The 69,177-nt window shown below is 32.5% G+C and overlaps 4 protein-coding genes and 1 long non-coding RNA gene across 6 annotated transcripts; all 5 read right to left on the bottom strand.

Moving 5' to 3' along the window:
- Positions 1 to 179: 179 nt before the first annotated feature.
- LOC132744031 (uncharacterized) lies at positions 180 to 4,632 on the bottom strand (the record flags this gene model as incomplete). Its single annotated transcript, XM_060732644.1, has 5 exons — positions 4,425 to 4,632; positions 3,739 to 3,965; positions 2,885 to 2,986; positions 1,686 to 1,894; positions 180 to 311 (listed from the first exon to the last, which is right to left on the bottom strand). Coding segments are annotated over exons 1-5 (764 nt in total), but the record flags the coding sequence as incomplete, so codon positions are not given.
- A 3,962-nt stretch (positions 4,633 to 8,594) lies between these two features.
- Positions 8,595 to 22,966, bottom strand: LOC132744021 (opioid growth factor receptor-like protein 1). The gene is made up of 10 exons (XM_060732633.1): positions 22,866 to 22,966; positions 21,244 to 21,319; positions 20,586 to 20,655; positions 19,415 to 19,566; positions 17,978 to 18,554; positions 17,571 to 17,658; positions 17,260 to 17,335; positions 15,487 to 15,556; positions 14,248 to 14,399; positions 8,595 to 11,741 (listed from the first exon to the last, which is right to left on the bottom strand). The coding sequence occupies exons 2-10, from the start codon at positions 21,312 to 21,314 to the stop codon at positions 11,396 to 11,398; spliced, it is 1,602 nt and encodes a 533-aa protein (XP_060588616.1). The 5' UTR covers positions 21,315 to 21,319; positions 22,866 to 22,966; the 3' UTR covers positions 8,595 to 11,395.
- Positions 22,967 to 46,072: 23,106 nt separating this feature from the next.
- Positions 46,073 to 60,065, bottom strand: LOC132743990 (opioid growth factor receptor-like protein 1). Of its 2 annotated transcripts, none has more exons than XM_060732592.1 (13): positions 59,214 to 59,610; positions 58,713 to 58,859; positions 57,475 to 57,516; positions 56,583 to 56,661; positions 55,994 to 56,069; positions 55,169 to 55,238; positions 54,513 to 54,664; positions 52,462 to 53,128; positions 50,347 to 50,422; positions 49,150 to 49,228; positions 48,342 to 48,411; positions 47,393 to 47,541; positions 46,073 to 46,539 (listed from the first exon to the last, which is right to left on the bottom strand). In XM_060732592.1, the coding sequence occupies exons 1-13, from the start codon at positions 59,520 to 59,522 to the stop codon at positions 46,182 to 46,184; spliced, it is 2,274 nt and encodes a 757-aa protein (XP_060588575.1). In that variant the 5' UTR covers positions 59,523 to 59,610; the 3' UTR covers positions 46,073 to 46,181. The 2 variants fall into 2 exon arrangements, with proteins under 2 accessions (XP_060588575.1, XP_060588583.1); XM_060732600.1 differs by lacking the exon at positions 59,214 to 59,610 and adding an exon at positions 59,875 to 60,065 and having other exon boundaries at positions 46,074 to 46,539.
- A 2,617-nt stretch (positions 60,066 to 62,682) lies between these two features.
- Positions 62,683 to 64,009, bottom strand: LOC132743981 (opioid growth factor receptor-like protein 1). Its single transcript, XM_060732583.1, has 2 exons — positions 63,863 to 64,009; positions 62,683 to 63,450 (listed from the first exon to the last, which is right to left on the bottom strand). Exons 1-2 carry the CDS (start codon positions 63,970 to 63,972, stop codon positions 62,826 to 62,828), a joined length of 735 nt encoding a protein of 244 aa, XP_060588566.1. The 5' UTR covers positions 63,973 to 64,009; the 3' UTR covers positions 62,683 to 62,825.
- A 1,314-nt stretch (positions 64,010 to 65,323) lies between these two features.
- Positions 65,324 to 68,241, bottom strand: LOC132743973 (uncharacterized). The gene is made up of 3 exons (XR_009627645.1): positions 68,085 to 68,241; positions 66,452 to 66,518; positions 65,324 to 65,453 (listed from the first exon to the last, which is right to left on the bottom strand). It is a non-coding gene; the product is annotated as an uncharacterized LOC132743973 (long non-coding RNA).
- Positions 68,242 to 69,177: the final 936 nt, after the last annotated feature.

Raw genomic sequence — 69,177 nt, 5'->3', positions numbered from 1 at the left:
GTTAAATTAATTATTTAAATCAAATTTACATTATCCGTTTTAAGAAATATTGGGCAGTTGTGTCAAAGAAAGTATGTGTATATAGACATCAGTGCCTTGAATATTAACATTTATTTATGTTAATTCAATCTATTCATGTACACACATTTACATATAAATTATCTTTAAATAGAATTTACCTTTCATAAATTCCGTAATCGATGACCGCGAGAATTTCTAGGTTATACTTTTTCCCGCCTGGAAGCACACTTTCCCTGATGACTTTTGCTGTTTTGCCAAATGCAGCGACCTGACCAAGTTCTATAGGAGCTGAAAAAGAAAAAGTAACCCTTTTCTTAAAATAACGTTTAGTGGTTTACAGTTTTTTTTTTACAATTTGTATAATTCGAAATTATAAATTTTTACTGCAAACTCGTTATTGTTCGTGGGTGTCTATATTTCGTGCTTTTCGTGGATAGGTGAATCCACGTGTTTAAGATCCAAGAAAATTTACTGCTGAAAGATTTTTTTTGCATTGCATTATTTTCATTTGAATTTTATTGCAAAAAAAAAACCAAAGACACTTCACGAATGTAAGAACCCACGAAAAATGCCTTTTTGACAATACCACGAATTGTCATGCCAATGAAATTAAGTGTTTTGTTCGAAATTATCAAAAACGTAAAAGACAAGAAAGATGTGCAATGACCATAACAAGACCAACGAACTAAAATGAAATAAAAAAATATTGATGTTTACGCAGCCATTATAAACGTTTAAGAAGAAATATCAAACAAAGTTTATATACTTTATATTACCAAAATGATTTGTTTGTTATCATGTAAACATTGCTACGTACATGGCAGGTAAAATGTGCACAATTAATTGTTATTGGTGGGGGAGTGGGAGTGGACCGTATAGAAGTTATTATTGACCACTTTGATATGCATGACATTTATATGAATAGTCAAGGCGTTGAACTTATAGTTTCATAAATGACCGCAAACTAATAAGACAAATAACATACCTACATACATATATAATATATATAGCATATATAGGCATATTCTTATTAAACAAAGCACGTCAGGCCTTGTCGCTCATGACTTTTTGTATGTCAGTCGTAAGTATCATACGAAAATAAAACGTTATTAATTAATTACAATGAGCGTTACTGTGTGACACGTGTTTGACACGTGTTTGACGGAAACAATTATCAACTAATTAGCAGGTACCTCGTGAATCGTATCTTAATTAGGATATGTTTCTATGAAGTGTATTTTTTTGGAAATAAATTTCCCCTATCATATTATAATAACAATCAGAGCACAGCAGATTATAAATTCACCCTTAAACTGATGAATTTGTGTACTGGAGTTGCTCCGCTTTAAATTTGGAAATCTTAATATAAAAAACAACCGAAAAACTTAGCTAAATCTACAGTATATGACCTGGATAAAATGCAAAGACATGCATTCTGGTCTGGCTCTATGGTAATAAAGACTAAACACTTTTGGTTTCTGCAGGCAAGGGGTAAAGCACTAGGGAGCAAATTATTATTTTCTTGTATAGATTCGAATATACCCAATCAGACTAAAATACTTGTGAATAATTGTATACACTTTTTGCTCTTAAAAATGCATTGCATAGTTCTACCGTGAAATACCTAATACTACAAAATGTGTCTTAAGTCTTATTTTTACCTTTCTTCTTTGTAGTCACTAGGTGTCCCTGGCAACTGTTCAGTTTTGTAAATGCCATATACTTTACTGTGTGAGTTTGCCTTTTTAGCAATGGTTTTTGCCCTCTCCCATAACTTATCTGCGGGCGCTGCCTGTCTTTTCATTCTTCCTAATGCAGAGTCTTGCATTGGAGACATTCGATATTCTTGATTTCCGGAGCAAAACGTCCCTTCCTATGAAAAAATATATAATTTCGTTTATTTTTACGAAAATAATTTCGTTTAAATACAATTTGTATATATTTTATTATTTTACATTTGTCATCAATTTGACATCTTAACTACTAAAATTAACTTCCTTATGCAGAATTTTGTATTGAAAACACGTTACAATCGTGGTTTTCCGAGCATAACGTCCCTTCATTTGAAAAAAAACAAACATTTATCTTTAGGAAATTAATTCGTATATATATTTTGACAACCGTTGCAAGCTTGACGTCTGATTATTTATATCAATTCCTTAAGCAGAATCCTGCATTGGAAACATATAACACTCTTGCTTTCCTGACCAGATTGTCATTTCTTAAAAATATCGTTTAATTATCGCAATAAATTCGTTTATTATTTTTCTATTCGTTTCAAGCTTCACATCTTTACAAAATTAACTTCCTTATGCGGATTTTTGCATTTTAAACATGTTATACTCTTGGTTTCCCGAGCAAAACGTCCCTTGCCATGAAACAAATAAAAAAATCGTTCATTTAAAAGAAAATAAATTCGTTTAAATAAAATTCGTATAAAAAGTTTTTTTGACATTCGTTACAATCTTGACAACTTTATTACTCATATTAACTTTAGGTTTTTGTTTGCATATATTTAATTTTACACATCATGCGAACCTGACAAAGTTTGATGACAGGTTCAGCTACAAAATATCATTTTATAAATTTATGAGTATATGATATAGAGCACAAAAAGGAAAATAATATTGCTGAAACGATATTATGATAGTGAAGTAAATGAAATGAGTGAAATAAAAAAATGAGTGAAATAAATGAAATAAATACATTGAGTGCAATAAATGAAATAAATACATTGAGTGAAATAAATGAAAGCTTTTATAACAACAAAAATATGATTAAAAGTAGGTACATGTAAAGAGCTCAGTAAGACTTTTTTCAATTTCTTTGTATTTTACATTTATGATCAAAAGCCTATGCTTACCATTGTAGTATCACAGTTGCCCGTGTTATTGGATACATTGTCTTTGGGACATGACAAAGTAAAAATGGCGCAGTTTGCAGGGTCTTGATATTCTCCAAACACCTGTAATAGAATTTCAAAAATTTCATTCAGTTTTGACATACATTATTTACCTATAAAATGATTAATCATTTAAACTTGCATTAAATTGCATAAATGAATTTTCTGATCAGTCAAATTAACACTTCATAAATAAATGTGTTTCGATATGAAAATGATATCTTGCTTTTTTTTTAAAGTTAGACCAATTTTGACTAAATGTAAACAATTTCCGTTTAGTAATGAAAAGGTAAATTGCGTAATAAGGTGATGAAAAACAGTGAATAAAGAAGCAAAGTTTGTTACAACGCTAGTTAATCTAAAATTAGAAAATTGAACATAAAGATACAAAAATTATGATTTCAGCAAATGTGAAAACAGTTTCACATTTAGAAAACTGACGCCCTATTATTTTTTAACCCATAAAGGTTTAAGAGAAGATTTCCGCCCAGTCGTGTAATTCGCAACTTTAGCATTTTCTGCCTATACAATGTGAGGTAAATTTTCGCACGAATATTGTATTCAGCTAGCCTTCAGGTCCAAAAGTTTTAAAACTTTCCGCGAGTTCTGTTCCAAATCTCAAGATTCTATTTGGTCAATTTACATTCTGTGTGCAATTTCTAACCAATCAGATACCTGAGATCAGAGCTTGACCCTAGGTAATTTCTTTATGATCTCGGACCCAGGTAATTTCTGATCTAATTAAGTACGCTATAAATAAACGGTGCTGAAAACATTAAAAAAAATGTTGGAACACCGATAGACAAAAGTCCTACCTCATTTTCCCCTAGGCCATACGGCATAACAACTGGTATTCCAGATTCTGATTTTCTTATCACATAAACATTTTTGGCACTTGTTGCCTTTGGATTTCTTTTAAGATGAAGAGATACTGTACGTCCTAAAACATCTAAATTTAAATCAACATTTTTTGGGAGACCATCTTTAGACTTTGTCGCACTGTTCAATGCTGTGTCGTCCACAACTGTAAAGTCAACGGGCTCTGAAAAAAATGTAAATTATTTTAGATAAATGCGATTCTTATAGTACGATAAGCTAATTTTAGGTGCAAAACTTTCGTAAAAATGTTAAATATTGAAGTGCTTGCGCTTCTGCGTGTTAAAAGGATTATATGTGGTAAAAGTTTAAATAAGAGACAAAATTAATTATAATAAATAGGTTTTCTTTAGGTTAATTAAGGGGAATTTAGGTTGATTTCAAATATGAATTTTGTTACAGGCCGAATTCAACAACAAAAAGGTTAACTATATAAATCAGTTATTTATGTCCAAATTTCATCACGTAAAATAAAATCATTTTCCGTTTGTTCTCCGAAGAACAGAAACAAGTATCCACTTTAATATTTGTCAATAAATTAGTTATAAAAACATTCTTATATCGTTTATTTATTTATTTTATTGATTAACTTATTTAATATTTCTATGAAAATTTTATTTTATACCTGTTTGGTTGTTCGGGTCATTTACTGCCTGCGACAAAGCACTTGATATCCATAAAGCACTAATCAAATAAAAATAATTCCGCTTCTTTTGCATTGTGACAAATTTTCCCACTTGCCTCCTTTTTCGGACCCGTAATTACTTCTAAAGACAATGGCTGGTTATTATATATATAAGATATAAAACAGTACAAATGATGACGCCTACTTCACGCGCGCGTGCATTTCTGATTGATCGAAAAACAACAGGTAGTATTTAAAGCGGAGTTCCAGTAATAAATGACATTTATAGAGGCCCCCGTAAGTATAAACAAAAAACACAAAACACATCTTAGTTACGTAAACCGGACTCAATAAAGTCATGTGGCTTTTGGTCATAACAGTTAATTAACTCATTGATTGATTACGTTTTTTGAGAATGTACTAGAATATACTTTATTTAATCATATCCGAATGACTCACAGAGTGAGTAAAATAAGTAATTATGTACAAATAAGGAATCAATTTTAGGAAAAAATGACACTATACTCGTACATTGTGTAAGCATGTCCCTCAAGCAATTTAAAAATTGAACTTCATACCGTCTGAATCACTATGATATGTTTTCTTACTTTGAGCTCAATGTTTAAGGAATATCAATATCGGGAAAAAATGTTGAGTTATCAAAATTATAGCCTGGTCAAACTGCACGAATGTGTAGGCATGCCTGGCTCTATACTGATATCAAAGTCCTTTCACTTTCGGTTTCTGCAGGTAATGGGTTCAGAGTATGACAAAAAGAACCGAACTGTGCTCATTCAGAGCATTAAGATTTGGACAATTAATAATGAGAATTCCTTGGCAGAACTTTTATGCTTAAAAGTGTACAGAAGACCCCTGTATCTCATTTGTCATCATCAATCGCTAATTCGAGTTAATGATAATAAACATATATAAGGGGAAGCTTACAAAGCATAGCTAGATTGGCTTCTTCTAAAAAGGTATCTTGCACAATTAACTTGCAACACCCGCGTCCATCCTCAAGAAAAAGGAGGAATCTTGACTTATTACTCTCAAACCTCGTGCTATAGGCAGTCAGCTGGCCAAATTCTGTTTAATGCTCCCGCATTCAATATAGGCAATTCCATCGCCTGGTATTTTGGCGCCAGAACAAAACAAACTCATTCTCGGGGACGGATAAAAATCATTCCAAAGCTATTTCCTGCACTTTGACCAGTGAAATGCAGGCCTGGGTTATTTTATTACACAATCGCTTATTTAGGTATTTTCTTCCTTCTCCCACTTTTCCCTCTTTCCTGTTGATACGTGACATTGTGTACAAGGTCATATTGTACGCATTCATGCAAATTCCGTTTGTAGACAACCATTCAAAATGTCACATACGATGTCATAAGTTTAATGAATATACAAAAAACGTCATACAATTATAATAACTTAATTATTTGAAATTTGTTTATAATCGTTTGATGTGCTGTGTTTTGTTTCTAATTACATCTAATATCTGATTTCAAATTCAAATTATGTCAAGTTTGTATAAACAAGCAAACGTTTGTTTCTTTCGTAATCTGTCTGGGAGAAAATGATAATAATGAAATAACTTCTGCTATGAAAGGTTAAAGCTTAAAAAGATGCCTTCTTTAAATAGCTACTGGAATATTTGGTTTCAATACGGAGAAAAATCTTTCCTTTGATCACTTATTGGTATTTAAATAGCTATGTGATAATATTCACGTTCTGCTCAATATCGTTTTGTCATTTATATATTTTGGTAATTTACACAAAACTTGGGATCAAGTGTTTTACAGTCAAATTGACCTTTATGAATAATTGTTCTCCGCCTTTTCGAAGAAAAAAGGCATATGGAAATGGGCTCCGTCCGTCTGTCCGACCATTTGTCACACTTTCGTATCCGGTCCATTACCAAACCATTTATCAAAGGAATTTGGCATAATTTAGAAAAAGTGTTTTCTATAATAAGACGATGTTTCATGTACAATACCCATACCACTATCTCAAAGGTCAAGGTCGCACAATGAGGTCAAAGCCTAACATGGTCTGTTACAGTGTATGCTGCAAAGTCAGGCCCAAGCTAACAAAATCATTGGTGAATCGCCCACAAACCTTGACCGATGAAAAAATTTACGGACCGGACGCGAAATGTAACACACCAGACCATACCTTGTATTCATATTTTTTGGTTTTGAAATGGTGATTACATCTATACAATTGTATTTCTGTTGACAGTTGACACTTACACAGAAGTTCTTTCATTCATTTTTTAATGATTTTTTGTTTTATCATTAAATTTATCGTCGGATACCCACGGTTGATTAACATGTAACACGACATGATAAATAAATGTTAATGGTTTGGTCGTGGATATCCGACGATGATTGATCATGATTTTGCACTGTAAGTCCATTTTCAAATAGCACACTTTTGTGCTTCATGTAAAACTTCCCTTAGGCGGGGGACGTTGGTAACTTGTGGGAAATGACGGAAATTGAAAAAAGCATATACCAAATAATAAAACATGTTTAAAATGAAAAAAAAAAAACTGCAGTTTACTGCAGTGGGGTGGGGGGTGGGCCGTGGGTAGTGACCAATCAACGCGCTGAACACCTATGATATAAAGCATATAGTTATATAAATTAATTAATTAAATAAGAGTATTTTTCAAATATTTGTAGGCCTAGTTAAACGAGTACAATTGTTGGTGTTTTTTGTTATGTTGATAAACGATTTGATAACTCGTGTTATTAAATGGGACGAAAACTGACTGATTTCACTGGAAGTGAGTCATCAATGCGAGTCTGTCCTAGCCGGTTTAACCGACGTAAATTAACGTTTATGGCGTTATCTCCGTAGTAAACCTGTCGTTTAAAGGTACTAAAATAACTGGAGCGTAAAGATTGGTGTGAGACATAATAATATGTTTACAATTAATTGTTGAACCAATAAAATCAGCGTATCGACCTTCTAGTATCAGGATTAAGGTCAAACAACACGGTATTTTACTAATATAATTATGTATTATTTCTAATAATTAGGATAACAGGAAAATTTACAAAAACCTATCACGAGAATCCTCCGAGAGTACTAATTGAAAAATAAATGACTGGGAATTAACACATGAAGCATATAATTATAAGAGATGAACACTTTCTTTTTCTTCGGTTGCGTTTGACGTCGCCCAAACACATAATAGGTCATATGACGACTGTCCAGTTTTATTGGCGATGAAAGACTTCCGGTGCCCCTCCGTGCCCTAGATATACTCTTGGGAATAAAATGTGAATTTCATTTACGATATTTATATCAGCCTTCAGTGTTGAAAAAAAAATGTAATATTAAAAATATCCCAGTATATTAAAGCTGTTTTGTTACGTAAATGGGTTTTAAGTCACATCAAGAATGTAAAGTAAGTATTGACCTAAACCATTCGGCAACGGACACCTCTCCATCTAAAAAGATACCATACATATAACTTTAATAATTTAATTTACCCTTGGTCCGGCACAACAGAGACATGGGCCATGTATATCGACTAGTTGAGGTTAACATTGGAGTTAAATTTAAAGAAAATCCGTCAAGAGATGAAGAATTTATAGAGCTGACATGATGGAGACGGAGGGATGGACAAATGGACCCACGCAACAACATGATTACCATTCATATTATGTGGTGGGCGTATACGAACACTTATTCTTATATAGTTTATTAAAAAATCTTTAAATGCTTTGCAGGAAACTTACTATTATATTTCACCCTGTTTCTAGTAGTGAAATACGATTTTATTTCATCACTAATACATCGGAGTATCTCACTAAAAACCAGGTTAAAGAGGAAATTTGTTTGCTTATTTTTCAGTTAGTCACTAAAACGTGTGAATTATTCATTTCATGAACAATTTTGCTTCTGCCTACATTTTTGAATGTATTGAACAGGAACCAAATTTCTATATGTCACTTTATAGTTAGCAATAATGTGATATCACTTATATCTCAATGATATATGTAAGAATTTCATCCAATAGATAAATCTAACAGATATCGTGTTGATTTTTATCTGTGAAAACTGCTCCATAGTTTTCTTACCTTGAATTATTCAAAGATTGTTAACTAAAATATAAATGCTTCATAGTTTTGTATTTTTATTTCACTAAAATAAACACAGTGAATAAACTAACAAAAAATGTTTATTTCTTTTAACTTTATAGGATAAATTATAACAGTAAAACAATACTAATTAAAGAATGGTATGTTGAAATATGAAAAATGCTTAACTTTCTTACCAAACAAAAGACTTAGGCCTATAAAAATATGATAATTTTAATAAATAAAAACAACATTTAAATCGACAGACATACATGTAAATGAATTCGCCAGTTTTATTTAAACTGCATATCAAATAAATTTTGTATTTTTCTTAAAACTTTTGACATATTTCTTTTAAAACATATAAATCTACAGTAGAGACAAAGATTCTTTAATGAATAAAAGTAAATTATTACATATTATACGTGCTAATAATCACAAATTCTGTAAGTTTGTATTTTATGATAATGTGAACGCATCCATCGTAATGATTTTAGGTAAAATCGTGAATTATAAAAACAGTAAATTGGTAACAAAATCACTTGATTGAAGCTGTTTAGTACTATTGACCTTGATATCTAAATCTCTGTGACTTTAGACTGAGTGATTATTAATCTGGTACATTGTATATTTATGTGCGACATGATTACAATTTATATTATGTGGTGGGCGTATACGGACACTTATAGTACTAAACAGCGGCGTATACGGACACTTATAGTACTAAACAGCGGCGTATACGGTCACTTTTAGTACTAAACAGCGGCGTATACGGACACTTATAGTACTAAACAGCGGCGTATACGGACACTTTTAGTACTAAACAACGGCGTATACGGACACTTATAGTACTAAACAGCGGCGTATACGGAAACTTTTAATACTAAACAGCGGCGTATACGGACACTTTTAGTACTTAACAGCTTCATTTATACTTAACATGCAAAATATACCTTACAAAGCAATTATGACATTAAGTAATACTTTTGCATGCATATGAAACAAACATGCAAGCTTAAATATTAAATACAGCTTATTTCATAATAATATATACGGTTTTACCCTAATGTGCCAAATAATATCACTTTTTCTTTCATGTTTATCTGATAACTTCAAGAATTTATTCCATATTAAACGTACAATTTATCAAACCATGCTTTACTTTTTTTAAATGTTTAAAGAAATCATTTTTCTTCATTGTTCTTCAAGTAATTTTATATGATTATTATCATTAAACTAATAATAAAACAATAATCCTTTAAAAATATTTATTTAAGCTAACACTTCCGGCATTCAAAAAATTTAAAAACAAGTCTTAATAAACAATGGAAATTTGTACAAGTAGAATATATTAATGATGTTTTAAATGCATAATGATATGTTGCGTATATTATGAATTTGTACATACATATTTTACAACGCCCATTGTGAAGAAAAATCAATTTATTTCAAAGCGTAATGTCATTAAAATATTGTTAAATACAATAAAGTTTAAATACAAGCAGTTTGGGGAGTATATCAAAGATTTTGCAAGCATGTATCACACGTATTTAGCAATCCAGCTGATCCAATTCTAGTAAAATTCGGTCAAATATAAGTTAACATCTATATGTTTTAATAATAACCCTATTGCATTAGGCTGGTAATATTTTGGTCTACACAAATAGCAGGTATCACAAATCTGCAGTGTTCTCCATCAGACAAAGCTTTTTAACTACGATTTAACAAATACTAGCAGTTATTCTATATCAACACATTCAACTACAGCAAAAATTTGCAAATACAACATATTGAAAATAAAATATGAAAAATTCTGTTTGTCTGAAAGCTTTAAACAATGTCACAGCCATATACAACATAAATTATTGACACTTGTCTGAGGAAAAAACGGAAAAAAAAACAACATTAAAACAAGTGTAAACGCAAAACCTTTACATTCAAATGTAATCATATTTCTATTCCAGCAATAAAATGACAAAAACGTACAACCTTTTTGTTCAGTGCAATAGTTATATAATAAATTGTCATAAATGACTTATTTTACACTTATGACCCTGGGACGGGGCCAATTTTGACCCTATGGCTATAATTTGAACAATTTTGGTAGAGTTCCACTACACAATGCTTCACGCCAAATATCTAACCTCTAGTCTTTGTCACTTTAAAGGAGAAGGTTTTTTAAGTTTTTACTATATACAATATATAAAACCTATGACCCCTGGGGCGAGGCCAATTTTGACCCCAGGGCTATTATTTGAACAACTTTGGTAGAGGACCTAAAAATGATATTATATACCAAATACCTAAGCTCTAAGCCTTGAACCTTCAAACAAGAAGATTTTTTAAGTTTGCATTTTTAAACTCCTTTTCTAGCCCCTTGACCTACTTATGCAACAGACCGGAACCATTTGTGTTACTGTGCAGTCATTGGTGTTAGAGGAGATGTTGTTTAAAGAAATTGCTGACAATGCACGCCGACGCATGAGGAGGATCATAACAGCTCACCATGAGCACGTTGTGCTTAGGTGAGCTAAAAAAGTGTTAACATCCAGTACTAAAACTCCATTTTTATCAGTTCTGACACTGGGTTGAAAATGTCTTCCTTTTTATTTGATAAGCTGGTACACTTCTTTTACGATAATGATGTATCATTTTTGTTAACACTCATCTTTTAAAATAACCAGTTTTGACAAGTGGAAAAGAGGCATTACTCAAAATATAGCTTACAGAATCATGCCCCTTGTCTAACAATTGCACCTTGTCAAGATAAACAAGTTTTCCAAGTTTCATGTTGGTAACTTTTAAAGTTTTTGCAATACAACGACAATGATGACACAGCAATCATAAAAGCTCGACTTTTTCTTAAAAAACAAACTACTAATGAAAACCACCTTCAGCTTCTATGTAGTATCTGGTAGCATTGCCATGAGACCTCAAGTTTGTATCGTAATCATTGGGCCTATGTTCATCAACATTCCAAGTTACAGTAGGCCTGTGTCCTGCTAATTTCTGATACTTTCTAAACATTTCTTGTCTCTCCTCTTCGTCTTTTATAGAAGCGATCCAGTGCATAATGCTTTGTCCATCAAGAGTTGGGAAAAGTTCATTCTCTATGCCTTCTTTAATGAGAAACTCAATCCAAGGTACCTGAAATCTTTCCAAACCTAGTTCACCTATGGATACAAGGACTCGTGTGATTCTTCGATAACTTTCTAAAGGATAACTGCAAAAAAGGCCAATATGAAAATACCTGTACATTATTTGGTCTGATCATATAAGAATGATGCCACAATAGATGGTAATACGAAAAAGTATGATGTAATTTTCTGATTTTTGTTTTTATTTTTTGAAAACTAAAGTAAAATATGAAAATTTGTACATTTCAATTCAGCTTACCCTTGCATACAGTTTCATAACAAGAGATGGTTGAACCGGGTGATGCTCCCCGAATAGGTTTTGGACACAGGAAGGTATACCTCTTGTTGTGTCAGAGTTATGTCACAGACAAAGTTCAAAGTGTAAAAACAACCCAAATATTGTGCACGACACATTGTCTCAACATGGTGATCATTTTTGTGAAATAGTTGTAAAATCCGACTTCAAATAACAAAGTTATGCGCCTGACATTATTTTGCTGCAAGGTCATGCTGTGATCTTGACCTTCAAGGTAGTGACCCAAATGTTGCATGAGACACGTCGATTCAATATGGTGATCATCTCTGTGAAATTTTTGTTAAATCCGACTTCCAGTAACAAAGTTATGGGCCGGACACGATTTTGCTGCAAGGTCATACCGTGACCTTGACCTTCAAGGTAGCGACCCAAATGTTGCGCGCGACACAATGTCTCATTGTGGTGATCATTTCTGTGAAATAGTTTTAAATCCGACTTCAAATAATGAAGTTATGTGCCGGACACAATTTTGCTGCAAGGTCATGCTGTGACCTTGACCTTCAAGGTAGCGAGCCAAATATTGCGCACGACACGCCATTTTAATATGCTGATCATTTCTGTGAAATAGTTTAAAAATCTGACTTCAAATAAGGAAGTTATGGGCCGGACACGATTTTGCTGCAAGGTCATGCTGTGACCTTGACCTTCAAGGTAGCGACTTAAATGTTGTGCATGACACGTCATCTTAATATGATGATCATTTCTGTGAAATACTTTTTAAATCCAACTTCAAATAGCGAAGTTATGGGCCGGACACGATTTTGCTGCAAGGTCATGCTGTGACCTTGACCTTCAAGGAAGCGACCCACATGTTCGCGCGACACGTCGTCTCAATATGGTGATCATTTCTGTGAAATAATTTTAAAATCCAACTTCAAATAATAAAGTTATGGGCCGGACACGAATTCGGTACGTACGTACGTACGGACAACCCGACGACTATATGCTCCCCCGAAATTTTGCGGGGAGCATAATAAACAAAGTGCAATAACTTCAAAATAAGGCAAGGCAAAGTAATGTTTCTTTTGCACTGCACATCTACTCATTGAGATCAAATCTATCTATCTTCTAAGTTTCATGTTGATATCACTTACAGTTTCAGAGTTATATCCCGTACAAATTTCAAAGTGTGAAAAATAGACAAAGGGCAATAACTCCAAAAACAAGGCAAGGCAGAGTAACGGTTTATTTTCACTGCACATCTACTCAATGAGATCTATCTATCTACAACATGTATAAAGCTTCTTGTTGATACCTTTTATGGTATCAGAATTATATCTCACACAAATTTCATAGGGTAAAAATAAACAAAGTGCAATAACTTCAAAATAAGGCAAGGCAGAGTAATGTTTCTTTTGCACTGAACATCTACTCATTGAGATCAAATCTATCTATCTTCTAAGTTTCATGTTGATATCACTTACAGTTTCAGAGTTATATCCCGTACAAATTTCAAAGTGTGAAAAATAGACAAAGGGCAATAACTCCAAAACAAGGCAAGGCAGAGTTACGGTTCATTTGCACTGCACATACTCAATGAGATCTATCTACCTACAATTTTAGTTTTTTGTTGATATCTGTTATAGCTTAAGAGTTATGCCCTGGACAGAGTTCAAAGTGTACAAATGGACAATAACTCCAAAATTAGGCAAGGCAGAGTTACAGCTCATTTGCACTGCACATCTACCCAATGAGATATATCTACTTACAAAGTTTCTTGTTGATAGCATTTGTAGTTTCAGAGTTATGTCCTGGACAAGAAAAAGGGACGGATGGACATGCCACCTTATTGGGATAAAGGACCATTTCTATTGTTATTTTCTTTTGTTTAATAGGGGGCGATTGGCCCCTTACTCTATTGTTATGGAATGAACTCTCTTCTAGTTCTCTTTTAACCTGTTTACAGTTAGATGGCACTCTAACCCTATTCGGTAGTGCAGACAGACATCCAGAGGAACAGAGGGATAAGGCGGCGACTATATGCTCTCCCTTTGGGGAGCATAAACATGTACATTGTAATGCAAATAATTGTACAGTATATTGTTATTCAGCTAACCTTTGCAAAAAATTGTAAAGGAATTGTCAGGTACAACAACCTACCTTTGCAGGTAAATGTAAAGCAATACAGCTTACTTTTGCACAAAATGCAAATCATTAACTAGCAATAGAGTTTACCTTTGCAAAATAATTGTAAAATACACTGCAAAACCTTTGTATGTAATAGAAAAGTAAATTGTAAAGTATATTGTGAAGTTTATATCATCTATATGTCTTACCTTTGCAAATAATCATATCTTTCTTTATAAGTTCGCTTCTTCCGCTTGAATTTCCCTTTGATATCATTATATAGCTCCATTCCATAAAAATCTAACAGAACATCAAATGCATCATAAACTCTAGAGCTAAGTACACTATCCTCACGTATTGCCTGTTTGGGAAAAAAAAACATAAAAAGCTGTTATATTTAAGGATGGCACTGTATTTTCAATTATGCAAACAAATAACTAGACCTATCACTGAAGGTGATTAATACCCCCACCAGCAACTTTGACTTTTTGAAAAATAAATGGTCTGGAGAAAAGTTTGAACTACTGTAAATGAAGTATCAACTGAACAAAGAATTATTTTAATCAAAAGCATTGCCAACCTGGGTCTTCATATGTACTATTTTTTTAGCTTGCTATACACCAAGTTTGATTACAATATCTCATTCCTACCTTTAGTCATTGTCCTGAAACCATTGCTCTCTATTTTTAGTAACCATGACCTTGACCTTCACCTCTGGGGTTCCAAATTCAATACCAACTAGGATCTTTACATAAGGTTACTATACACCAAGTTTGATTACAATATCTCATTCCTAACTCGAGTTATTGTCCGGAAACCATTTTTCTATTTTTAGGAAGGAAGACCTTGACCTGGACTCCACGGGGTCCAAATGCAATACCAACCGGGATCTTCAAATAAGGTTGCTATACACCAAGTTTGATTACAATATCTCATTCCTAACTCTAGTTATTGTCTGGAAACCATGATGTAGTCCAACCAAAGGACCAACCGACAAGCTGACCCCTGTATACCCCCCCCCCCTCTAAACTTTGTTTGTGGAGGTATAATGAGAGAAAAAAATTCAGACAAATTATTATATAGTATACCATAAAACATAATCATGTTAATCAAAAAGAGCCATATTCAAATGCATCATCTGTTTCCAATGTATTGTCATTTTTACTCAGCTTGCTGTGAAAAGTAGATTCTATCCATACAACCAATACAGATCCAGATCAAAAAGCACATCAATGTCTTCTGATCATGGTCTGTTCTGTTTTTTATTCAATCAGAGCATATTTTGATTTTTGTCCTAAAAGTGGTGAATGGTTTTGCCAAGATTAAAAGAAGAACAAGATAATTTAATATATTCAATGTGGTAAGGGTTAATGACATACACTTTTCTTTTATTTTTTCTGTTATGAGAATAAATAGGTATTATATACTTCTCCTACAGATATCATTACCTTAGCTTCATGATTGTGTAACACCTGTACCTCTTCGTTTACACCAACAGAGGAAGGAATTGGAAACAACCTATAATTGATCAACATAAAGATCATAATGTCAAATATCTAAGCTATGGTCATCTAAGCCTTTTTTAAACTGCCAGCATATATAATTAAGCTTTGGACACTGTAGTTTCACATATAGATACTTATTAATAAATGTTTGTCCTACTACAGATCTATATATATTTAGTGACCCCTAGTGTGGTACCGAATGTTCCTAGGCGCAGGTTTTATGTAACTTTTGTATAGTACCACAACGTGATTTATTATGCCAAATATCTATGCTCCAGGATTGCAGTATTGAATGAAATCTATACAATTTCTTTTGAGGACTACAAGGCTATACTAAATGGTAAATACACATGTATCTAAACAGAGGGCAATGAGTTTCTGAGAATTAAAGATTTTATTTCTAAAGTTCATTTTCTACTCTTGAGACATCATTAGACTGGAACAAACATTGGATACAGACACAGCGTCAGCACAGAAGCTTGAATCGCTAAAAGTTCACAATCTTGTTTAAAATGATGTTAAATATCATGACAGCAAATTAGACATTGCTATAGTTCTCTTGAGGACAAACTGTTAAACCTTGGGCAAAATCAAGGGTGTGACATTTGGAGGCTGACACTATCAGTCTCGCATATCAGACTGGATTTTCTTGTGTAGCACTGGTGCTTGGATATCATCAATGAACGTTCCTTTTAAAAGTTTTCCTTTGCCCAGTAATACAAATCAGTACACGGAGCGTGTATATGTTTCTTATAAGAAAATGTCTTAAACACTGCTTTTAAAAATTTACCGAATAATGGGGACATAATTTAGAAAAGGAAATTATTGTTAATTACTTGTGAGTTTATATTTTCAAAAGTTGTGCGGCTGTCAAAATTGCATTATAAGTTTGTATTTGTTTGTGTTTTTTCTTTTGTTTTGTTTTGGGGGAGGTGTGCACATTCAGTAAAGTGACGTAACTTCAATTTGTATTTGAAGAAGATTATCATTAAAATTTGGTTGAAAGTTCCAAAGAGTTATTTGCCTGAAATGACATTCAGAATGTCACTGCAAACACATAGTCTGAAAGAGAATTTCGCTCATTCATGTGTCTAAACGGCTGAAAATATTTCGGATAAATAACATGCATTTCCCGGTTAATGTGATTTTATCATAGAAGTTAAAACTAAGGTATAATAAAGAAGGTTGGCAAATGTAAACATTATAAAAATGTGTACATGTACGTTACATATTTAACTCTTTTCTTGGTGTTACATATAATAAGAAAATAAATGCATTTTAAGTAAAGGAGAAACGATTCAAATTCAAAAGTATCCTCTTACGGTTTTAATATTATAAAGTGTCTTTTTTAAAAAGCAGCTTACCTCATGCTTATTTTCATGAAAATTGTAAAAATGTCAAAGTAAAATATTCCAAAGTAAAATATTGTTAAGTGAGCAAAGAAACACATTGCAAACAGCATTTACAATCACGTAGATTATAAAAAAGAGATCAAAGTATGTCAAAAATAGGCATGACTGCGTTAGTCACGCATTAAAAATATGGTGATAAATTTTGCAAAGTCAGTCACTAATCGCACATAACATGTAAACCATGATCTAAATCCCTCTTAAGATCTTAGAACATTTTTCTCAGGTTTTATTTTCTTTATATAATGTTTTGCCTGTTCTGAAGGCATGAAACTTTAATAATTAACACATTTACAAAGACACTTACCAGTGAATAAAGCCAGGATACATTTCGAAGAACAGATGGTCCCCTTTGCAATGTAACATAGTCTCTATGGTGTAACCTACAGCAAAAATAAAACATGAATTAAATGAATTTCTAACTAATCAATTGTCATAGCTTAAAAGAAAACAACAAATAAACTGCAATATTTCCTGTCAATAACCTTTATTATAAATTTATATTACACCAAAATTCTTTCTATTGATTAAACTATTCGCAATTTTGCAACAGATATGCAAAGATAATGTAGTAGTTACAATTATCACATGAACAGTATTATTATATATAAAGCATACCAGGATTTGGTCTCGAAAGTTTTTTATTTTGGTAAAATTTCAAGTTATCACTTGCTTCTCTTTCTTGATTATGATATTGGTATGTCTCCTGGTGAACGAAACAATAATATTCTAAAAAAATATATAAATGATGTGATATATTACAAAACCCTGTAAATCTGACAGGAACTGTATAACAGTAAGTTCAACTTACAGGGTGTAAGGTCGTGATAACTATTTACACGTAAATATAAACATTACAAACTTTGTATGTTATCTCAAAGTTTTTCCTTGAAAAAGTCTTTACAAAGAGTAACTCACCTAGATTTCATAATCATCAGCTAGAAATGAAGGAAGATGTTCAGTACGAAGACCATGTTAATAACAAATACAAAAGAAGTTCACATTACAATAATAATGAAAATTACTTTATAATTTAAAGATACTTCATCTGATCCTTTTTCATAGTCGTCTGTTACTTGTTGTTTGTTTGGCCTTTCCATACTTGGTTTAGCACCAAGCAATGGTTTTACAATTTGTAGTTTTGATGATAGACTGCTTGTCGTGGAATCAACAGATGTGTCAATGTGCGAATAAGTTGCTTTGCTTTCGCACATTTTACGCTGCAGATCATCTTTCTTTTCAGTTACAGCTTTGCCATGATTTACCTTACTAGATAAATTAGTTTCAATCGAAAGATTAGTTCTTTCAGCTTTTAAATCACCACCATTCTCGTTTCTTTCACCTTCAGATTTCCAAACAGACTGTGCCTCATTTTCATCTATATCTGAACCGACTGCCTTTCTATACAACATTTCTCGTTCCCTGTCATCTTTCACTGTTATAACCCAATGCATTAGGCATGGACCATTAAGATTTGGCAAAAGCCCTTTAATCTTTGCTTCATCAATAATAAATTCAACCCAACGAGCTTGATAGCGTTCATAACCAAGTTCGCCCAATGACTTCAAAATACGTGTTATGCGTGATAGATTGTGGCGAGACCTGTGAATAAATAATTCAGCTTTAGAAAACGTCTTACACTTCGACGATTTGTTAATCAGATTGAACAAAGATAACGTCTTTCAATAAAAAGAAAAATTTACACAATAACTACGAATCAAAATAAACTGATATAATATTAAAAAATCTTAAAAATCCATATAATCATAAATTCAAAATAAATTGTATTATAGTTTATATCTATTTTTTGATTTCTCAGAAAGAAAGTAAACAAGACAGACTGAGGGCACTTGAAAATTTGAACTGCAAATCCTCTCATGAATGCACAAAATTCCTTGAAAAGCATTGCTGTGGTTTTGCAGATAATGGATGAAAAAGTATCAAATGGCATAACTGCAAGAGGTTAATAACATGTTTTTTATATATAACTTGCTCAACACTTTCTTATACTTACTACGTCTATGAAAAGGTTAAGCAGAAATTAATTTAGTCTGATGTTGCTGATAAATACTCTTGCAAAATGATATGGTACTAATATTTACTGTTGGCAATGAAGTTTCCTAATTATTTTCAGTCAAATTCAGTGATTAATAAAAAAATGTCCACCCAATCCGAAAGGTTTAATTCAGTCAAATCATTGGTACTGTTATGGCCTGAGCAATTGTGGTAAAAATCGTCTCAAAACCGTTAGAGAAGTTTTTATTGGATATACTCATTTGGTGATTTGAACAAAGATGTGTGTAAATTAACCAATTGCTATGTTCATAAATATTTTTATAATATTTTATAGCCTGATATTCTTCATATAGTCTAGGTAAGAAAAGCGAGTGATCTATACACAAGTTATCAAATCAGATTGTTATTTCAATATTCAATAATTTATCAGTTGCAATTCAGGTTACCTGTTAAGATGGTCATATCTATCTTGCCAGCCTATATCTGCTCTTGTCACAAGTCCATGCTTACTGTCTTTTAACTTCATCCCATAGAAGTCCAGCATCATCATAAAGGCCTTCAAAACTCGCCTTTGTGCCCCATCATCTTCTCTTATAAGCTGTTATAATCAAGCATATTTAATATCATATTATGGTTTTAAGACAAGTGTGCCTCACGGTTTATTCCACATTTGAGAATAACTTAGAAAATAATCAACGGCATATATTGTGTCTAGAATATAACATTAAGTGAATATAACTGTCGTAATGAACGGCTCAATTGTGCTTATGGCATAGTCGGCACTTAGTGGAAATCCTCAGCCCCACATTCCGATTTTGGCGCTACATCAAAACCACAGTAGTAAGTTGCAATTTCAGGAAATGAGGAAAGTAGAAGCTTGGTTCAAACCCCTATACCGTCCAAGTATTCCTACTGTCTTCATCACAGGTGGAAGACAAATATGATACACTCAGTTTCCATAAAAATCGAAGTTAAGCAAACCCCGGACATTTAAAATTGGTTGTGATTGAAAGCACTGTCATTAGAAGACGATTTGATTGAACTTGTAATGTGATAAGTAGCAATACCAATTTTGTAATAATAAACCAGTAGATTTATGAGATTAGCTTATTCTCAACCAAATTATTGGAACATAAGCAAATGTGTTGTTGTTTTTTTTTACCAAAAATGTAAGTGTTTATAAGTATGGTGTTGGAGCGTTTACAAAGCATTTATTGGCGGATATTTTTGGTAAATGTTGACGATTACGTAACGTAAAATAACATTATGTAGCCTATTTTTTAACAACGTGTGTAACCGCCACGTGCCATATGATTATGCCTCAATAATTTGGTTAATAATAAACTGAACTCTGAAAATATACCGGTTTATGATAACTAAATTATTATGATCGCTATTTATCGAATTACTATTTCTTAGCTCAATTAAGTCGTCATCTCATGACAGTGCTTTAAATCACAACCAATTTTCAGTTTCCGGTGTGTGCTTAACTTATTTCCATGTGTATATATTAATCTTATCATTACAGCGAGTTGTATTTTATTATTGTGCAAGGCTTGGTCATTTACATGTAATTACAAAATATCATTTCATAAATATATACCTTATACTACTTACCTTTGCTTCATGTTCAAACAGCTGCTGGGCATTAGTGTTAATGCTGTTATTATCTGGTACAGGAAATAGCCTTTACAATGTGGAAAGAAAGCAAATTTTAAAAAACAACATAGTTTTGTTTCAATATACATGTTATCTGAGTGAATATTAACAAACCCCTGAAAATAGTCAATGCATGCAAAATACAGAAAAACGTGCTCTATTAAGATTACAAACGAGTCCTAGTTAGCATGGTCTTAATTGTGAAGTCTTCTCGTATGTAGATGTTGTTACTTAGTATGAGATATTTATGTATGCACCCATTTTTGACATTTTTATCTAAATTATAAAACAAGATTTTCCTGTCTGAAAAAAGTTTCATTGAAAAAATGTCATAACGTTTGATCTGGTGGGAGCAGAATATAAATCTAAAGAAAAAAACTATCAGTGGTTTCAACAGCTGAGCAAAATAAAGAATAAACAAAATATTCGGGGCCATTAATTAGAGGTCTGCTTTCATCCCAAGAATAATGTGTTCAAGCCTTGTTGGAGTAATAACTAGTCCTCATATAACAAAAGTATTGCTTCGTTCAAAGAGACTGATTATAAATGGTTCATGCATGCTACAAACGTTCTTCACAATCAAGTTTAATAAAACAGAATATTTAAACTAATGTACCATTGAATGTAGTTTTGGTTCTTTTCAAGCATTTCATAATTCCCTTTCCACTTCAACATGTCTTCAATCATATGTCCTTCAATAGCAAATAAAAACAGCATTTTACAATTCAAATACTAGTATAAAAACATACAATATAAGTGATATCAATTATTAATATCTATCAAGGTTTAAAAACACACCAAATTCATCTCCAGATCAGGATCCCTGGCCATAGTGATCACTTGTCTCGACGGGTAAATGTTAAATGAAATATGCTTGCACCACACACTATATAGATGTTACTTTCAAAGTAACGTGTATTTAATATTTTTTAAGCAAATGTGTAGAAAAAGTACTAAAATGTGTTCTCTTTGTATGCAATTGCATAATTTTAAGGGAAGATTTATAAATAAAGAACCCATTTTAAGCAATGAATATCAGAACAGAGCCAAGCAAAAATTCAATTTTCTGACCTAATATTTGTCTTAATACATCTCTCGTACACATTAACATTAATATCACAAGTGTTTTTATAAATGTGATGCTGACAATTAAAGGACACAAACATTAACTAAGATAAATTACCAAATCAATGATATATATCTCAATGTATTTTTATTTACCAATAGCAAAACACTAAGTTTTTTTATGGTTTTATGATCATTTTAGCTTACAAATGTGCTAACTGTACTTTAACAGATAAAATATTATTTTGAGCAAACTTATCGGATGTAAAGTTACATATTTAGGATTATACTAAACAATTGCATAATGTATAACGCAAAAAAATGCAACATAATATAAATTGTACACTCCGTGAGTCTGGATAAGGTAGGGATTTATCACACACCCGTGCAGTTTTTACGACTCCGTAAAAATGGTATTGCAAGGCCGTGCATATATTTTAACGTGACGTCATTTTCGTTATATAAACATAGCGTTTAGACGCGTTAAATGTTGGCGTTATACTGTAGGCGCGATAATGAGAAAATGGATCTAATTTACTTCCAACGTTCTTTATTTTTGGTAAGCGTTATACTAAATTTATTGAACTCGTTGAATAAAATATTAATACGCCGCCAGAGGCTCGCATGATATAATTTTATTCAACTCGTTTAATAAATTCGGTATTAAACTAACACTCATGCAATATCCTTTACTTATTCCTCTTCTTATTTCTCTACTCTACAAAAACTTAACAAAACACATTATGAAGTCCTTTAAAGAAGTGGTATCATGCCCATTCAAGTGTAAATGATCACTGAATAGGTAACAAAACAGCTTGACATTTTGCCATAAATGTGTTAAATATTAAATTTTATTATAATAATGAAAATAAATCAATGTGATCAACGGGAATTTCTTTAAATATCGTTCAGAATGTATTGATTACAACAAATGTGGGGCAGGCTCTTTATAATTTATAGTAGTTTTTAGTGGATCATACATATTTTTCATTCTTAATTATTGTTCTCCCGCCATTACTGGTATAAAAGGCAATCTTTTGAATAAAATTACTAATTTTATGTCGACTTAATGAAATAATGAGCATGCATGATGTCACCAAAAGAAGCTCATTTGATCTTAAGAGTGCGAAGACAGGGTTAAAGCAAAACAAGAAATATTATTCAGTACATCACCTGGCAGTGGTCTTGACTTTATTCTATTCTTATAGAAGTCAACATTGTCCTGGTAACACTTTGCTCTTGCTCCTGTTAACTATATCAATTAAATTTAAGATTAAACATTACAATACATTTCTAACTAATACATTTCTAACTATAGCATTGAATAGAAAAAATGTGCAATCGAATAATCATACACCGGAGGTAATTTGAACAAAATCTCACCCAAAGAAAGGTTAAGCTATTTTCTGTCATTTACCTGCAGTAGGTCAGTATAGAATGCCTTAGATCTGTTTCATTCTTGAGTTACTAATCCAATATAGACACTTTGAAATGCTAACGCTCATTTATCTTCTTTTGCTAAGTACTTTTACCAAAGTCAGTTGTTATCCCAACTTCTGTATTTTTATATTCAATGCAAAGACCCTGAGAGGCAGGAAAGGTCAGATGATGTTGTGCCAAAACAATGCGACTGTCTTGACATAACAGTAAAGGGACAAATGCCAATGGCATTTAAACACTCCGCTTTAATCCCTTTACACTTCCCTGGTGGGGGCTTGGTAACTTTTGGTTATCATGAATGTTTTATAATAATAATAGAAAATCTTCTTGGGTTAATTTTAAATTGCAATATATCAATAGACAACTAAATCACCTTAAAACATTTTTATTTGACAAGTGTAAACATTTATGAAAATACAATTGGTTTTGATGGCTATTTCATTAGCCAGGTCAATAAACTTGTATATTCACCTAATCATCATACACCAATTGTATAATACTATCAAGGTAAGTTAATGTTTAATGCAACAAATGTTTGTAAACATTAACGTTGCTTGCTTTACGCATACATTTGAAAATGAAACCCTACCGCTTGTTTAACTTTGGAAAATAATTCATCTTTGTATATGCTTGCAGTCATACAAACACCTACCTTGTCGTCTTCATTACCAGCTGTACACCCGTCTTGATCAATGTCAAAATCCAGTTTTTGTAATGCGTTATTGTTTTGATTTTTCTGACATCTACTCGTTACTTGAATTTCATCTGTCGTCGTCTTTCCAAGAACACTGTCGCTAATATTTCTGTTCATTACGACCATATCTTGCCTTCTTTTTTCATCAAGTAGAGAAGCCCTCGCAGCACTAGATATTGTATGTCTTATAACACTTTTATTCAATTTTTGCGGCATTATTACTTGCATCCGATCCTGTTGCTCATCTATATGCAAATTAATTGAAAATAATTAAACATTACTGCTTGTTGTGCATTATCTTCGCACTTGTTTCAAAAGTGAATTTCGGGAGGAAGAAGTGGCGTTCTATCTTATAAAGAAAGATACGATTATTTGCAAAGGTAAGCTTTATAAGTCATTGCAATATTCTTGACAATTTCTTGGAAAAAAAACTGTATTGTAATGTACTTAAAATTACTATGACCTGCAAAGGTAACCTGTATTGCAATGACCTTACTGTTATCTGCAAATTAAACTCTAGCGTTTAGACGCGTTAAATGTTGGCGTTATACTATAGGCGCGTCAATGAGACAATGGGTCTAATTCACTTCTAACGGTCTTCATGTTTATGTGATTAATAGAATACTAAATTCATGTAAGTGTAATACTTAATTTATCTAAGTCGTTGAATAAAGAAATATTATGCTCGCCAGAGGCTCGCATGATATAATTTTATTCAACTCGTTCGATAAATTCGGTATTAAACTTACACTCGTGCAATATCCTCTACTTATTCCTCTTATTATTCCTCTACTCTACTTGTGCATAACCTTAACAAAACACATTATGAAGTCCTTTAAAGTGGTATCATGCCCATTACAGTGTAAATGATCACCAAAACAGCTTCAAATTTTGCCAAAATTGTGTGAAATATTAATTTTTATTATAATAATGAAAAGGAATCAATGTGATTAACGGAATTTCTTTTAATATCGTTCAGGATGTATCGGTTACAACAAATGTGGGGCAGGCTCTTTATAATTTAAGGTAGTTTTTTTTATTGGATCATACACATTTTTTACTATCAATTATTGTTCTCCCTCCATTACCGGTATAAAAGGCAATCTTTTGAAAAATATTACTCATTTGACTCGACTTAACGAAATAATGAGCATGCATGATCTCACCAAAAGAATGTCATTTGATCTAAAGAGTTAAAGCAAAACTGTACATCACCTGGTAGAGGTTTTAACTTTATTCTATTCTTATAGAAGTGAACATTGTCCTGGTAACACTTTGCTCTTTCTCCTGTTAACTATATCAATTAAATTTAAGATTAAACATTAAGATGGTGTTGTGCCAAAACAATGCGACTGTCTTTATACAACAGTAAAGGGACAAATGGCAATGGCAAGTAAATACTCTGCTTTGCTCCCTTTACACTTCCCTGGTGGGGGCTTGGTAACTTTTGGTATTCATGAATGTTTTATAATAATAATAAAAAATATTCTTGGGTTAATTTAAAATTGAAATATATCAAACGACAACTAAATCACCTTAAAAGGTTTTACTTGTGTAAAAATTTATCAAAATACAATTGGTTTCGATGGCTATTTCATTAGCCAGGTCAATAAACTTGTATATTCACCTCATCATCATACACCAATTGTATAATACAATCAAGGTAGGTTTATGTTCATTGCAACAATTTTTTGTAAACATTAACGTTGCAAGCTTTACGCATACATTTGAAAATAAAACCCTATCGCTTGTTTAACTTTGGAAAATAACTCATCTTTGCATATATATATGCTTGCAGTTTTACAAACACCTACCTCATCGTTTTCATTATCATCTGTACACCCATCTTGATCAATGTCAAAATCCAGTTTTTGTAATGCTCTATTGTTTTGATTTTTCTGACAACTACCCGTTACTGGAATTCCATCTGTGACCGTATTTCCAGGAACACTGTCGCTTATATTTCTGCTCATTACGACCATATCTTGCCTTCTTTTTTCATCAAGTATAGAAGCCATCGAAGCACTAGCTATTGTAGGTCTTATAACACTTTTATTCAATTTTTGCGGCATTATTACTTGCATCCGATCCTGTTGCTCATCTATATGTAAATTAATTGAAAATAATTAAACATTACTGCTTGTTGTGCATTATCTTCGCCCTTGTTTCCAAAGTGAAAGTAGTGACAAACAATACCACTTTCAAGTTAGTTTTATTAAAAGATAAGCCATGATTGCTAAGCATAATTTGACCTTACTCTTTGCGGCTCGCTATATTTTTTGTTGCTCTAAACATTTGTACACTGTTAAATGCTAATAAAGTCTAATGTCATTATCATTATCTTTGCGGCTAGCAATCATATTTTATTTAATTATCATCGATCTAAATATTATTGCTCAAACATTATTGCAGGGCAATACAAGCACAATTTTCAATCAGTATTTTCATGTCATTTAAACAACTTATTTCAACTTAGTTGACATTTTTCACTCGTAACTGACAAAAGAATGACTGTTAGAGTAATGATATGAAATAGGTAATGTGATGTCTGGAGTGTTTTGTTGTATTTGATTTCATTTCAAAATCAGTTCAAGAGATAATATATATCTAAATTAAATGTAACGGTATATGATTGCAAGAATAAATCCCTTGATAACAAATTCATAAATTATTCTTTGAAAACCTGTTCCTACAAGAAATAAATGTTTCATCAAAAAATAATTATCATTGATATATATAAAAAATCTCCATTGAAACCAATGACTTTTCTTCATTAATACGAATCATAATATTGTGACAAGTGACAGCAAGTTCATAGACCTACAAATATACATTAAGGTGATTCCGCTTTGTCAGCCATGTTTGTTTTCACTAAAGTCTGTCCAAAGTGAAAGTAGGCCAAAAATAATTGCCGTATACAGAAATAAAATAAATGCTTGTAACGTTAAAATTGCATGCCTACAGATGAGCCAGAATATTTCAAGAAAATCAAAATTGAAACAAATATATTAAGATTTTAAGAAAAGTAAAACTAATCAAGGTTTTATAAATAATGAAAATGTTATGTGCATTAATGACTGATTTTTGAAATGCTAATCACCATATTCCTATTACATCAATAACGCAATAAGGGGTAATTTTGCATATTTTGACCTCTTTTTTGTAATTAACATGGATTGAAAGCGCCGTTTGCAATGTGTTAATTGCCTTCACAATAATTAACCTTTAACTACATTCTCAATTGGTTATGAAAATTAGCAAGAATGTAGAGGCATATACAACAGGCAATACGTGAGGATAATGTACTTAGCCTTAGAGTTTATGAGGCACTTAACATTATAATATATTTTCATGGAATGAAGCTTTATAACAATGTAAAATGGAAAATCGGGAGGAAGAAGCGTTCTATCTTATAAAGATAGATACGATTATTTGAAAGATAAACTTTATAAGTCATTGCAATATTCTTTACAATTTCTTGCAAAATAAAACTAATTTACTTTAAATTACTATGACCTGCAAAGGTTACCTGTATTGCAATGTACTTACAGTTATTTGCAAAGGTAAACTCTAGCGTTTAGACGCGTTAAATGTTGGCGTTATACTATAGGGGCGTCAATGAGAAAATGGGTCTAATTCACTTCCAACGGTCTTCATGTTTGTTATGTGATTAATAGAATACTAAATTCATGTAAGTGTAATACTTAATTTATCTAAGTCGTTGAATAAAAAAATATTACGCTCGCCAGAGGCTCGCATGATATAATTTTATTCAACTCGCTCGATAAATTCGGTATTAAACTTACACTCATGCAATATCCTCTACTTATTATTCCTCTACTCTACTTGTTTAAAACCTTAACAAAACACATTATGAAGTCCTTTAAAGTGGTATCATGCTCATTCAAGTGTAAATGATTACCAAAACAGCTTGACATTTTACCATAATTGTGTTAAATATTAAATTTTATTATAATAACGAAAAGGAATCAATGTGATTAACGGAAATTTCTTTTAATATCGTTCAGAATGTATCGGTTACAACAAAAGTGGGGCAGGCTCTTTATAATTTATAGTAGTATTTTTTTATTGGATCATACACATTTTTTTCTGTCAATTATCACATAAACCGCGGCGCAGGAGTGTAATAAAGCCATTTAATAAAAACGATATTACACTAGACGATATTACACTAGCGTAATAACACTTTGACGTCAAGTCATTTGCACTATATACATAGCGTAAAAGCGCGCTAATGTTAGCGTTACACTATAGGCGCGTCAAAGAAAAATGACTCTTGTTAACAGTTTACTGTTCTTATTTTATATATGTGATAAAAAGAATATTATATTCGTGAAGATTCAATACTAAATTTATTGAACTCGTTGAATAAAACAATATTAAGCTCGCCAGAGGCTCGAATAATATTACTTTATTCAACTCGTTCAATAAATTTAGTATTAAATCTACACTCATTCAATATCCTCTATTTATTGTTCTCCATCCATTACCGGTATAAAAGGTAATCTTTTGAAAATATTACTCATATGACTCGACTTAACGAAATAATGAGCATGCATGGTGCCACCAAAAGAAGGTCATTTGATCTAAAGAGTTAAAGCAAAACAAGAAATATTACTCTGTACATCACCTGGCAGAGGTTTTGACTTTATTCTATTCTTATAGAAGTCAACATTGTCCTGGTAACACTTTGCTCTTGCTCCTGTTAACTATATCAATTAAATTTAAGATTAAACATTACAAAGATTTTTAACTAATACATTTTTTACTAAAGCATTGAATAGAAAAAATGTCCAATTGAATAATCATACACCGGAGGTAATATGAACAAAATCTCACCCCAAGAAAGGTTAAGCTATTTTCTGTCATTTACCTGGGAAGCAGTAGGTCAGTATAGAATGCCTTAGATTTGTTTCATTTATGAGTTATTAATCCAATGTAGACATTTTGAAATGCTAAACGATCATTTATCTTTTTTTGCTAAGTACTTTTAACAAAGTCAGTTGTAATCCCGAGTTATGTATTTTTATATTCAATGCAAAGACCCTGACAGACAGGAACGGTCAGATGGTGTTGTGCCAAAACAATGACTGTCTTGACATAACAGTAAAAGACAAATAACAATGGCAAGTAAATACTCTGCTTTGTTCCCTTTACTCTTCCCTGGTGGGGGTTTGGTAACTTTTGGTATTCATGAATTTTTTATGATAATAATAAAAAAAATGTTCTTGGGTTAATTTTAAATTGAAATATATCAATAGACAACTAAATCACCTTAAAAGGTTTTACTTGTGTAAACAATTATCAAAATACAATTGGTTTCGATGGCTATTTCATTAGACAGGTCAATAAACTTGTATATTTATCTAATCATCATACACTAATTGTATAATACTATCAAGGTAAGTTTATGTTCAATGCAACAAATGTTTGTTAATATTAACGTTGCAAGCTTTACGCAGCATACATTTGAAAATAAAACCCTACAGCTTGTTTTACTTTGGAAAATAACTCATCTTTGCATATGCTTGCAGTCTTAAAAACACCTACCTCGCCGTCTTTATTATCAGCTGTACATCCGTCTTGATCAATGTCAAAATTCAGATTTTGTAATGCTTTATTGTTTTGATTTTTCTGACATCTACTCGGTACTTGAATTTCATCTGTGGTCGCCTTTCCAGGAACACTGTCGCTAATATTTCTGTTCATTACGACCATATCTTGCCTTCTTTTTTCATCAAGTATAGAAGCCCTCACAGCACTAGTTATTGTAGGTCTTATAACACTTTTATTTTTTGGCGGCATTATTACTTGCATCCGATCCTGTTGCTCATCTATATGCAAATTAATTGAAAATAATTATACATTACTGCTTGTTGTGCATTATCGTCTCCCTTGTTTCAAAAGTGAAAGTAGTGACAAACAATACCACTTTCAAATTAGTTTTATTAAAAGATAAGCCATTGCTAAGTATTAATTTGACCTTACTCTTTGCGGCTCGCTATATTTTTTGTTGCTCTAAACATTTGTACACTGTTAAATGCTAATAAAGTCTAATGTCATTATCATTATCATTGCGGCTAGCAAACATATTTTATTTAATTATTTAGATCTAATTATTAATGCTAAAACATTATTGTAGGGCAATACAAGCACATTTTCCATCAGTATTTTCATGTCATTTAAACAACTTATTTTAACTTAGTTGACAATTTTCACTCGTAACTGACAAAAGAATGGATATAAAATCGGTAATGTGATGTCTTGAGTGTTTCGTTGTATTTGATTTCGACTCAAAATCACTTCAACAGATAATTTATATCTAAATTTACAAAAAAATGTAATGGTAATTGATTGTAAAATAAATCCCTTGATGCTAAATCTAGAAATTATTCCTTGAAAAACTGCTACTACAAGTAATAATTGATTCATTAAAAAATAAATTTCATTTATAGATATAAAGAATTTCCATTGAAACCAATCACTTTTCTTCATAAACACAAATCATAATATTGTGACAAGTGACAACAAGTTCAGAGATGTACAAGTATACATTAAATAATATTGAAATACTGATGAAATAAAATTTCCTTTTTCATTATCAGTATTTTCCCAATCCCAGTTAGTACATGTACAAAAACATATCTATATGTGCAAAATAAATTCCAGTCTGCCAGACACAGAAGCTGGCTGATTTTTGTTCAACAGGACTGCAGTTTCAAATTTTATCTTAGTAAATCTGCTTTCTCCAAACTTTTAATCCTTTAGTAAATATCGACTTACAAGATCCTTTGTGCACGTTTTTTTTCACAGGCGAAGGCGTTGTTAAGAAGCGTGACCTTCGTATTTAGTATTGATTACACACGTATGAAAAGATGAAGATATTTTAAGACCGAATAAATGATCTCTTTCGAAAACATTGGGAATACGATTTTAATCGTTCTTAATTAATAACTGAATAAACGTAACACATATGAAAGATAGCTATGAAATAATGAAAGCCCAATACAAATAATAATAGCGTCTATAGTATACAGAGAAAAAATATACCCCGGTACAACCGATTTGCTTGTAACATTAAAACTGCATGCCTCCAGAGCAGCCAAAATATTTCAAGAAAATCAAAATTGAAACAAACATATACTAAGAAAAGTAAAACTTGTCAAGGTTAAATAAATAATTAACATGTTACATACTATTGATTGATTTTTGCAATGTTAATCACCATATTTCTACTGCATTAATAACGCAACAAGGGATAATTATGCATATTTTTTACCTCTTTTTGGTAATTGAAAGCGCCGTTTGCAATGTGTCAATTGCCTTCACAATACTTAACTTTTGAATATATTTTCAATTGTTAATGAAAATAAGCATTAATCTAATATGGCATGTACAACAGGCAATAATGAATAAGCATAATGTCACCAAAAGACGGTCATTTGATCTAAGGAGTGCGAAGACAGGGTTAAAGTCAAACAAGGAATATGACTCTGTACATCACCTGGCAGAGGTTTTGACCGTATTCTATTCTAATAGAAGTCCACATTGTCCAGGAAACATCTTGCTCCTGCTGCTGTTAACTATATCAAGTTTAAAAATTACAAAGGATTTTAAGTAATACATTTAGGTAAGAGTTATGTATGTTCAAATATCGTGATATCCATCATAGTTAATATTCACAAGTCGGTGTAATCGGTATATGCGTAGAAAATGTTTAAAAAAAAGTCGGTTTATTCGAAGTAAATGTTCCAATAGAGGTGTAGTGTATATTCCTATAAAATATTCAAATAGCGGTAAACGTTATATTAGTAATTTTTCAAAAAAGTTGGTTAACATAGTAAAGCGTTAAATAGGGATATATACGTACTGAAAAAAATATATAAATAAATATTTTGTTTGTCTTCGAAATGCAGGTGGGATGAAGTGTAATAATCAGACTTTTATGTATGTAACCAAACATTAAAGATACGATGTTTGTTGATCAGTAAGTTGCATTAATTTAAGTACTACTATCTATTTTATTACACTTTTAATTTCAGAAAAAAACTGCCAAAAACCTCTAAAAACTCTATAGCTGTGTCATTGGGACTGAAACAAGAATACAACAGGGGTCGGAACGCCGATATTGTTAGTCATTTACAAATATCAAAGCCAATGTTGATTTTATTTCATACCAGCAAACTTGTCACTTTCATTTACCAAAGAAGCATTGTATAAAAACTGTCTTATAGAATATTCATACATCGGAGGTAATATGAAAACAATCTCATCCTAATAAATGTTAAGCTATTTTCTGTCATTTTCCTGGGAAATAAAGGTCATTTTAGAATGCCTTAATTTTGTGGCTATATTGAGTTACTTATCAAAAAGACACTTTGAAATGCAAATCGATCATTTATTTTACTTCCTGTACTACGTATGTTTACCACATTCAGTTGTAATCCCAATTTCTGTATTTTTGCAACCTCAGTGCAAAGGCCCTGACAGGCGGAAACGGTCAGATGGTAGAATTCTCTGCTAAATGACCTTGCACGGCAAGATTGAGTGTCCTTAGCAAGTTTTGTGCCAAAACAAGACGACTGTCCTGACATAGCAGTACAACGACAATGGCAATGGCAAATAAATCATCTGTTTCCATTTCTCTTCCCTGGTTAGGACTTGGTAACTTTTGGTGACTTAGCATTTCATAAATGGTTTATACTAATAGAGAATGTTCTTGGATTCGTCTTAAATTAAAATATATCAATATTCAACTTAATCACCTTGATAGCTAGTGTAAATACTTATCAATATACAATCGGCCTTGGTGGCTATTTCATTAGCCAGGTCAAAAAAACTCGTATATTCACCTCAATTGTATAATACTATCAAGGATAGATAAGTTTATGTTCAATACAGCAAATGTTTGTACACATTAACGTTCATAGCTTTAAGCATACATTTGAAAATGAAACCTACAGCTTGTTTAACTTTGAAAAATAACTCATCTTTGCATATGGTTGCAGTGTTACAAACACCTACCTTGTCGTTTTTATTATCAGCTGTACACCCATCTTCATCAATGTCAAATTCCAGTTTTTGTAAAGCATTATTGTTTTGATTTTTCTGACATCTACTCGTTACTGGAATTCTATCTTTAACCGGATTTCCAGGAACACTGTCGCTAATGTTTCTTTCCATTGCGACCTTATCTTGCCTTCTTTTTTCATCAAGTAGAGAAGCCTTAAGAGCACTAGCTAATGTTGGTCTGTTATTCATTTTGGTACGTTATTACTTGCGTCCCATTGTATTGTTCATCTATATTCAAATTAATTGAAAATAATTAAACATTACTGCTTGTTGTGCATGAATTAGTTTTATTAAAATGGTAAGCCACTGCTAAGTAATAATTTGAGCTAGCTATATCATTATTTGTTTTTCTAATCATTTGTACACCGTTTAATGCTTATAAAATCTATAATTGCTATTGTCATTGTCTTTGCGGCTAGGAAAAATAATTAATTATTTATAAAAAATCTACTTTCTTTAATTTAAGTTGCTAAAACATTTTTGCAGGACAATACAAGTAGAATTTTCCATCAGTATTTTCAGGTTATTTAAACAACTTTTTCAACTTAGCTTATATTATTTTAGCACTACAGTAGTACTGACAAAAGAAATGACTGTTACGGTAATGATATAAAATCAGAAATTTTATGTCTTCGGTTACCAAAACGTAATATTTATATGGTCTTACTACGTGATATTTTACACAGAGACACTAGGTCTAATTTCTTATCTAATCTTTAAGTAGTTTAGATGTTTGTGAAGAGAGATCTCGATACTTCCCTTTTTTAACAGCTATTTATACTACTTTCTTTGTAATATGTGGTATGCTTTGTTTCTAATATTGTTGTACGAGTATATATGTATATATAGTAATCATAGAAATGTTGATAGATAAATCGCTGTTTGCATTATACAATAAAGAGAAATAAAAAAATCAAAGAAAGTTTTTCAAATTTTGATATGAAAAAGGAGACATTGTATGTAATAAACAGAAAATTCAAGTTTTTGTTCTATAAATACATGAAATACAGGATTAATTTTCATCTTGTGGTATGCAAAGTATTGCAAAATATCATGTATTTTCATACAACTCGAATATCCTCCATATAATTTACAGCCGAATTAGAGATAACACTTGATTTATTTTTATTTGATGCCCTTACGGTGTTCAACTTAAGTGCTGAATGAAATATGATTTTATCCTGTTTCAGTTCTTTCTTGAAGATATTCTATGCACAAATTTGATGTTAAAAATATTGACAATTGCTACAGTCACTTTGTAAATATAATATAAACATGTTTTGACTCACACTTATAAAGTAGATATGCTATGTTTAAAACTATACACACTATAAGTGGTCACAGTATGATTATATAAAGTGTCATTTAAAAGACTAGCAGGTTTTTTAAGACAGTATCAACTTTGCCTGACCATTAATAGGAAAAATAAGTACCTCTATGTTTTGAGTAAGCACGACATGATTTGTTATTAAAAATTCCATTTTTAATCAATGACATGTATATATTAAATTTAATCATATTATAATAGTAAAAGGATTTATCTTTATGATAATCTGCTTACCATCAACAGCTTTTATTACTTGTATTCTGTGTTAGTTTTACTGCTCACTCTACTTATCAGTGCATACCCCTACAATATTCCTTACATTCGTTAAACACTTTTGAAAATGATAAATCAATATGATCGTTTAAACTTGTTTTCCTTACAATAAAATACCATGTTATGTCAGTGAATGTCAACTCTTATCTGTAATGTACACGCAACGCTCCATAAATCTACCCATATTCAATTTAAATCGTTCAGTATATTTTCTTTATGTTTTCAAAATCGAAGTCTAGCTCTGTTTACAATGATAAACATAATGTATAATAATAATCTATTTATAAATATCGATTTGAAGATCATCGTAAACCTTTTCATTTCGGATAATTTGAGAGATTTTTCATAAAGGAAGGATTGAGGGCTCTATATTTTAAAATATAATTATGGACTGACTGTTAAGTGTCGTTATTAAAGAGAATAACAAACTCTCAAGATAAACACGGAAAAGCCCAATGTATACAAGACAAGAGCGATCAGTAATCACATGTGTCGTCTCATGATGGCCAAATTTCATGTTGGGACAAAGTTTGTGACAGACCGACAGACAGACGGACAGTGCACAACTAGACTTGGTACTGATCATTCCTGTAAAGTCTAGATAAAATTGCACCAGTAGTTTATGAGGAGTAGTCCGGACAAGCTTTTGTGTATCTGGCAACACACAGAAAAATACACCTTTTTTATCAAAGGGCCATAACTCGGCCAAAAATCATTCAACCGGAAAACGCTTGCAATATGCGCAAGGATTTGAGCTACAGATCAATCCTGTAAAGTTTCATTGAAATAGCTTTAGTGATATAAGAGGAGTAGTCCGGACAAACTTTAAAATAAAAAATTATTAAAGGGCCATAACTCTGCCAAAAATCATTGAACCGGAAAATGCTGACAATATGCACAACTAGTCTTGGTACTGATCATTCCTGTAAAGTTTGGATGAAATTGCACCAGTAGTTTATGAGGAGTAGTCCGGACAAGTTTTGTGATGGACAGACGGACAGACAGACGGACAGACGGACGACGGAGAAGTGATCCCTATATGTCGCCACTACTCCGTAGAGGCGACACAAAAACGGCCATTAAGTTTTAGTTTTCGTATTTATCATAGATAAAGTGTTGTCGTTTGATTGTAAGACCACCCCCACCCCCCAATAATGTAGATTAGTTCTTTGAAATAGAATAAATCGTGTACCTTTATACAAGCAACTTGTCGTTTTCAAAACTTGATAGATATTTAAACATGGCTAATCATATCTCTGACAAGTTTAAACATTTTAATTTTAAACCACCGATTAGATTACCTTCATTAATGTTAACGAATGTTACAAGTATAACGCATATCACACTTGACTCAATTGTAAAATGTTCGTTCTATACATATTGAAATATTAAAAACTACCTCGATGATTGTTAACAAGAACAAGGGCAACATTGTCGCAATATACGCCCGTCACAGAAGCTTTTGACAGATATGTGGGCATTATAGATATGCAAATAGGATATATACTCTGGGCAATATCTTGATATATTATCATCTCTAGTGATTTTCTATCGGGACTTTGACCCCTATGTGTGACCTTGACCTTTGATCTAGAGATCTGGTTCATGCACGGCTTCAAATAATGGTGAACATTTATATCAAGTTTCATTAGAATCCCTCCGTATGTGGAGGAGATATGCTATGGGCAAAGTCTCTATATTTTACCATATTTAGTGGCCTTGACAATCATCTTTAGTGACCATGACCTTGCATATATTAAACCTTGATTACATGTTTTACACCAGTAGTCATGATAATGACCATTTGTGTTTCAATCCCTCAAAAATGATGGCTAAATGGTCCCAATACACATTTTCATATTTTTGTCTGAAGTTTGACCCGTATGTGTTACATTGACCTTGGTCGCAACGACCTAAATTTTGACCGCGCCACTCCACCTTACAATTGTGATCATTTGTACCAAGTTATATTGAAATCCTTTTATGCATGTAGAAGTTTTGCTCCGGATAAGCGTTTTTCAATGACCTCTGAAGTCTGGCTTTGACCTTTGACCTAGAGGCCTAGTTCATGCGCGATACATGGCTTCTCATAGTGGTTAACATTTCTATGAAGTCTCATTTAAAATTCCTCCATGAGTGTAGGAGATATGCTCCGGACAAAAAAATCGGACGCCGCCCGCCCGCCAGGGGGGACTATAATACGACCCGTATAAACGGGCGTATAAAAATGTATTGCGCTTATTAATGACACTTTTACCAACTTATTACTGTTAAAGAATGTTTTACCCTAGGATAAAATGGAAAAATCGAAATTTGCCAAGTTCCAGAAAATCTCTAGTCCCGTTTTCACCTGCCATGGTTCATCATCAGGTTTTTTTTTCTTAATTTTCTAAGTAGAAACACGAAAAACATGTAAATAAATCAGTAGTGCCTCTGATTGTTCTATCTCTATATAACAATTGTTTCTTTCTACAAAACAAGAGGACTTATGAGCTGCGCTAAATTCTACTCTCAGTCTTCATTTGTTGTCAAAGTGTTCGTTCTTTAAATTAGTGTGTGTGTGTGTGTGCGTGCGTGCGTGCGTGCGTGCGCGTGCGTGCGTGCGTGTGTGTGTGTGTGCGCGCGCGCGCGATGGTGCGTGCGTGCGTGCGTGTGTGTGTGTTTCGTTGTTTTTAATACAATATATAAGGAAACCAATGATCACAGTGTGGGTCAATTGTAAAGCAAAAGGCATGGATAGAATAACTTTGATAAATTTTCGTTATGTATTATACAACTCTTTAGACATTGCAGATTCAGACATTGAAATTTTAATTTTTCATCCCTCTTTTTGGCCTTGTGACATCCTTATCCAACCAACCGGAACTATTTAAATAACTTTGGTAGGCATTGGTTGATATGTTGTTCAAGGAAATGACGCACAATGCCCGTCGACGTACAACGGTGGATTTCAAATGGGTTCAACTACTCATCATGAGCACGTTGTGCACAGGTGAGTTATTTAATTGAAAAGGACATTGATCTCACTAAGAAGTAAGACAATTAAAATGTTGTAAAAGAGGACAAAGCTCAAAAAAGTAAATATACATAAGTCAATTTTTCAATTCGAAGCGAGACATTTTATAATGATTTAAAGAAGTCTATAATTTTTGCATTAAACTGAGCCAGACCTTAACAAACATTTCACCAAATGGAAAATTAATGTATGACGTTCTGAACATCTTGTGTCGCCGCCCTTCTATTGTGTTAAGTACATGTATTTTAAAATAATGTATAAAACCAAAATTCTAAATTTCTCTCATGTGTCAGAGTTAGAGAAGACTTACATCTCACTGCTATATATAAGTATACATATATATACATATGTAAGTAATGAATTGAAAAGTACAAGACAAATACCGAGTGCTCATTAGTTCTCCAAACTTGAATTATTTAAAAAAAATCATAACCAAGAGTTGCATAGTTTATTTTTTATTACTACAATAATCACAATGAAATGCAATCAAACAACGCAATCAATGAATCTTAATAAGATAAATAAATAAACAATTAAAGAATGACATTTTGAAACATGAACAATGCTTAAAATCCTTACATACTCTTTCTCGAAATTGAACGAGATATAAGGTATATAAAAGTACATGTAAAAAATTGAAGATTTGTGTACATTTTTATTAAATGATATGAACACGACCAAAGAAATGGTATGTAACAATGAAGACAACTGCAACAAACATATTCGTTAAATTGGCAATACAAATCGCTGGAATGAATGTGATAAATATTATTGGTATTTCATGTAGATCTCTGTGACTTTAGTTCCGTCCATTGTTTTCTCATTCAGGTCACACCCATTCTTTTACTAGGGGCCAAATGCCGCACTTCATGGAATTGCATAATGTGTCACATTAAAGGTTCCATGAGTTCAAGACTCAAAATTTTGCACTTTCCAGTACCGTCCATGAACAGGCTCAATCAAATCCAAGCCTGCAGCATTTTCTATTTAGCCGTTTTGATCTTTCTTTCGGGACTATATTTTGGACTTAGTGGCCAATACACTGTATATTTATTTAAAATGAGACAAAGTATATCTTACACTAAATGACCTTTTTCTGAGACAAGTCAAACAAACATTATGAATCTATTACATTGTGTAATGCTATTGCAAACATCAATCATGTATAATACAAGAAGAGACATGGTTCCTGGACGCGACAAAATGTTGTTATCAGATAGACATTTGTGCCAAATTATTTAAAATCCCTCAATACATGACACAGTTACAGTCTGGACGTGATTGTTGTGTAAGTGGGGACATACGGATAGACGGACATGAGCCTTAGCCGCGACACATTGTCTTGATGTTGTAGACATTTATATTAACCCTTCCATGTAAAGTTACAGCCCGGACACGATTGTGTGTACCTATTAATTCTAATTGTGATAATGTGAAACTTCCAAATGTTAGTGTGACCTCGACCTTTGAGATAGAGACGAAATTCTTCGACGCTTCACGTCGTCTTGATGCGGTAGACATTTATGCCTAGTTATTTTAAAATCATTTGCTGGAGGACAAAGTTACAGTCCGGACACGAATGTGTGAACCTATTTACTCTTATTGCGAAAATGTGAAACTTCAAAATGATAGTGTGACCTTAACCTTTAAAGTAGGAACGTGGTTCTTAGACGCAACACATTGCCTTTATGCGGTAGACATTTGTGCCAAGTTATTTCAAAATCCCTCAATGTATGACAAAGTTACAGCCCGGACACGAATGAAGTGGGATAGACGGACGGACAGACCGACGGACGTACTTTCGAAATGGTACTTATGTGATTTTTCCTTTGATCTTTTCAGCCATTTTAATCAGACAACGCCTAAAAAGACACACAAGTAAAAACGGAATGAATTGGATCATAGGAAATGTACCATTACCCATTGTTCTCCAAGTCACACAAGTACCTCTAGGTTTGTACGGACAGACAGACGGTGCGATTATATTATGCCTCCCTTCGGGGGCATAAAAAATATATAAACTTATTAAATCACTTTTAAAATCCCAATAACTTAGTAACATTTGATTTGAAAGAATATTTCTTGTTTGCAAATTAAAAAAAATCAAAAAAATCAGTATTACAGAATTATGATACAATTGTAATTGACTAATTTATCAATACCCTTGGAAAACCTGTTAACTTTAATGATTTCAACTACAAATGACAAGGTATTAACGCCACACAAACTAATGTTTAAATTAATTTCCTTAATCATTTTTCTCCCCCTTATTAAATGAACTGAAGAAAATTAAAACCACTCTCGGCTTCTGCATAATCTCTGGTAGCATTTGGATGAGCACTCACGTTTGTATTTGCATCAGACCTATATTCTACATTTCTCATTTGTATGGGACTAACAGGTGGCCTGTGTCCAGCATTTCTGATATTTTCTAAACATTGCTTGTCTCTTCTCTTCGTCTTTTATAGAAGTGATCCAGTGCATAATGCTTTCCCCATCAAGAGTCGGGAAATATGCATTGTCTATGCCTTCTTTAATGAGAAACTCAATCCAAGGTACCTGAAATCTTTCCAAACCCAGTTCACCTATGGATTCAAGGACTCGTGTGATTCTCCGATAGTTTTCGAAAGGATAACTACAAAAAAAGTCAATTACTAAACTGGTAATATAAGAATAATATCACAATAGATGATAATACGGAATAGTATGTTGTAGCGGCTTAAGCTTTCTGAGGGTGTGTTTTTATATTTTGCGGGACAGCACATTATAATGTAAAGTATGATTTCTTGTCAAGTACATTACAAAAGTACATTGTAATGCAAATATTTGTAAAGTTAATTGTAGTAAAGCTTATCTTTGCAAATAATAGTAAAATACTGACTAGCAATACATTCACCTCTGCAAATAATAGTAACGTACTATGCAATACTATTACTTTTATAAAATGCATGAAATTGTTTAAAAAGGCACAAACCCTTCAGTAGTTATGGAGATATTTGCTTAACCAAGAATTTCTAAGTCAAAAATGGGCATAATTATGTAAAAAAGCAAATCAGAGTTATTGGACTTATGTAAATCATGTTAGATAATCACAGAGAACAAGTGTGTGAAGTTTCAATCCATTCCCTTCAGTTGTTATGGAGATACCAGCTTGCACGAAGAAACTTAACCACAGGGACGCCGACGCCGACAAATGGGTGACTGCATTAGCTCGATTATTCTGCGAATAGTCGAGCTAACAAAGGGAAAAACTCTTAAATGAGTCAAGAAAGAGTTATGGTTTCTATGCACTGCGCTTTCTCTCAATATACTTGACCATGTATGAAATTGTATTGAATTCCAACTAGTAGTTTTCAAGTTATGCTCTGGACAAGAAAAAAACAATGGAAAAGTAACAAAGGGCAATAACTCTATAATTTCCCTAGGCAGAGTTATGGTTCTTGTGCACTGCACTTCCTCTTATTGTGCTTGACCATTGTATGAAGTTGTATTCAATTCCAACTAGTAGTTTTCAAGTTGTGCTCCGGACAAGGAAAAGTAACAAAGGGCAAAAACTCTGTGAAAATCGAGTTATGGTTCTTGTGCACTGCACTTCCTCTCAATGTGCTTGACCATTGTATGAAGTTATATTGAATTCCAACAATTAGTCTTCCAGTTATGGTCCGGACAAAAGAAAGCAATGGAAAAGTAACAAAGGGCAATAACTCTGTAATTGCTTTAGATAGAGTTTTGCTTCTTGTGCACTGCACTTCCCCATTTTGTGCTTGACCATTGTATGAAGTTGTTTTGAATTCCAACCAGTAGTTTTCAAGTTATACTCCAGACAAGGAAATGTAACAAAGGGCAATAACTCTGTAATTAGTGAAGATGGAGTTATGGTTCTTGTGCACTGCACTTCCTCTCAATGTGCTTGACCATTGTATGAAATTGTATTGAATTCCAATCATTAGTCTTCAAGTTATGCTCAGGACAAGTAAAATGCAATCAATTAACGGACCGCTGGACTGACCGACCAACCACCGAGTGACTCCTATATAGCCCCCCCCCCCCCCAACTTCGTTTGGGGAGTATAAAAAAGAATAATTTTCATTTGATACATTTTTACGGTAAATATATTCAGTTTGCTTTGAAATCAGACGATGACATGTGTAAATTATTTCTATAAATAATTAACTCCATTCACATCCCTTGATTTCCAAGATTACTCATAAATTATGAAAAAGAGCACTCCCTGGTCTTTCTGCGTACATCGGAGCAAAAGGATGATCGTTTTCTATCTCGCATCATCACCACAAACAAGACAGGGTACAGATTATATGATCCCGAAATAAATAACACCCGGGGTAAGTACTTACGCTATTGATATTTTGTATTTATTTTGCTATGTCATGGACGTCGTTTGTTGTACCATTATAGCGTGCGCCTTGTTATTTGTAATTTTCATGGAGTTATTGTTTATTAGCATATTGCTTTGATTTTTTTCACTGTATATAGAGATAATGTTCCGATATGTTTCTCTTGTAAAATTGTGTACGTTAATTAAAATTTGTGAACAGTAGAGCTGCAGTCCTATTACCTTTTGAACAGCCCTCGTAAAAAACAGATACCGTGTTGACATTTATCTTGGAAAAGTGTTCGTTAGTTCTCTTAACTTGAAACATTTAAAAGTTCATAACTAAAATATAAATACTACATAGTTTCATATTTTATTTAACTAAAATAAACACAGTTGAATAAAATCAAACATTTTCTCTTCATGAATAAAATAAATTACAACAGTAAATAATATAAACGATGGATGGAATGATATGATGAAACATGAACAATAATTCTACAACATTTTATACATAGTCTATAATTCTACAATTCTATATATTTTTCAATGTAATGCAACAACTATAAAACAAGGAGTCATGTCATACAAAAACACCAACAAAAGGGTTTGACAGTGTGCTAACTGAAAGAGTAACTGAAGTAGCACACTGGGTCAAGTTCAAGGTCATCCAATGTCAAAGCCTTTTCATACACATATTATTTTGCATGTGGTACAAATATGAAGGCTATAGCTTATTTACAAGAGCAGAGAACCTGAATTTTCTCAGTATTATATAGAATAACAAGCAATTATCATAGTATTGCAAGCAATCCATAAGTCCCCTACCGGTAAGAGCCCAAGCAACATTCTGAAGGGCCATTGGCCATTCACTTAGGTTCCTATTTTAAGTAAATTTGTTGAAAAGTTCTTTAAAAGTGATCACAGGAAACAGTTTTTATGTACAGACAGACGGACTGAAAGACACTCTAAAGTTATTTTTTAAACATGCCTGTTATCAAAATATAACATTTTTAAAATCCTATCATGATTGAAGAAGTTGGAGTAAAAATTACCAATTTCTCAAAAAAATGTCTAAGTTCAAAAGGGGCATAATTCTGGAAATAGTCTTGCTAGAGTATTGAACACTCACAAAATTTAATGTTGAGTGATAATAAGAAACATTTATATGAAGTTTGAAGTAGATACATTCAGAAAAAGAAGTTATTAAAAAAAAACAATGTTTTTTTTCATGAAAATTTTAAGTTCAAGGGAGGTAATTCTGATAAATTTTGTGCTAGAGTTGTAAACCTTGTCACATGTGATGTGGTTGATGGCAAGCAACTTATATTTAAAGTTTGAAGAAAATACCTTAAGAAATAAAGAACTTATAGTGAAAAAACTTAAAAACTAGAATCAGAAATCTTGAAATTCAGTCTATTTGTTGCCATAGCAACTAGAATTTTAAACATAGGAAGACAAGAAAAGGATGTGCATAATTTCCATACTGCCATCTACCCATATGTCAAGTTTCATAAACATATTTTCAGTACTTTTTGTGTTATCACTGGATCCAGGTTATGTGTAAAATTTGCCATATTTTCAGTCTATTTGTTGCCATAGCAACCAGAATTTTCAACATAGGAAGAAAAGAAAAAGACGTGCATAATCTCCATACTGCCATCTATCCATATATCAAGTTTCATAAAAATATTTTCAGTACTTTTTGCGTTATCGCGGGATCCAGGTTATGTGTAAAATTTGCCATATTTTCAGTCTATTTGTTGCCATAGCAACAAGAATTTTCAACATAGGAAGAAGAGAAAAAGACGTGCATAATCTCCATACTGCCATCTATCCATATAGCAAGTTTCATTAAAATATTTTCAGTACTTTTTGCGTTATCGCGGGATCCAGTTTTGTGGACGGACGGACAGACGGACGGACTGACGGACAGACGGACAGACGGACGGAGGGTAAACCTAAAGTCACCTCCGGTAAACCGGTAGGGGACTAATAAAAGCAAGGTAGTTGGTATAATTCAGCAGAAATTACTGGCAGAATTACCCTGTTTTAAGACTGAAGTGCAAATCTGTAATGGTTTTGATAAAATGAAGAAAATATAAAATGGGAGATACTCTGGCACAAAAGGCTTGCGGGGCTATCAGCTGTTTAGAAATGCATTCCAATTATAATCATAGTGAACAAATAAATAAAGTTTTAAGTAAATATCTTTGGCATTTCTGTTTCTAGAAAGGTTAACCAGGGGAGAAAAGTCAAAAAGGAGTATAACTATGCAAAATATAATTTTAAGATTATTTACCCTTATGATATTAAGTCACCTTTGAATACAATATTCATGTGAATATACATGTATTTGATAGTCTCTGAGAAATGGACCTTATCCTATTATATATATATACCAATGCTGACTCCTCTGAGTGAGTCATGCCAATGTTTATGCAAAAATATGTAGCAGAGTACATACACTCCATATAATTATGTAAAACATTTATGTCCAAAGAGCAATGAATGATGGGTAACAATTTTGTCTCGTCATTTTTTTCAAATGCCTCCAATATTGAAATGTATAAAGCCACATATATATATAGGTTGGAATTTTAGATAAGAATGCCTCAAAAATACCTTTATGAAAGGGATACTTTTGTATATGGCACATATGCAAGAACTCATTGATGAACGGTTAAAAGCATACTGGTACTTAAAATATTAGCAGTAAAATAATTAGTTCTTAAACATTTCATTTTTGTTAACATATAATATTTATGTGTATTATACACAAAGACATTCTATGTTACAACTCTTTTGAGAATCAACCAAAACATTACGAAAAATAAAATTTAATTTTATATTACTGTAAATAATTTTTTTATAAAAAAATTTTCATCATATATAGCTTTATACTCCACTTCAACTTATTTTCATTACCTATTTTTCTGATCATAAATTTAAATTAAAATGTAATATTCAGACAAATTAAATTATAGGGCCTACATGTACTTTATTTACTATTATAATCCATTTATAAAACTTTTAAAATTGTAGAATAAGATAAACACATCATATACTTTAAAGGCACATTATGCCTCAGGAACCCATAAGAAATGTCAAGCATTTAGTAATGTTTTAGAACCTATCAGAGCCTATCAGAATTTTTAACAACAGAAGAAAGTGGCGCTAAACATGCAGTAATATGTCATGAAGGTAGCAAAATGTAAACAAATTAGTACTTGCCTCCCATACAAAATACTTATTCACTTAAATATTACCAATTGCCAACATTGCAAAAGATAGTTCATGTATATGGCAAAAAAAATTCTTAAAAACTGTAACAGGATACCAAAAATAAAAAGTTTTCAGAAATAAAAATGATAGCATTTCTAAGGCATAATGGGCCTTAAATAATACATGACCAAAGAGAATGAAATGGGTTTTGTCTTGGTCAAAAGATTTAACTTATAAGATAAATTAACTAATAAAATTAAAACAGGTTAAGAAACATCACACTGTTTACAATCTAAACAACATTTTGAATGCTATATGCAAAAACCCAACAGAATTTACAACCTGCAGAATAAAGTAAAATGCATTACTATTAAACATTTTATTAGATACAGTTGCAAAGAAAAAGTCAGCTACCTAAATAGTCAAAAAAGAAATGCAAACATTAAAACACAAACTGGTTCTATATACATGTATGATGCAATGGCTAATCACTTTTAATTCCAGCTAGTGATGGGTTGAAAGAATGCCGGGAAAAAAGTGACAAATGGAAAAATTGCAATTAATATTAATTAAGTTCGCATTTCCTAATAACAATATGCAATTTCAAAAAACTTCAATGACTGTTGAAAATTTGCTTTGTAACACTTTTTAATGTGAGACACATGTCAAATAATGACAACAGTGATGGAAAAAGTTGTATTTCAACTACTAGTACTCTTCAAGTATAATGAAAAACAGTTAATAAGGTCAAAGGAATCAGCTCATAACCTTACAATCTCATACACAGACTTTGTCCTTTTAAGATTAAAGATATACTATGCTCATCTTGAGTAAAATATTTGAATCACAGAAACTTACTGAAGTCCACGAAATTCTAATTGGATTTGTCAGTTTTTTAAATAACACTATATATTCATATTGTGACCACCTACAGAGTGTAGAATTTTAAACACAACATACTAGTAACTGCTTTATGTGAAGTCAAAATATGTTTATCTTATATATACAAAGGGACAGTGTAGCATTTACCAATATTTTCTATTATCGAAATTGAGCATAGTATGTCTTTAATATTAAATGTTTTTCTATCAGGGTATCCACCTAGCTTTTGACGATGAAGCACAATCAGCACAATAGAAAAGTGGGGAGATTCGCCCGGCATTCGTTTCTTCATCATCCCAACAGACATCCATTTCTTCTCCTCTATCATCAACTGCTTTAAGATCAAGTTTATCTTTATGCTTCACAACCATAGCATGCTTTTCTCCATCGTCTTTTATAGCATTAATCCAATGTTGTATACACGGTCCATTTAGTGTTGGAAACATTGCTTTGTCAATTCCCTCTTCGATCAGAAAATCTATCCATGGTACTTGAAATCTGTCAAAGCCCAGTTCTCCTATCGATTTGATGATTCGCGTGATTCTGTAGTAACTGATTGGGTACCTAGTAAAAGAAAATTCTGAATATTTGAAATTAAACTTTACACTGCTGGCAGCTAGCCTGGGTTCCAGTCTGTCGATTTTTTGTGTGCTTCTGTTGGCAAATCGACAAGTTATCAAAACACAATTAAGTATGAAATAGCACCTATGTTATGAAACATTTACAATTACTAAAGTAAATTTCCTCATTATATAAGTCAATTACATAATGTAATTCAATTTCTACAAAATATAGACACATTCATATATCTAAGTACTAAAATAACTATTTTTAACAAAAAATCAAACTTATTTCATTTATTTTTTACAAACTAAGTAAAAGGCAATATCTGCTTCATTCATTCTAGATAATAAAAAAAACAACAAACAAAAACAAAAGAAAAACAAAGCAAACGAAAAAAAAAGATCTTCATTTCTTCATTGTGAGCAGTATGCTATAGGTACCTTACACAGTGAATTATAGCATCCCAACTTTGTTTGATTACATTTAGTGCATAGTGTTTTTATAACATTTCTACTTTGTTTTTTCTAAAACATTTAGCCAGTTATGATTCTGCAACATGGGAGGGTTTTTCTTGTTTGTGCTGCAGATATTTAGAAATTGTGAAGTTTTGAGCATTTTGATTTAGCATTTGATGTTTTCGAGGTATTTAACCTAGTATTTAACCTTATGTATGAGCACAGATTTATATATATATAAATCCTTGGTATGAGTGACCAAAATAACAACAACAATGAAAAATTTTCTGATGTATCAGAAGTACAGACTGATGTAAAACCTGACAAATATTTTATAAGTTGGACAAAGGATGGACCTTTCATAGAATATTTTGTACAAATAGATGATTTTTTAATACCTTTGCAAATAATCATATCTTTCCTTATAATTCTTTGACCTTCCAAATATTCCGACACAATCCGCATCAAGGGTCATCCCGAAATAGTCCAACATCATTTTAAATGCTTTCAGAACACGTTCACGTAATTTATCATCACATCTTATTTCCTGAAGAAAAATAAAAGAGACACTTCTTGTATACATTTCTTTTTTTAATTAAAATTCTAGATACTCAGATGTAATTATCAATCATAGTTTGAGTAGAATTTTTCTATAGAAATAATCATTGATCTAAAAGTTAAATGTATATAAATATCAGATAGTTAAAGATATATTTTACCCGTCAAAACTTTAAAAGAAATTATTATTCAACATGATATGTTGAAAGACCTAACTTATGCATGCACATTACTTGTTTTTCATGTTATTAAAAAGGTATACAGTCAATTTGACTTACAGACATAATATGCACATCATTTTAAAACATAAAGTAAATCCTAATATAAGCAAAGGGAAAACCTACAATAGCACATCAAAACCCAAAATGCTGCACATTCCAACATTGGATTTTGTCTGTATAAAAGCCGCATACAAGCTCCCGGGCATCTTTTTTTAAAATCTGGTTTTATATTGCACCAACACAGTATAGATTTCTGGCACAAATGGGCACCTGAGTACAACCAACAATGTTCTGTAAGCTAGCTAGATGGTTTTCTCAACTGAAAGAATCCCAATATGCTTGCTTGACCCAAACCTTTAACAGTGAGAAGCAAGTGGTTTCAAGTCAACCATCTTTTCCAATCTGCCATTGACGCCCCTCCGAGGCATCAGCTTAAGCAGATTCCATGGCTGTAAATATACAGCAATGGTCATAATCTTCCATCACTACCCACCAACCTATGCCTTCATTTCCATGGATGCAAATTATTCAGCAAAAGAGACATGTAATTATGCCATCAAGAACATACCTTTGCTTCATGTTCATAAAGTGGCTGGGCTTCCCTGTTTCTTCCTACAGAATCAGGAACTGGAAATAACCTTAAAAAAACAACATTAAACCAGTAAAAATATAGGTAGATATTTTCTATTCTTATCAAATGTCACATATTAAACAATAATTGCCTTGCCATTAAATATGATAATATTCAGCAGCAGAATGCCATAATGACTGAGGCTAAAGTTAGTCAATAATTGTTTAATTATATATCTATATGCAAGACTATGAGTATAAAACTTTTAAGACGGACAGCACTGCTAACATAGTTCTTATCAATTACAGCAACACACTATCTTGAAATGTTGATCAAAGTTCAAAGGTTACCTAAGCTACTTATACTTTTCTAACTTAAGCAACAATAACCTTGACCTTACCATGACAATAAATGGAATCTCCCCAAAAAATAATTTCTTGTGGTTCAATCTACATAATTATAACTACATAACTTTAAACAAATGACACTTTAATATCTGATCATATCTATTATTATTGTATTGAAAAGAAACCTTTATTTCTTTTAGACATAGCAACCTTGACCTTCAAGCCAATTTCATGAATTTGTTTATGCAAGATACTTTTTTCCACTGAACACTTTTGTACTAATACAAACAGGGATAAATCTACATTGATTCATCCTATTCCACTGCCATCATTTGTTTCATCTTATATATACGTAAATATATTTTTATACCAAAAAGGAGAAATAGGATAATATTTCTTATCAAGGTCATGATGTACATGTTTTTATGACAAGAAAATCACTACAAAAATGAACATACCATTGAATGAATTCTGGATATTTTTCATCAAAGAAGTCATACTCGCCTTTATATTTCAGCATAGTCTTAATGTTAAAACCTAAAAACAAAAAAGTAAATGTATATTTCACAGTTTTTACTATGGTAACATCTACTTATAAATGAGAATAGTTTTTCTTTTCTTTTTTCTTAAAGATTTTGCAATATTATTCTAGTTTTTATTTATTTACAAAAAGTGTATAAAAAATTCTGCATTAAAACTCGAGTTTCAACACATCAATCACACATTTGAGCTGAAAAGATATTTACAAGTCTTCTAAGGTAAGATGCTTTTTTCTCACTTCTCTCTTTTTGTACAAAATGTTAATCAAGAAAATCAAGTGAAACAAGTAAAATTAATGTATAATTATATAAATTCAAACCAAAGTTCTTTAGGTCTCAATTAGAAATCTATTTTAAAAAATACAGAGCACATTTCTGTAAAATTGCAAAATGAAAATTAATTATCTTTTCCAAATTGTTGATGTGGCAAAATGATTTCTTTTAGTTTCTGTAAGTCTAATCTATAATCTACAAGGTAGGTTCAAGTATTACATCATCAATATTCCTTAATCATGGGTTCGAGCCCTACTCGGGTAATGACCATGTTTCTTCATATGGCATCAGTACTGGTTGGTTCCAGGAAGCGGACTCTAAAGTGATTAATATAAGTTGCAAGAACTTGTAAAAATAAATATGTTTAAACCAATTTTCCTTAAAGCTGTAGTTTAACATATAAAGAAATTGCTTTTAAGATAAGTGAACTGTTTTGGAACTGTAGACAAACATGACAACAACAGCATCCCCCTGCCATTACCAACTTAACCAAGGACAAAAATATTGGCCAAAGAATATATTTCAATGACATTTCTTCCTTTTGTCTGTGCCCCAGTTGAATAGGTTGCCGACTTCAAATCACTTGTCCATCACTGCTGTGGCTTTGAATACAATTGCAGACATTGCATTCTTTCTAAGAAGAAACTATACAGCTTGCTTAGGGAATGTCAGTGGTTTACATTCAGGTGCCCACCTCTATCTGAAATAATACACTGAGGGGCACCTGAGGTAAATTGCCACCAATTAGCTGGAAAGTGGCCATATAACCTTTACAGTGACGGTGTGACAAATACAAACAAATAAACATATTTCACAAAGCCCAAACTTGTGTAAAGCACTTACCACTTGCAGGTCTTGATAATATCTCATTTCTATAAAATTTCAAGTTGTCACTTGGTAAATCAGTTCCTTCAGTAACCTAGTAAATAAAGTAAAGAGAGCACATTTATTGAATTAATATACCACATGACCATATGACATTATATTATTATGACATTGTTAAATTTCATTTGGTCATTTCATCTAAAGTATGTTACAAGTACTAAGAATTGCAATCTAAGGATGCATGTCAAGTACAGTAGAACATAAAACAAGAGGGCCATGATGGCCCTGAAGTCGCTCACCTGTACATAGGCCTCCGGAGCAAGGCCAGTTAAAAGCCCGGGGCTTTTATTTGAACAAACTTTGTAGACAACCATTAGAAGATGTTTCATGCTAAACATCTAAGGTCTAGCTCGTTGGGATTTTTAAAAGAAGATTTTTTTAAGTTTTTTCTTTACACATATAGTAAAAAACAATGACACACCTGGGGCAGGGCCAGTTTTGACCCCAGGGCTTCTATTTGAACAAACTTTGAAGACACTCACTAGAAGATGCTTCATGCTTAATATCTAAACTCTTGCTATTTGAGTTTTTTCAAAGAAGATTTTTCAATTTTTGCTGTAGTTTTACACATAAAGGGAAAATGAATGACCTCCGGGGCAGGGCCAATTTTAACCCCAGGGCTTTTATTTGAACAAACTTGGTAGACATCCATTAGAAGATGTTTCATGCTAAATATCTTAGCTCTAGCTCTTTTGGTTCTTTAAAAGAAGATTTTTTAAGTTTTTACTATATGCATATAGGGAAAATCAATGACCCCCTGGGGCGGGGCCAATTTTGACCCCAGGGCTTTTATTTGAACAAACTTGGTAGACACCAATTAGAAGATGTTTCATGCTAAATATCTTAGCTCTAGCTCTTTTGGTTCTTTAAAAGAAGATTTTTTAAATTTTTACTATATGCATATAGGGAAAATCAATGACCCCCTGGGGCGGGGTCAATTTTGACCCCAGCGCTTTTATTTGAACAAACTTGGTAGACACCCATTTGAAGATGTTTCATGCTAAATATCTTAGCTCTAGCTCTTTGGGTTCTTTAAAAGAAGATTTTTTAAGTTTTTACTATAATGTATAAAGGGAAAATCAATGACCCCCTGGGGCGGGGCCAATTTTAACCCCAGGGCTTTTATTTGAACAAACTTGGTAGACATCCATTAGAAGATGTTTCATGCTAAATATCTTAGCTCTAGCTCTTTTGGTTCTTTAAAAGAAGATTTTTTAAGTTTTTACTATATGCATATAGGGAAAATCAATGACCCCCCTGGGGCAGGGCCAATTTTGACCCTAGGGATTTTATTTGAACAAACTTGCTAGACACCCATTAGAAGGTGTTTCATGCTTAATATCTTAGCTCTAGCTCTTCAGGTTCTTTAAAAGAAGATTTTTTAAGTTTTTACTAAATGCATATAGGGAAAATCAATTACCCCCTGGGGCGGGGCCAATTTTGACCCAAGGGCTTTTATTTGAACAAACTTGGTAGACACTCACCCCAGAAGATGTTTCATGCCAAAAATCTAAGCTCTAGCTCTTTGGGTTTTTTAGAAGAAGATATTTTAAATTTTTTCTTTTGGTTGCCATGGCAACCAGAGTTCTGCATGGAATTAAATTCTTTGAACAATTTTTAAAGGTGACCACCAATGGAACATTCCTGTGAAGTTTGGATGAAATTGGCTTAGTGGTTTATGAGGAGATGTCATTTAAAGTAAAAGTTTACGGACGACGGACGACGGACGGACGGACGCCGGACGAAAAGCGATCACAAAAGCTCACCCTGTCACTTTGTGACAGGTGAGCTAAAAATTATGCTCAAAATTACCAAATTTAATTTTTAAGAAGTAATTTTCCTTATTGTTTTACAAAGATTTGTTAACTTATGTTTCCATTTTACTTAATTTTGAATACTTAGTACAAATGATGGATCTTATAAAACGGAGGTAATTTTAAAGTTTTTTTTCTAAAAACTGATATTTATATTGTTAATAGTATGTTTTGGTGGACTGGTGAACATTGTGATAATAAGAATAAAGCATGTGAAACAAACATAAAATGTATTATACTGTATACGTAATACAATTACCTTATCATGAAGAGTGGCATCATCAATTGATCTTTTATCAGTTTCATCCCTTGCTTGCTGTTTGTTCTGCTTTTCTGTCTTAGGCTTTACACCAAGAGAAGAAGAACTGTTTGCTGCTTTAGCATCAACTGATGTTTTATCATCTTTAAATAGTTTTGATTGATCTCTCAAAGAAATATCGTTAGGTTTTACCATTTGTGGTTTCGATAGAGGACTGGTAATCATAGAATTAACAGCCTTATCTGTCTGCATATTAATTTTTTGGTCACCAGAATGTTTATTTTGCTGAGCACCTTTCTGATCAATTCCATTATTGTCAAGATTTAGCTCAGACAAATCAGGTTCAGCTGAAATATTTGGTCTATCATATTTTAACTTTTCTTCAATCTCATCATCTCCGCTTCCAGATTCAGAATCTGAACCATACTGAGTATTATGTTCATCTATGTCTAAACCGTTAGCCTTCCTGTACAACATTTCTCGCTCCCCGTCATCTTTTACCGCCATAACCCAGTGCATTAGACATGGACCATTGAGATTCGGTAGTACTCTGTTTATCACTGCCTCATCGATTAAAAATTCAACCCAACGAGCTTGAAAGCGTTCGTAACCAAGTTCGCCTAATGACTTCAAAATTCTCGTTACACGTAACAGATTGTGCCGTGACCTGTGAAAAAAATAGTTACAGTTCTTTTATGTCAATTATTTATAAGTCAAAATTAATGAAGTAATAGTTAAAACATTCACAAAGGTACCTAAATTAAAACAACTAGTAAAGTTTGCAATGTAAAATATATCAAAACTGGAAAGACGTCATAGAAAATAAAGAGAAATATGTTTAACGCCACAAATACCCCGTATGCAAACAAATTTTCAAATGCTATTTAATTCCAAAGTTTGCACAAACCATTTTAAGTTTAAGGCCCTTAAACTATTCAATGTTAACACAAACCCTTTTTATACAAAGGTCAAGGGCCTGAAAATTTTCAGTGTTTCCCTTTTGCAAATTGCATAGTTACATATTTGTAGCCGAGATAATGATTAGAAATTGTGAACTTTTAAGTATTTTAAGTTTAAAAACATCTGACCATTACCAAATTAGAACTTGACTTGTATTTTCTGGCAAAATACCAGCACATGCAGTGTCACCCTTGGACATACATGTGTACATTGCTACAAAAGCAGAAACTAAAAAAAATCTTATTTTTTTCTAAGTTCAAGAAGGATAACTCTGTCAAAAATAATCAGACCAAAACCAAATTTGACCTGAACTTGAATTTTCTGGTAATATATCTGCACATTTGATTTCAACCTAATACAGAGGTTTCTACAAAAGAAAGATCGGGAAACATTCAAGAGGAATAACTTTGTCCAAAATAATCGAACCATGACCAAATTCCAACTTGCGTATTTCTATGACATATCCATATGTTTAATTTGAGTTGAATGTGTACAACTGTTGGGTAGATAATGAACAGAAACTGAAAAATTTCTTAAAGGGGCATAACTCTATCAAAAATCATGGAACCTGATCAAATTCGAACTTGAACCGCATATTCCTATGATATATCCATATGTCAAATTTGAAATAATGTGTGCAACTGTTGCCGAGATAATGAATAGAATTTGATGATGAGGGAATGACGGATCATGGTAACACTATATGCCCCCGCCCATTTTATGGCGGGGCATAAAAATGATTAATGAATTGATATGAAGAACATTATTCATAATACATGTAGATAAAAAATATATGACTACCAATTTCCCCGTGTTGCGGCAGACGGTCACAAAAATGTGATATTGACAAGGTGATATTAATCAAAAACAATCTCATTAAACATTGCTTTAAATTTAACCTTTTTTTATTTGAAGCAAATTGATAATGGCATTCTGCTGTTCTTCCTTATGAACATGTACATGCTTCTGAAAGAGATCAAATGCTTGAAACAGGAAAAGACCTTTGGCCTCGGTGAATATCGCATTATATCATACATGTATTCTATGGTCTTACTCAGTCCTATGGGTATATTGACCACAATTCAGGTTACCTGTTAAGATGCTCATATCTATCTTGCCAGCCTTTATCTGATCTCGCCACCAGTCCATAAATATTGTCTTTTAACTTCATTCCATAGAAGTCCAGCATCATTTTATAAGCCCTTAAAACTCGCTTCTGTGCCCCATCATCTTCTCTGATAGCCTATTATTAAAAGCACAGTTTTCAAATATCATAATAAAAAATATAACTTCCAAGCAATGCATCTTGAGGGTCATGCAAATTTTTTGAAAATTTTAAAAGTATTCAAAATAGTACAAGTAAAGTACTGAATAGAATAATAAAAATAAAACGCTTTTAGCTTACCTAATGAACTAGTTAACCATGGGGAATAGCGAAAAATTCAGGTAAATTCTTGCCAAGAACAAGACCCCCACATACCCAAACAGTGACTCCCCCCCCCCCCGTGGTGTAAGTCAGGGTTACACATACTAGTATATAGCTTATAAGGCACTTAATATCCATAGCAGGACCTTTCCAGCTATTTTTGAAAAAGGCCTCCCATCATAAACTGGGAAAAAATTATTTGGCATTTCTGGCAAGTTTAAAACTACCTTATATACTTATGACGTACATGTTTTTAACATGTGTATGATCATAATACTTGTCATTTCTTTTACAATATACCTTAAATAATTTCACACTTACCTTTGCTTCATGTTCAAAAAGCTGCTGGGCATACATGTTCAAACCATTACTCTCTGGTATAGGAAACAACCTGTTTCATATAAAAATAGCAAAAATAACTTTTTTCCAGAGTAAATTAGCAGTTATTCTGGCATGCAATTGTTTCATTCTCATACACCAAAACTGTCCAAATTTCTTCTCTATATGACTGTATATTGTTTGACAAAATGTTTTTCATATTCACTATAAATCAAGGTCACCCTATCAGTATCAAGTACAATATCCCATATATTATATCATTTCCATTGCATTACGAGAAGGAAAAGCCAGGGGAAGTAACTAGAGATCATTCTCAATTGATATCATATTTTTGAACAATCCTTAGCTATACTAAAGTGAGATATTTTGTAATTCTGAAAAAATAGTTATGTTCACTTTTGTATTTCTTTAAAGCGGCTTTCAGCTTTTATTTTCTGTTGGAAAAATAATTATGTATTGTTTCAAACTAAGTATTTCAGTAACTTTATTTTGGAAAAGTGCAATATTTAACTGTTAAGCCTTCTTCAAAACAGCGTCTTGAGAGCTATTTGGAATGTGTGACATTAATTTCTAAAAATAGAAGATCGAGGAAACGAATAATCAACTTTACTTATTTAAATATAGGGAATTGGCCAGTGAATTATAGGTATCAAGGGGTTTCCTTATTGTATATGTATTGAATCGTCAGCAAATTTCATTTCCACCTTAAAGTTAATTCTTTTAATTGACAATTATATGAAATGATTTTATCTAAAAATAACAATTTTTCGAAAAGCTGAAGGTAGCTTTTAACTAAAGGCATTTTACCACTGAATGTAGCTATGGTTCCTTTCAAGCATTTCATAATTTCCTTTCCACTTCAACATGTCTTCAATTGTGTGTCCTTAAAAAGGTGAATAAAAACAACATTTTATCATTAAATACATTAAAAATAATCTGTTAAATTGATATACAATTATTGACAAGTGAGCTATTGAATATGATGTGTTATTCACTGGCAGATGACATATTGACCAAATTTAATATGATTTTCTGTAGGTGAATATCACATCATATTCAATGACTCACTAGTCAATAATTGTTTTATTTTATGCATAGGCTAAGATTTAATAACAAATCACAAAAAGTACAGCCTTATACAACTTGTTTCATTGAAACACAGGAAAAAAGACATAATGAAAATAAGATAACATAGTGTGTTTAACAACTACAAGCATACTGTAGAGACAAAAGTAATTAAAGTTTATACTCATTATTAAGGTGTAACTTTTGATTGTTATAGTCAAGTAATGTTATTTCAATGCATAAATTTTGGGCCAAAGACAGATTAATATATAATATCTAAATGTTTAAACTTGTAACAACACGGGAATAGAAATATGAATTAAGAACTAACCTGGAAGTGGTTTTGAGCGGATTACATTCTTATAGAAGTCCACATTGTCACGGTAATGTCTTGCTTCAGCAGGTGATAACTAAATTAAATTTAATATAAAATTAAGACATTTTCATAAACCAAATGAAAATGGATTCTTTTACCAACATGTTGAGCAAATTCCCAATCAAAACAACTGTGCCAAAAATAGTTACTGTTGTAACAATAGTTGTCAGTATGACAGTGTGCTTGACTATTCTCAGTGCTCGATAGTAAAACAAGAGCCTGGATAATGTAGAACTTTTTTAAGTTCAAAATGGGTTCAAAATGGGTTATCATTCTAGCAAAAGCCATGTCAGAGTTATGAGCCTTTGGTAGTGAGATTCTATTCTGCTGTCAAATAAGTGTAGTAGTTTCAACATATTTGTCTTCATTAGTTTTGGAGAGATCAATTTACACACAAAAACTTAACCGTAGTGATGCTGATGCCTGGCTGAGAACAATAGCTAACCTCAATTTTGTATGCAGATTTTTGCCTTCACAGACTAAGCTAGTCTTTCTTTGAATACTACATGATGGCTTTTCTAAACTATACCTAAGAGGTGGCATGGCCGAGTGGTTAACACATCAGACTATAGTATTCAAATGATAGCTAGCCACATGGGTTCAAACCCCATCAGGGGCAGGCCATTGTTTCCTTGAGCAAGAAACTACACTGATTGCTCAGTACTGGTTGGTTCCAGTGTGTCTATAAGCTTATTATAAGCTTCCTACACAATCAAACTATAAACTTCTATACACTTTTTATGTATCTGACCATTCTTTATAATTAACAGGTAACCTCACTTATTCATTTGTGGCAAAGAAAATTGAACATACAATTACATGTATTGTAAATACATAATATACATACCACTTTGTATCCATATGGCTCAGCACCATAAGACAGTGGTTTCTGAAGTTAAATATTTACATCAATATATAGAAATAATTTTACATCACGTTATGGAAAGATATTTTGCATCAGTTTATGGAAAGACTTTTACATCAATATATGGAAATAAATAAATAACATCAAATTATGGAAATAACTTTAAATCAAAATACCGGTATGCAAAGAACTTTACATAAATATATAGAAAAAAAATTAACATTTTATGAAAATAACTTTGCAAAGAACTTTTCATCAATATATGGAAATACATGTAATTTTATCAATTGATGGGAAGAATTTTACATCAATTTATGGAATAATAATATCTGTCATATGTTTCCGTTCGGACCGGAATATCCATCCCGAGGGGACCCGCCCATTGGGCGGTAATGAGGCTTGCCGAGTTACCGCCCATGGGCGGGTTCCCGAGGGACGGATATTCCGATCCGAACCGCAAACATATGAAAGATATTTTTTCTTGCATATTCTGCCATACATTATTTCATATTTAAAATGGTTTACCTCAATATGATATATGTTCATGGAAATTAAAGTCATTTCATCCATAACTATTTTCTTACATTAGCGTATGAACTTACAACTTAAATAACAACGGCGAAATGACGTCATCCTAAGACATATTTCCCTTCTAAAACGACGTCATTTTAACGCGGTTCATTCATAAATGGCGCTAAAATGACCTTGTTGTTTGGCACGCGACTCATCTGGCACCCCCATGCCAGATGAAATTTCCGGCATGGGTAAAACTCACGGAAACGCCAGTCTGCTATGCAAGAAAGAACTTTATATAAATTCATGGAAAGAATTTTATATTAATATAAAATTACACAATTTTTTTACATCAATATTATTTATGTTTATGGATAAGCAGATTTCATCAATTTATGGGAAGAATTTTACATCAATTTATTGGTGCCTCTGAATAATGTTCTAGATCTAATAGAAAGTATCAATCCATTCAAATTTAAAATGATTTCAATATAAAAATACATGTACAAAAATTGAGCTTCCACATGGTGCAGTCTGGCATGGTGGCTCTATACTGGTGGCAAAGAAAGGCTTACACTTTCCTTTCAAGCAAGTCAAGAGTTAGACCTTTTGTAACCTGGGCAACAAGTTTAAATTGCCTTCTTAACTCAAAAAAGTATACTATGTGAATACTGTTTGAGACATGAGCACATGACATTTTAAAATACCTCATGACTAAATAATGAAACATTTCTTCCGTAGCTATCCCTTGTCCCTGCTTTGGTTGAAACTTCTCTGCTTTGTCCAGATCCTTTAGAAGTTCCACCAGTTGCCCCATATTTGGCAGGGTCAACTGAACTTTCTTTTCCCTCTTTCTAAAATGGAAGGTGATAAATAAAATATACATATTAATTTTTTTCTCTTAACTCAAATCTGGAAAGGGGAAAACACAGACAGCTAGCTGGCTGGCCTTAACAGTGCATAACAGGCTTGTAGTATGTGAGTCACATATAGTTAATAGGAATTTTGGCTAGCAATAAGAGCCCATCCCGATATGGCTAGACACTGCCTCTTCTAAACTAGTGAAACCAATTAAGTAGATGACTTTTCCCACTTGTGTCCAAATGTTTCATTGAGGAAAAAAAAATAAGAGCAGAACAATATTAGCTCAGGGTCTGATCAATGACCGTCTATGGCGGGAACAGAATACACCTTAAATATGTATTTACCCTTTGTGTTGAAGGGGTTTGTGTTGAAGATGTCACATTTTTGCCAGTTTTGGTTACTGTCCCACTGACAGTTTCATTGGTGTCTTTACAAGTCCATTGATTTTTTTCATCATCATATGTCTCCCGTTGAAAAACATGATTATTTTCATGTTTAAGATCTATTTTCAACAAAGTCGTCCTTCTGCGAACTGTATTTTCCTTTTCGACCTTATCTATTCTCTTTTTTTCATCATTAAAAGAAGCCCTAGAAGCACTTGCTATTGTAGGTCTGACATAAGTGGGTTGTTTTGGTGGCATATTTAATAACATCGCATCCTGTCACTTAGCATTATGAAAGTTTTAGCAGAAATAACCAACATTTCAAAGTTAATTGTTTGTTGTGATTAATCTACTTCCGCTTTTAAAACCGAAAGTAGAAAGAGAGATAACTCTAGCCAACTTTGTCAACCATCTGTCAACTTTCGTTTTCAAAATGATTTTGGTGTGCGAGTGTAGACGTACCAAAAAAGCAATAACAAAATTAATTTGCAAGCACATGTGTATTTTTGACAATTCAAGAAATATTTACTCACGTAAGACCTTGATACAGACTGCCAAAGAAAGACACATTCAACATCTGAAAAATTTTATACCTCGAATTTGCTTTAAACTTTTTTCTCACCTTGCTCTTTGACTTTAAATTTCCCATTCCTTTTTCAGTTCTACATGACTCTATCCAAATAAGCGCATGAATATAATTATGCCAAACACTGACTCTTCCTTCAATAGCATTAAAACAGGTAAACTTATTGGAAGCTCTAAATACTGCAGGTTTTCTATTTATAAACGATTGTTTATGCTAATTAATGTCTGACGCCGTCCCTCTCACGTGACATTATACGGAAGTTGCAAAGTGTTGCTGTTCGCGTAAATTTTACTTATTTAAACGTATATCTGATGTGGCTTTTTTAGATATGTTTACAAAATAAATTATACTAATACCGTTTTATTTATAACTACTATATTTACAATAAGCTTGGGCTTTTGCTTGCCAAATAGACTTGCAGGTGAGAGTTGCTCAATTGGAATTTTCAGTATTATCATTTTTATTTCGCAAAATATGTCTTAAACATAAAAAGTGTGTAAATGCATCACTAGTAAACTCAATGCAGGCTAAGAATTGCACTGAATATCTATTTTCATTTGAATTCTCAGACAATTAAATTTAGTATAATAAAATCGAATTTTTCATAATTACTGTATCGATCATTTTTATTGTGAAAAATGTCCTAAATTTATAAAGAAAAATATGTAATAAAAACGCATTACACTCAAATCTTACCAAAAATTGCACTGAATATCTTTACTCATTTGAATTCTGAGACTATTTAGTATATTTCAAGTGCCCTAGTTGATCTCTGTCAAGCTTTTCATATTTTATGTAACGTTGTATTTAAGGCATTTCCAGACTTCAGTAGAGCTCTTTAATTTAATATTTCCACTGCTAAATTAGAAATACTTTTCAAACTCTTAGGAAATTACAGAATCTGTTAGATTCATGTACTGGTTTTATCTGTAGAAAAGAGTAGGGTGTTGCAGCCCAAAAGAACATTAAGTTGCGCATACGCGGCTATTTCCTCTTCAACTGCAATAATGATACACAAAAACAGAAACAAACACATTTCCCAAATTTTTATGGACAAATTATTTTGTAAGGCACGTTTAAAATGCAATGCACAATTAATGATGATATATTGACATTTTCATGATGAATTGTTAAACTTACAAAACAAATTGAAGCGTTTAACTTTTCGACACTATGTATACGTGACTGAAAACGTTATATACACAGTTTTATGTCGCAATTATGGTAAATTAGAAAATAAAGCCGTGGTAAGGAGGGAAGGAGGAACTGAGGAGAAAATGTAGCCGATTTCTGTAAAGGACCTCGTACTCCCTGGAAGCTAGCAAGTTGGATTGATTCAACTCGTGAAAGTAGCTAACATATTCCTTTGAGGGATTCAAACTCAAAGGAAAGATGCATCTTTTGCGAGATTCAATGGTCAATTATTTCAAAGTAAGCAACTCAAAACAATAGGTCATCTAGTCATATAAAATAGTTTAATATTCTGTTTATGTACAGATATGTGCATTATTTTATTACAAAAACTTAACAAATATAAGTTTTACTAAAAATAAAGTAATAAAACAATCAAGGAATAAACAATCAAGGAAGAATGTAAAAAAAAACCCTGTCCTTATTTTGTTTCGTGTCATAGATTAATTTCGACAGGAATAATTTTTATACACTTTTAAAGCAGCATGCCTCAATATTTGCTAATTTTTTTAAAGAAGATTTTATGTGAAATAATGTTGCAATGAATATTACCTGTACTATAATCAAGTGATCACTCATAGCACATGGTACTTATAATATCAACATAATTATATATTATCTATATAAGGTGAAAAAAATATGCAGAAATTGCCTTTATTCTATATCAGTAACATGGCAGAAAGATGATGTTATAAACATTAAATGAGCCGCGTCATGACAAAACCAACGTAATGCGTTTGAGACCAGCATGGATCCAGACCAGCCTGCGCATCTGCGCAGTCTAAACATGATCCATGTTGTTCGCTGTCAGTATCTCCCACTTGTTATAGAGTTTATCAGCGAACAGCATGAATCCTGATCAGACTGCGCGGATGCGCAGGCTGGTCTGGATCCATGCTAGTCGCAAACCCATTATGTTGGTTTTGTCATCACGCGGCTCAAATTCTGTCTTAGCTGCACGTGAACTGTATCTGTTACTTTCTTAAAGAGACTCCACTGAGGTTCTTCACATGACGGGAATGAAAACATTTTTTTTTCGAGATTTTTCAGATTAAATATTCAAAGTAAATGGCCCAAACTTGAAAAGTGTTGTTCAACTCAACGCTTTTCACTAAAATCTGGCTAAGAATAACACAAAAATATGATTTTCAAATTATTTCTAAATATCTTTTTCCATACCTTTCTGTTTTAAGTGTCAAGTGTCCAAGTTGATACTATGTATATGAAAGAAATTCAAAATTCAATATTTTTAAGGTTTTGGACCTCAGTTGAGTTCTTTTAAACTATAAATATTTTTTAAGTTTCTGAACGCTTGTCATTTTAACATGAATAACATTATCGTGCAAGAAGTCTATCTCTCGACATTTATTTATCATTTATTTCAAGAAAAAACGTAATATTCACCATGGAAAGTGTCCACTAGCGTCGTATTTCTTTAAACTAGATTAATGTGTAAATGACCTTAAAACATGAGGATAAAAACAACTTTTTAAATAATATGTTGCCCCATTATTACACATGGAGCTGGAATATACCGTCCTGTAAGACGAAATCCTGAAACATTTTTGGTAAGTCTGTGAAGTAATGAATTGTTACCATTACAAATTCGTAAACTTGTACGTAACCTGACTTGAAAAACGCAAGGAAAAGCTTCACGTCTACCAAGCGTTTGTCCTGATTTACTGAAATCAAGAAACCGTAACAAGAACATCGTTTCTCTGGATCTACTTGTCTTTATTAAATATTTTATTTCATTGCACATATATCAATTTTTATCACAGTCAATGATGGAAACATTATAGTTTAACATTTATTGCCGAACCATAATCCACATCTGTTCCGCCGTCAGCGCTGGAGTCATCTTTTCCATTCCCAGTATGTGTGACGCATTCAGTTTTCTGTCCACTTCCGTTACATGTACAGTCAATATACGGAATATCCTTGATTCCATCGATGTCGTCTGCGGCAGGTCCAAAATCAACAGCGCCTTCATTGTCACTTGTAGTTACATTTGTTTGTCTTGGAATATTTGAATCATTTTGAAAATCGAACTTTTGGTCTATAAAATCCCCGCCTCCATTTGGAACTCTTCCGTCATGTAGTTCGTGTTTATCGTGAGTTCTTTTCTCAGCTGGAATTGCTGTATTGTTTGTATCAGCATTTTGTCTTGGTCTGGCACACAGTCCAGGCGTAGGTTTTCTAACTAGTTCGAAATAATTTTTGAACATTTGTTCCTTTTCTACGTCATCTTTAATGGCAGCAATAAAATGTTTCATGCAGGGTCCGTTCAAGTTCGGAAGAACTTGGTTAATTATGGACTCTTCCAGTAAGAAAGTGATCCACTGGCACTGGAATCTCTCATAGCCAAGTTCACCAAGGGACTTTATTATTCTCGTGATTCGTCGGTAGTTATGGGTCGATCTGAAAAACACGTGAAAATCGTTCACCTGTTAAAATTACACGTGAAAATGGTTTATAAGTTGTAAGATAATACATTGGCTATAAGAACAACGAGACAACTTGTTTTGCATATCCCCTAAATCTTATACAGCTATGAAGGTGGAATCATTTGGAATTATGATTAAATAAAACACGAGCAAACATTCTACTGCAAACATAGTACGTTGACGCGTATGATCATGACGTCAGCATTTATTAGTATCATACTAAAATCACATATCTATCAACATTCACGGTACATTTATTTGCATCAACATTGTAACGTCATGAAGTAACGTCAACGTTATAAAATAGCGTCAACGTCATGAAATTTCAAAATAACGTACCACCAAGGACAAGTATTCAAACATTCTAACTGCTGTAGAGATATTACCTATTTAGGTGATTGTACCGTTCTTGCCAATTCCCACTTCTAATTACCTTCCCTACAATTGGATCGACAAGCCTCATGCCGTAGAAATCTAGCATCATCCGGTATGACATGAGGACACGTGCGCTGGCAACTACATCATCTCGAATGGCCTTTAAAAGTAAAAGTTAATTAGCTCTGCAGGAAGTGCGTAATGTCTTCGGACCATAGCATACTTAGTTAATACAAAATTCAGGAAGCTATAGGTTTATTAATATATACAAAAATCCGTTATTGAGCAATGAGTGTAATTTATAGGAAACAACGGTTTGTTCCTGACGGGATTTGAGCCTACACACCCTATAGAGTTCGAATCCCAGGCGGTGAATCGATTGGAGGCAGTATATACGGTCATATAGTCAGCCGCCCTCTACATCTGAGCTATAGATATAGGGCAATCAAGCAAATACTTGCATACCCTTATAACAGAACATTATTTTTTATAAAACTGAACACAGTCTGAGAAGTGTAAAGTGTAAGGGTGTCGGGTGTTTTTGCTAAATAGATCCTAAAAACTACAGAAAAGAGGGAAGTTAAGTACAATCATTTACATTTTTATTTGTAAAATGTATTTACGCACTGCATGAAGTAAGCAAGTGCACTATTTTCTAAGGAAGTTTTTTTGGTGAAAAAAACATCCGTGAAAGGAAAATAATGATATTTATTTTGGGCATTTCAACAGCGAAGTTTGTGGTTGCTTGGACTTTTGCTGTAGACTTTAGACAGTTGGAGTTTTGGGTTTCAATATTGTTCTGCTTCATAAGGCTAACAGATATGTAAATATATGTTGTGGTTAGGGTAACATGTCCTTTTTAAAATAGGTTGGGTATTATAGCCTTTTTACTATAATTTGTATTATTTTTTATTATTACAATGTATTTTATTTTCTTTTTTTTTCTTTTTTTTTAATGATATGAGCAAATTGAAGTGTGACTGTCACAAGGGTGCTACAGACCAAATATTTGAAGTAAATCAGCCCAGCAGTTTCAGAGAAGATGAATGTTGAGCATGACGAGGAGCCCGGGGCATTTCCCCTTTTATACTATCAGAATAATTTAACAAACAAAATCACTTTTGCCCCATGCCTCGGAAAAGGCTGGCATAGGGATCAACCACTCCTTCTGGTGTTGGGGAAATACCTGAAAAAAAATAAAACATTATTTTTCCTTACTTACTGCCTAAAAAAAAAGTGCATCGTAATCATGTATAAACGCTGCCATGAAGTCCAAGAGTAAAAATTTCAACACATTATAATGAATTTTATTTATCAATAAGGGGATAATTAAAAACAATCCTTGTTTAAAAAAGGGTTTTTTCCCCCCTTTTCCCATTTTTGATATTATTTATTAAACAACAATATTTCAGACGTTGGGGCTTTGTGGTTTCTTATTCCCGGGGTATTATTGGGTTTTAAAAAAAATTGGGGGAAATTTGTTCATGTGGCAAATATCAGTCAAAATTGGCTATAAAAGAACTTACCATTGAATATAGCTATGGTTACTCTCTAATTTGTTGTATTTACCCGTCCAAAGTAACATATCGGCAATCTTGGAACCTGAAAATGGCGGAAAATGTATAACCGTATGTGAAAATGGTGCGAAAATACACAATCACACATAGAAATAGTGAGAAAATACACAAGCACAGATGAACGCCGTCCAGTTAGCTCAATAGGTAGAACGTTGCAGTGTGAATCGGTTGACCCAAGTTCGATTCCCGGGCGTTGCAGGTCACTTTCGTAGTGATTGGTCATGAAATCCTTTCTATATGTACCAAAGTTTCAATTCCTTGCGGAAGTGAAAACAACTTGTACTGGTAAATTGCTTGACAGCCGGCCCAGGGACGATGCGGTGGCTGAACAGTGCTCTGGTAAATTCAACGTGACTTACCCCCGCGATCCGGAATGAAAACTACCAACACCACCATTAACAATCACAGGCAGATGAAAGTTGAAGGGGAAATATATAACAGTACATTGCATGTGCAAATGAGTGTAAAATTGCAACTGATTAAGCAAAATCTGGACAATTACAATGTAGAAGCATAATGTTATGAGGTTATTACAATTATTTTGTTGAACCATGCGGAGTTCGATTGGTACACAGTTATAAAACTTATATTGGACCAGGCGCAGCTCGAACCCAATATAGGTTTTGTAGCTGCGAGTCCAATAAAAGCAGTATTGCACTTAACAATGCACTCTTTATTTTCTAAGGAGAAAACTGGAAAAAATAGAAAACGATATCAAATAGTGTATAACATGTATTTGATATTTTCATTTGGATTCAGATTATAAAAACGATGCTAGATAGAGTACAATATACATTTGATACGTGCTATTTGGACTCGGAAAATGAAAACGAGGCCAGGCAAATTGATCAAAATATTGATAAATATTGGAAATCACGCGATGCGAATGCTGGAATTATAATGGTTAAATTTATAAGGGATGAAATTAAAATAAATAAATGTATAATAAATTATCTATATGCTGGTTATAAAACGGAAGAAATAGAGTAAATATTAACGAAACAAAATATGAACAAATCTTACCGGGCCACGGACTAGATCTGATTTCATTTCTGTAAAATCGCAAGTTTCGATCTTGTTCACTTGGGTCCTGCAAAATGAAAGAATGTATATACATGTATTGTAAATACATTCAAACCGCATGGCATTGCTACACACTTTATCATACCTACTGTTGAGTATGAAAATTCTGGAAATGTTACAATGATAAATCATAAACAAATAAATAAATAAAAAAAAATAAATGTTTCGAGCAAAGATCCCAGACAAAGCTGCTTCAGACAGGCTATTCAAAGCATACTAAATAGGTTGAACACCATCATATTTGTAGTAGATCGTCATAATGCCCGTTTCATGCACGTGCAACAACGTAACTTACTGAGCGTGAAATCACGTTAACGTAATCGTGTCTTGCCAGCAACCGTTACGGCGTTCCTGCCAAAACGGTAATGAACATAAGGCAGTCATACACCTATTCATGCCTGTTGTCTACATATAACACTGTATAATAAATAAATCATAACAGTTCCAAATTGAGTCGTACGATTACGAAAGACGCGACACCATACCAATTATACTTGATATTTTAAATTGCTATGTGACTTTTCAGAATGACAACGCAAGCCCTCACACAGCACGTATAACCAGACAAGGTCATGCTCAAAAAACAAGTATCCCCGATCGTAAATCCCCATAAGAAACTTATTGCGTCAATTTGGTCGGAGAGGCAGGTCCAATCATCAGATCGATTCCGGAGATGACCTCCGAGATGCAATCCGGTTGGTAATGGCAATGAATTTCTCATACAAGTCAACGTTACGTCAACTGTATAAGATGACGTATCTGACTATGCATACGCAAAAATAGAGGTCACGTTGTTTACTGAGTGCACCATTCCGTCGGTAAGCCTTAATTTTTTTTATTAAAAAAAATTTTTGATAAAATTTATTTTCCAGGACTTTTTTCAGTTTAATCATTGGCACTCAACTGATAAGAGCGATGTCTACAGGGGAAAACCCCACACAATCAATTAAATAGACATTGTTTATTGATAAAAATAAACATAACCATAAAATATGCAGTGTATAGAATAAATCTTGTAGTGGAGATTATTTAACGATAATTAGATCATTACTGACAAGAAAAATTGGATATAATGACAATAATGATCATTTAAATAAACTTAACTTAAGGATTGGCGAGGTTACCCTATAATAAGATCACACTGGATGTTAGGACCCAACCTAGCAAATGTTGTAATACAGCATCATTCCCAATTTAATGTATCGATTTTAAACCCGATTTTGTTGTCATATACAATAAACATGATTTATCGTCAATACACTAAAAGAGCACATGATAATTCGTCATATTAGTGCAAGAATGGGTTAACTCCTGATAAAATATACAAGGAGTTAACCTGTTACTGCACCAAGGTTACGAATTATTAAAGTTGGTAAAGAGTCATATTTACTTTCTGTATCAAGGTTAAGATAACAATAATCTAGTTCCAAGTATCAAGTGTAGTAGATGTATATCACTATATAAATCATACAGGGTGGTGTTCAACAAGCCCAAGAATGTCGGAGCCCGATTATTTAAAGTTCTATTCAAATCCTTGAATAAAAATATTAAGGAAAACTAAATGTAAACCTACCTCCGAGCTAAATGATGCGCCCATTTTTAATCACCATTTGAAAGTTGACTTGTTTAAACTTCCTTAAAAATACCTCTACTTTCGGTTTTAAACATCTGTGTCACGTGATATAAAGCGGCGTAGCTTAAAGACGCATGCGCAGCATGAATGCGTGGTTGACTTTTATTTCATATATTGGATAAAATTAAACTATGTCCCAGCTCACATAGATTTGTAATCAGATAACACATTCAATCTTTAAACAAATGTAACGTAAGATGTCTTCAAGTACCTGATATTAAGTTTACATTTTAAACTTTAACATTACAATGTTTACTTGTTTTAACGCGGACTTTAAATATAATTTTAAGTTATATCTCAGCGGTCGGGCCTTCAACCTGGCTTTTCTGGATATCAAGCCAGTTATTACCCATATTTCCGCGAGTGGCAGACCACTAAATCTCACATGATTTCGAAATCAGCGGTGAGACAAATAGCTATTAGGATAATTTGTCACAGAAAAATAAAACCTGGCACGAGTATCGAACCTGCGACCTCTAGCTCTCCCTTTTGAATAAAGTGGAAGGAAAAATGAATATCACTTCCTATATCTTTACAACAGCTGTTTATATAGATCTTGTTAACATAACAATTATATATTAAAGGCCCATTATGTTTCAGAAATGCTATAACTTCTATTTCTTAAAACCTTTTAATTTTTCATATCTTGTTAGTTTCAAGAAAATACTCATTTGCTGTATAAATGACTTGTCTTTTGCTTCTTTTGCCCTGTTGACAATTAGTATAATTTTAGTAAATTAGTATAATTTTGTATGGAAGTCAAAATACTACTTTGTTTACATTTCCCTACCCTTTAAGACACATTACTGCACATGGATCACTACTTTCTTCACTTGTGAAACATCTTTTTCACCTTATAAACATCTAGCGTGCTCTAAATCCATTATTTATATTAAAACATTACTTAATACATGATTGAAATTGTTAAGAAATAAACAAATATGGAATCCTGAGGCATAATGTGCCTTTAAAAATTGACACAAAGATATGGTATTTTTTTATGCTGGCATAGATCACTAATTAAAACTTAATA

The sequence above is a fragment of the Ruditapes philippinarum genome, unplaced genomic scaffold, assembly GCF_026571515.1.
Source record: "Ruditapes philippinarum isolate M1 unplaced genomic scaffold, ASM2657151v2 ctg1608_1_1_1_1, whole genome shotgun sequence".
Taxonomy (NCBI): domain Eukaryota; kingdom Metazoa; phylum Mollusca; class Bivalvia; order Venerida; family Veneridae; genus Ruditapes; species Ruditapes philippinarum.
Note: the sequence above shows the minus strand (reverse complement) of the source record. Positions and strands in the feature narration are given on the sequence as shown.

What these genes read in the sequence shown, in the direction of transcription:
- LOC132744021 (XM_060732633.1), bottom strand. Translation starts at nt 21,314, where the DNA reads ATGATTGAAGACATGTTGAAGTGGAAAGGGAATTATGAAATGCTTGAA. An exon ending in AAGTATCTTTAAATTATAAA is followed by an intron (nt 17,659 to 17,977) that starts GTAATTTTCATT and finishes TTCGTTCACCAG; the next exon opens with GAGACATACCAATATCATAA. An exon ending in TATCCTGGCTTTATTCACTG is followed by an intron (nt 15,557 to 17,259) that starts GTAAGTGTCTTT and finishes GATCAATTATAG; the next exon opens with GTTGTTTCCAATTCCTTCCT.
- LOC132743990 (XM_060732592.1), bottom strand. Translation starts at nt 59,522, where the DNA reads ATGTTATTAAATATGCCACCAAAACAACCCACTTATGTCAGACCTACA. An exon ending in CCGCTCAAAACCACTTCCAG is followed by an intron (nt 56,070 to 56,582) that starts GTTAGTTCTTAA and finishes CACCTTTTTAAG; the next exon opens with GACACACAATTGAAGACATG. An exon ending in AGATATGATTATTTGCAAAG is followed by an intron (nt 46,540 to 47,392) that starts GTATTAAAAAAT and finishes TTCTTTTACTAG; the next exon opens with GTACCCAATCAGTTACTACA.
- LOC132743981 (XM_060732583.1), bottom strand. Translation starts at nt 63,972, where the DNA reads ATGTCATACCGGATGATGCTAGATTTCTACGGCATGAGGCTTGTCGAT. An exon ending in CGGTACAATCACCTAAATAG is followed by an intron (nt 63,451 to 63,862) that starts GTAATATCTCTA and finishes CGTGTTTTTCAG; the next exon opens with ATCGACCCATAACTACCGAC.